The 72,089-nt window shown below is 40.0% G+C and overlaps 1 long non-coding RNA gene across 1 annotated transcript; it reads left to right on the forward strand.

Moving 5' to 3' along the window:
• Positions 1 to 10,803: 10,803 nt before the first annotated feature.
• Positions 10,804 to 56,802, forward strand: LOC129685404 (uncharacterized). Its single transcript, XR_008721479.1, has 2 exons — positions 10,804 to 11,137; positions 56,131 to 56,802. It is a non-coding gene; the product is annotated as an uncharacterized LOC129685404 (long non-coding RNA).
• The last annotated feature ends 15,287 nt before the right edge of the window (positions 56,803 to 72,089 follow it).

The raw sequence follows: 72,089 nt of genomic DNA on the forward strand, positions 1-72,089 counted from the left end.
TTTATTTCTTCCTCACTCTCTCATCTCCTCTCACTCCTCCAGCATATAAAAGATGACCCGTAATGAGCACTGGTTAGATATGAGTACATGATGGGACTGAAAAATAAAGTGGGGAAAAAAAAAAGGTTGTTGCCAAGGGAGCTGAGGAGCCCACCTGGGCCACTAACCCTACCGTTAGAGACATCTGCAAAGGAGGCACAGCCCTCAGGATCAAGTTCAGATCCAAACACTGCTCTTCCATCATCTTGGGCAAAGCACCTTGGGGATTATGATGCTGGTAGCCTGTTATGAGCCTCAGGACAGCTTGGAGGAATGGATGAGATCACACTCAGCGGACCTTCGGTCAAGGCTCTAGGGCTGTGTTAAAAAGAAAAGCAGGCACTGTGTTCTCTGAGGTTTGTTCTTGCCTCTCACTAACTGGGAGCTGCCCTTGATCTTTGGACCTCTTCCCAGGCCCAGGAAAGGTAAAAAAATTCTGATATTGCCTTGGGTGTGACCCCAGCCAGCCTTGTTAATAAACATTCCTTCCTGTTTCTCCACAGTGACAAGGGAAGAGGGAAGCAAGGTCCGAGGACAACAGTAGAGGTCGTGCCGGGCACAGACCTCAGCAGGGGAAGCAAGGCTTGGCTAAAGCTGAGTCAGTCTCTGGTTTTTTCCTACTTGTGCGGTTCATTCACTGAGACAAATCATCCTGAGGTGCGGTGAACTCTAACCTGCCTCTTCCTGTAACTTGCAAATGGGTCGGCATTCTCCATTTTGTTCCCCTTGGTTCACTTCTTCATTCATGGCATCAAGGATGTAGTCTTTATTTTGAAGGTGAAGGTCCCCCTCCCCACTTTTAATTCCCGCATCCAGGGAACACTGTGCTGGTACACCTAACTTTGTGTCTACTTAAATAACATTTTAATGGGCTGTTCAAACTCTGTGAAAATACTTCCCTATGCTTAAGACTAAAGTGGATTAAATTATAAATTAGCAGAATGCCATAGTATATACCACCAGCTAAGCTTGAGTTCCGTATGTGCTTAGTATGCATGAGGTTCAAACTCCAACATACAAAAGTCATATATATAATCTATTTTATATACAGATATACATATACACACACATATATGCATATACACATACATATTAAGATCAGGTTCTGTGACTAAAAGAGCTTATACCATTATAATACACCCAAAACCCTTTTTTAATTCTTTTGACTGAAATTCCTTTATATGTATAAAATTTTCATCCTAATAAAATGTAGCCTCTTGTTTATTATTAAAATACTTTTTCCTCATATCCTTCAAACACCCCAGCCTCTAATCTGTCTTTCGCTTATTTAAATAAGATTGACTTTAGTAGAGTCTCTGTGTTCATATTCTGCTTTAAGTTTACTCATATCTATAGCCATAATACAGATTTTAGCCCAGTTATTCAGGAAGAATCAGTCTTGCTCTCCAGGATGATTCTGACACTTTAGCTTAAAAGTCTCCAGTATTGCTCAAATGTAGCCCATGGCAGCTCAGTCTCCAAGTGGGTTCCCTAGTAAGGGGATCAGGGACTGTCTCTGACATGAACTCAATGGCAGGCTCTTTGATCGCCTCCCTCTGGGGGGGGGGGGGTTCCAGCTGTGCCAGGCCACATAGGAAGATAATGCAGCCAGTCCTGATGAGAACTGATAGGCTAGGGTCAGATGGAAGGGGAGGAGGCCCTCCCTATCAGTGAACTGAGGGAGAAGGATGGGAGCAGAAGAGGGAAGGAGGGTGGGGTTGGAAGGGGATGAGAAAGGGGGTTACAGCTGGGATACAAAGTGAATAAATTGTAATAATCAAAAATATTTTCAAAAATAAAAAAAAAACCTCTCCAGTATTGGTAATGGATGGGACAGGAACCACACAATGAGACCAACAAAGCAAAAAATCTGAGCACAGGGGGTCCTCAGAGACTGATGCACCAATAGAGGACCATGCACAGTAAGGACCTAGATCCCTGCTCAGATATAGCTGATTGGCAGCTGAATCTCTATGTGGGTTCCCAAGTAAGGGGAGCAGGAGCCACTTCTGTCATGAACTTAGTTGCCTGCTCTTTGATCACTTGCCCCTGGTGATGTGGTCTTGCTAGGCCACAGAGAAAGAGGATCCAGGCAGTCGTGATGAGACTTGATAAGCTATAGCCAGATGACAGAGGAGGAGAACTCCCCCTTTTGATGGACTAGGGGAAAGGGATGGGGGGGAGAAAAGGAGGGTGACATCCTCATATAACTGTCAAAATAGTAAGAAGTTGACAATCTCCTTTGTTGTCCAGTCCAGTTTTAGAAACAGACCAAAAAGGTAAGAGAATGTCACATACACTCTGATGCCTTGGGTGATCCTTTTCACATTTTTTTGTAATAAGGCATAACTAAAAAGTGAATAATAGCACTCAGGAGGGAATCTGAACAAGAATCTAAAGTGCCTGCATCTTTGAAGTCTTGTGTTTTCTTTTTAAAACTCAGATAAAATTTGTGTTCCAGTGCATGAAGCATCTTGGGTTGATTTCATTTTGCAAGGACTTTTCTTTCAGATTGTTAAAGAAATAAATGAACAGTGCAGGAAGATGTGCCCTGTTTACCTTGGAAAACCATGAAGAATTCCAAGAGCATGTGGCATGGTGATAACCATCTAGAAATGACTCTGAAGGGGCCTTGGAGAGCACCCCTCCCAGCTCTGGATGCCCTCACGTGCCTTCCCTCTCACTGCAGAAAAGAAAGCCCTGCAATATGGCAACATAAGTAAATTCAGAAGGAGACATGGGCGTGAGGTTTTGAAGAAAAATAGCTAAAAGTCCTCTCTTCACACTGCTCACACTTTTAAAATTACTATTGTTTTTTTTTTTTCCTGTCAGTATGCTTAATGAAAAAAAAAATCTCCTTCATTTCATTCCCAAGATAATAGACCAGAGAGTTACCATATGATCCAGTCTTCCAGGACCTCTAGCTTATGCTATATTGTAGTATAAATGTTTCAGAGTTTTCTTCTCATCTGGACAATCTGTAGCAATTCAAAGGAATGTATTCTCCTCATCCCTCCCCTTAAATGGACTAACAGGAACCAACCCAAACAAGTCACAAGCAATTAATATAAATCTTCTGGCTTGGCTCCAAGCTGCAAAGGAAAAGAATCCTTGTGACTCAGAGCAGTCAGTGTCCAATTCATCTATTAGGGAATCACAAACTTCGATGTATCCTAATGAGGTCATTTGGTCTGCTTTATTTCTATAGTCTGGAACTGGTAATCACTATTTGTTAGACACTGAGAATTAGAGGCTTGGGATCCAGGGGTGTGTGTGTGTGTGTGTGTGTGTGTGTGTGTGTGTGTGTGTGCATGTGCACATATTCTTTCCTGATTGTCTCTTATTTTCTCCCTATAAGTTACAATTATATCATTGTAATATATATACATATATATATATATATATATATATATTACAATGATGTTTGCAGGGAGAAGATAGGAGAGGCAATCAGAATGATAAGGATAAATTTGTTTAACAAGATGCCATCAGAGAAATTATTAAAAGTATTTTAAATAAAGTGTGAGACTTGAGAAGGACCCCTGAAAAGATGCAGCAAAATGTATAGTTATCTCTTTCAATAGCCTGGAACTGGAGACCATTGTTTCAAGAATGTCTGTGACATCAAATATTGTCACCACTCCAGGGAGCACAATGGACTGATGCTCCCTGCTTCTGTCCCCTGAAATCTAGCAATGTTGGTTATAAGGCTGTTTTCTGTCGATGCATCAAGCTAATGTAAACACCACAAGGAAACTAAGGCCTGCTGACTTCTGGCTATAGGACCCTCTGGCAGGTCATTTTGCCTTAAGATTGCAGTACTCCTTGCCAAAACTTACTAAAATTTAAATAGTACAATTTTCCCTTTTTGCTTTCTTCCTATCTCCTTCACAGGGCCCAGTCCTACAGGAATATATTTAATATAATTTAAGAAGATTAGACTATTTAATACACTTTCAATAACTGGTGCAAGACTAGGAATGAACACCATGGGTGATATAAGTGAATTTTGACGCATGGATGAGGAAAATTTATAATAATAACTAGGTCATGTCAGAAATGGTACTGATTGTAGGGATGGAGATGACAAACATCAATTCCTCAAGTTATTTGTTTCCATATCTAATGCTACATTTGCTCTAGAAGTTGTTTAGAAAATGAAAGTATTCCCTTGAGGTGGGGCAGCAGTAATTCTTCAATTCATATGTATGTTCTGAACTTTGTAGTATTCTTTCTTTCCAGTGTTTATTTACCCAGAAGTATAACAATAGTAAGGTGCCCATCATCCCATTCCAAGCCACAGTAAACAACATTTTCTGCAGGTCATAAGTTAGTCAGAAACTACGTAGGCTACCATGTATGAATGACATCGGTGCCATCTGCCTTTGATACTGTGGGCCTCGCTTCATGTTTGCTTCAGGTTCCGATGGTGAAGGTCGAATTAGGCAATCTTTTTCTTGGTAGAAGAATGTCAGCAAATTATATCCTGTTCTAACAGATCATCCAGGAAAGGCTGTGAGGTGTGGACCAAACAGCATTCAAGTGGAAGTAGAGAAGGCAATGTGTTTGTCTTAGCTTGTGTGCTGGCCCCACTGTCATGTATGGAAGGGACTCTTTTATTTGGACTCAACAAAACAAGCAAAAAGGAAAGCTGATTTTTATATCCAGTATTAATTGTTATCAACCAATAGAAATGCATTCATTGTAAAAGAAGTAATTTAGATTTTACTATTCCTTCAGCATCTTCGAGTGTGTGAAATTTTGTAGTCCCAAATAAATATAGTAATATTTGTGTAAATGAATTGAATATATGATATATTATTACATTTAATTTAAACATAGGCCTAGTGAAGTATTTATTGTTTTATGTGTATGAGTGTGACTGTTACACAGTTACAGAAAACAAATACAACGACTTTCTGATTCTAACACTATTATCACCATACCATCATTTCTCAGCCTTAGTCAATAGAAATAAACAGCAGAAAAATGATAATGATAAATGCTTACCTTCTAATTATTCTTATCCAATTTTTATCCAAATTTTCATTTTCTCACAGTGATTATTCCAAGGGCCTTGCCTGTTTCCTTTGGTTTTGAGCCTGTGGCCTTGATCAAGCACAAGTTTTAAGAGACCATTCTCTCTTTCTAATGTTTACTGTCAAGTCTAAAGGATCTCAGGTGAACTATAAAGTATTATACAATTAATTTTATTAAAACAGTTAAATATTTCCAAAATATGTAAATAATGAGCTGACAGTATTGTGGGGATTATTTAAGCAATACAGTGAACAGCTGTGGTTTATCTGCCTACTCTCCCCCCGCCCTTTGTAAACTGCACACTTTTTCTTTTGAGAATTCTTTCTTCCCTGGAAATTCTAGTGCTTCCAAGAAAATAGTCATGGTCTTGTGAAACCTCATCCTTAGAGAATATTAGATTGGTCCCGAGATAGTCTGAGGAGATCCAGGCCTTCACTGGAAAATGTTACCTTTTCTCCAGATAAAGCATCAATCAACTCTTCAGTGGTGGTGAAGGGTACTGCAGGATGTAGAATTCAGGAAGTGTTGGGAGCAATGTTTCTTACCATCCTTACAGAGCCAATCTACACAGAAAGAGATGGGAGGAAAAGCAGAAACAAAGGTTGGAAAGAAAACACTCTGCTCTGCCATGCAGCTGCTCCCCACCCTGCCCATGGCTTCATTTCTAGTCTATCCATGGACCAACATGTTTCTCCTTCGTCCTAAACCAGTTTAAGATGGATTCAGTCTCTTTAAAGCAACAGAGATATGACTCACACAATAGAACTTTTTTCATTTTCTTTTGAAAATCGCATCATGTGGTGGGAAAAAAATTCTAGTCAAGAAACTCATCTAAGGTTTTTCTGAACACTGGTAATCCATCAAGCTTTATTCATGAACAGGCCAAAACCTGGGCTATAATATCAAATGTGCCAAAAGACTGCTTTTTTCTCACAACCATACAAAACATTCTTTCCCATTTTCGACATAGACACATGAGGTCATTAAAGCTATTTTGAATCTTGCAGCCTATTAAATTCCAATTGCACATATTATATCTAACGTTAAATATTTGAATTAGTATTGAAATTAAATAGGTCTACAAATGTAGTATATTGCTAACCATATTTAGGAAGCTTAAAACAAAATAGCAAGACAGAGAAAGATCTATTCCACCATAAAAATCCATTGTTTTTCCATTTCTATTCACATAGCCTCAAGGGAAAAACTACTACAAGTATAATCAAGTATAAATGAAAAGCAAAACTGAAATAGTAATTTTTACATTTTGACAGCTGATAGCTTGTAATAAAAAAGATAATAACATTAGCTATGAGCTTGTTCATCCATGATTAATATTTCACAAGTGGAACTATATATCTGTATATAGTTATATATATATGTGTATATTTGATATTTATCAAATAAATAAATAAATAAATGGCATTGGTCAACTTGACCTTTGTTGTTGCATCTCTGTTCCTAGGGTAAGTGACTTTGAAGTTCTCTCAAACACATCTTTAAAATGAGGGCTCACTGAGTATTGTAGTTAAGGATGTATAATCTGGAAACAGATGTCTGAGTTTGGACTTTGACTCCACTACCAGCTCACTCTGAGCTTAAGCAAATTTTTCATAACACTGGTCCTCGGTTTTCCAATGCATCCTAAGATAGTCTGGCAGCTAGACATATATGTACATACTGATACAAATGACACTAGACCAAGAGCCATGGTTTCGATATGAAGTATGTCCCCCAAATCTCATGTGTTAAAGCCATGGTCCACAGATTGTGGATCCAGTCATCAAAATAAGGATTCTTGCATAATCAGTGATTACCCACTGGTGAATTCATAGCTCTATAGCAACATTTCAATGGGCAGAGACTTTCAGAGATGGTGCCGACATGGAGGAAGGAGGTCACTGAGGATCTTGTCTAAAGTGTTTTCATTCACTCTCTCCATCAACATCCTCCTCTCCCTTCTTCTTCCCCTCCCTCCCTCCTTTCTGTTCTCCTCTTTCTTTGCAGAATTTAACTTCTCAGTTGGACTACTTCTTTCCTGCCATGATACCCTGCTTCACAACTGCCCTGGAGGCAGAGGCACCAGATTGAGTATCTCCCAAGCATCTAAGATTATAAGCCAAAGACTAAATCTTCCCTTCTTTAAACCTTCTTTCTCAGGTATTTCTCATAGCAATGAGAAACCTGACTAACACAATGCCTTGCTTAGGAACGTACATGGCCAAATGCCTCGCCCTCAAATGCCCCATAACAGCAAAATATGTACTACAATAGGAACAAACAAATTAGGACAATACATTGGTCTAAATTCAATGCTTATGAATGACCAAGACCACATGCCCCATAACAGCAAAACACATAGTACAATGAGAACAAACCAATTACAATATGTTGCTATAAAATCACCCAACTGGATATTATTCAGTGACATCAATGAATAAGCTACAGTTGTATGCATGAAAACTGGTTGAGTCTCAAAATAAACTTTCAATAAATTAAGTGTGAGAAGAATTTACACTATTGGGTTTTACTTACATCAGCTTCAAAGAGAAGCACAGCTCAAGAGTTTATCCTGCAACACACACAGAGATGGAAAAACTAAGGCTAACAAGGTGATTATCTGAATGAAACTCAGGAAAGAAGTTGGTTCCAGAGCTAGGAACGGAACAAGGCTATGTGGAAGACACACAAAACGGTTTATAAAATGTTTACTTTAAATTAGTACTATGAGAAGGGTGTTTATTTTCTGGTCTGCTTATAAAATATACATATTTTTGTCCCTATATTAATTAATATTTATAGCAACTAAAGACCATATTTGAGAAGATAAGTTTGACAACAGTGTCTAACTTTTTGATTAAAGATGGGAAGCATAATGATGATGTCATGTCATGCAGATGTTAGAAGAAAGCACAAAGCACATATCTGTTTATGCCATTGTGTTCTGAGACTTCTGGGATTGTACATAAAATCTACAGTCTTGTTACAGAATCCATCTTGCTGTGTTTCAAGATTTAGTCATTCAAGGGAAAGTACAAAAAAAAAAAGATACATGGATCTTCAGTCACAACTAAGATAACCCTCTAAGGAAAAGAATGATCAACTCATAGCTATACCTCAGTATAAAAATAACAGACCAGATCAAATGCCTACTTCAGCATATCCTGAAAGAACAGGGGTATAGAATTTATAAAGTGTCATAACACTGCTTCCCTCCATGATTTACTTAGAGAGGAAGAAGCAGTGTTTAGGAAACTCAGGTTGCTTATCATAGGAAAGAAGGGAGTTGGCAGAGTCAGCAGTGAATTGAAGTTTAAGTTATAGAAGCTATAGAAACTGTTCAGCAATTGGCATTGACCAGGTAGAGGAAAAAAAAAGACAGTGGATGGGAGTGGAAGTGAAGTGGTAGATAAGCATTGGCACTCCCACACCAGATTAGCCTTTCAGGACAGCCACAGTTACAGTCCTCAGGAGCTCCACAAGAAAAAAGGCCAAACAGACCGTTTCTGGAGTAATATTTTAAAGAAACACCTTTTGGGCCAAGCTTCTGGGAAGAACAGAAGCCCAGCTAACATTGAATAGAAAATAACAGTCCCACCCTCATCTCCATCTAGTATATTAGATGGGCATATAGTTGGAAAAATGATGGAAATCATTTAAATAAACTCTATTTGCCCTGTCAAGCCAAGAGGGACAATTATTTCTTCAAAAGAAAAATGGACCAACCAGAAATGTCTCTGTGCAGACTAATCCCCAGAACCCTTATGTCACAGGGACAATTAAATAGAAGCCTGGAAAGAACCTTTATTTCAGGTTCTTATCAGCTTCAGCCAGCTGATAGAGAAAGTGGGTCTTACGGGTGAACTCTTGAACCAGGAAAGAATCCATGCAAAGTTTCTGTCAGGTGCTGTGACCTGAAAATGTGTTTCCATTCCTTGGCTTATCTTTATGACTGAAAAATGACTGCCTCTTATTTGCTCTATATGCTTGGAAACTAGTTATATTGTTGAGACTGTCACAAACAAGAGGTTACCTTCCTAGGGAAAAAAAATTAACCTCCCAGGTACAAGGTTCAATTAAAGGAAGAGAAATTTGGATTGTCACACTCTCTTCCTTTTGCCTAACTTCCAGAGGGTCTGTAACCCTATTTAACAAGTAGAATGGCTTCTGAGGGCTAGCTTGGTAGAACACGCCTTCAAATCCCAGCATTTAGGAGGCAGAAGCAGATCTCTGAGAGTTTAGTTCAAATCTGATCTACATAGTGAGTTCCAGATCAGCCAGGACTACATAGTGAGATGCTGAAGAAAAAGGAGGAGGAGCAGGAAAAGGAAGAAAAGAAAAAGAAGGGGATAAGGACGAGGAAGGGAAAGAAAGAAGAAGAAGAGGAAAGAGGAGGAGGGAAGGTAATTCTAGACTAAAACTTCGACTTTCTCTAGCATTTGTGTCCTCGTCTATTGCTGCTCCATAGTATTGGCGGTGCCATTACAAGAAGCCATAACCTCATAAAGCAGCCACTTGTCACCATTGCCAGTCACTTAGTGAGTGAGCTTCATTAGAAATGTCCAATTTAAAAGAAGGGGGAAAAAAGAAATTTCCAATTAAATATAATCCCTTTGTGAATTTCTAAATCATAAATCTGTTTTATTTTCTTCTTTGTACATAAAAAAGTTAAGTTGTGATTGAGGCATATTACGTTGTTTCTCTAAAAAAATGATTTGATGTGCAAAGCCAAGTTCAAGTTTCTAAAGGTTTAAGTCCTGCAGGCCTGTGACCAAGCTGTATGGTATGACTTGCTGTAGCTTGATTAGGTAATAATTTCAGAGATTATCAGTGCAAAGGGCGACTCATTACCTACAAATGACCAAGCAATATACATAGACAAATAATAGAACAATTATCAGAAAACTTCCTGCTCAGATAATTTATTAACAAAAATACTGAAGTAAGTGCCCACTGTGCCTAGAGGAGATATTTAATAAACAGAACATTCAGATTCATATCGTAGAGGGGAAGGCAATGGTTTATTCAAAAGGTGGTATATCAGAACAAAAGTAAAATTGGTTTTCATATTAATTATACGCAGGTGATTATGACACACACCTTCAATCCCAACACTCGGGAGGCAAAGACAGGCTGAATCTGAATTTGAGGCTAGCCTGGTCTACAGAGCAAGTTCTAGGAAAGCTATGACTACACAGAGAAGCCCTGCCTCAAGAAAATTTAAAAAAGAAGGAAGGAAGGAAGGAAGGAAGGAAGGAAGGAAGGAAGGAAGGAAGGAAGGAAGGAAGGAAGGAAGGAAGGAAGGAGAAAGAAAGGAAGGAGAAAGAAAGAAAGAAAGAAAGAAAGAAAGAAAGAAAGAAAGAAAGAAAGAAAGAGTGAAAAAAGAGAAAAAGAAAGAAAATTAAACAAGTTAAGGAGAAAAGCAAAAGTACCTAACAGGGATTATGTCTCAGACAAAGTTACATCTGCCTTTTGGACATCTGAAATTACCTTAGTTGAAGTAATTTGAAAAGATATGACATCATAGTCAGAAAACCTCCAGGTTTTCTGATCTCCAGGTTTTTGGTTGATTTGTTTCCTTGTTTTATTTAACTTTCTCTTTAATTTAAGCCATCAGGCTGTTTTGTTTCTTAGACATTGACCTATCAATAAATGAATTCCTTTATCTAAGATATAAAATGCCTTACCGAAGAGCATACATGCCTATTCTGTCTAAATGCACATGGCCAAAAGACGTTCACTGTGAAACTATGATCAACAAAGATGTCATGTGGAAATTGCCCCTGGATACCATATCCTGGTACCAATCTCTAGCATGATTTGGAGACCAGAATATTCAGTCAGTCATCTGCTACAGAGAAACTGCAGGTGCAGCTGGAGGACTGGGTGGAGGATGTCAAAGCAGGAGAAAGCAGCTTTATGTCAACCTCCTAAGGTCCTTGATGTGGAAGGAACAATCACTTACACACACACAAATGATCATTGTGATTCCCGACTACAAGGACCTGCGGTGTGGGAAAGGAAGTTCTGCATGGAATTTGAAAGCTGGATTTACAAGGTAAGAGATCTAAGAGCTTCAAGTGGAGAGGGTTTCCAGCATTTCAGAGAAATATGTTTTGTTTGTTTTCAGTCTAGACTGAGAGTACAAATGCCTTGGAAATATACTTGAAGCCAAAGACACCCCAGGGCTGTTTTCTTTTTCCTCACAGAGCCCTGGGTTAGGCTGTATAGGTGGTACCTATAAGAGTTCACCTGTAGCAATAATGATGCCTCTCATGTTCTCCATGTCCAATCAGCAATCTAGGTAATTGCCACTATTTTCCTTGAATGTCCTCCACAGTTCCCATACTGTGTTCTCACTATTAGATGTTTACCATTTAGTCCTGAGCAAGTGCTACTTAGCTGCCAGCTATCTCTGAGATATATTCAGTATTGCTTTCTGGAGACAGAGTTTGAGCACAGGCCTACTCTGTCCAAAATTTTTGATGGCCTCCGATAGATGTTCAGTTTAAATGCGGGCTATTCTTTTATTGGTTCTGATTTTTAAAAATCATTATCTTGTAATTAGTGAAAGTTTAAAAAAAATCATTATCTTGATTCAAAACCTGCCTTTGAAAAATAAAATTATGTCATTTTCAGGGAAATAGATATAATGAGAAATCACCTTACAGAAATCATCCAGATTCAGAAACACCAATATCACATTTTGTCTCATACGTGTCTCATAGATTTTGCATACATTTTTTTAAAGTAGCCAGTCTTTGCTACCTGCCAACTTGGGAAATTTTCTTAACCTCTTTCATCCTGAATTTCCTTATCTAATAGAAAGAATAACAAAAATCCCTCATGAACTTACTGTTAAGATTAAATGACAGATTCCAAAAAATTGAGAACCATGCCTGTGTCACAGTAACTTTGGGATGTTATTGTTTGACCAAGCTGTTATCACTAGCTATGAAGGTGTACCACAATCTACCCTTCATGCTCCCCAGCTGTCTGTCTTGTTTCTGGCTCGTCAATAACCTCAATTCTTGTATATGAATTGAGATGGCAGTCCCATACACCAAAAGATTCATATACTTATCTTTAACAACTTCAAAATATCCGTCCTGGTATCCTCATTTTCTAGATAATGAGACTCAGACTCAACAAAGTTAAGAAACCTGGTATAAGGAGCTGAACTTATAAGTAGCGGTGAAAAGGCTGAAATCAGTACCCAAAACTCCAACTATATTCTTCCAACAATATGACACCTTTATGCCAACCGATTCCTAAATGTTTCCATTAAAGCACTTTAGTAACACATGCTTTTCCTGAACCTTGGAACCTCTACGTTCAGACGAAGAATCTGTGCCCCTCCTGAACCTCAACAGGACTTTACAAGCACCTAGGCTAACTGATTCTAGCACAAGCAAAGTTATACAACTACCAGATCTAGGTTACAAATGGTAACACAAGGGTTATAAATAGCTCAGTCTTTTGAAGCTGCCCTCTAGGCAGCAAATATAAGAAATACTCTCCTTGTGGATTTGGGGAGTGGCATGCATGCAAAAAGGGGAGGGAGGGTGGGATCGGCAGGGGAGGAGGGAGGGGCTTATGGGGGGATACAAAATGAATAAAGTGTAATTAATAAAAAATTAAAAAATTAAAAAATTTAAAAAAATAAAAAAAAAGAAATACTACCTGAAGGTGTTATGCTTGAGAAATCAGTAAAGAGATCACATCAAGAGAGAGAGGCATAAAGAGGTCCAGCTGCTCAGACAGCCTTTAAGCAACCCCAACAGGCACTTTGTGGAACAGAGAGGAGCTATCTCAGTCAAGTCCCGTCCACATTGCAAAACTCCATGAGATATGCAAATTATCCTTGTTATTTAAGTCAAGAAATATTGAGTGTTTTGTTTCTCAATTATGAAATCCAGAAAGGTTGTAGAAATCTTTAATGTCAATTAATCATTTTAATTCCCCCTAATAATAGGCCTTCCACAGTCGTCAATTGTACAGCCATCTCTACCTAGAGGTCATCACCAACTAGCATATACAAGCCTTCACCTAAAGAGCTATGTGTTAAAAATAAACAAATAAATAAAAATAAAAATAAAAAAGAGCTGTGAGCTGACCTAAATCATTGTGAATGCCACAGAGTCAATCACCTTTCCTTAAGTCTATACCTGGGTTCTTAAGAACTCAAATGCGAGCTCATTTATTCTTTGTTTCCCACTAAGCTCTGCTACTTCATCTGTCTAGACCTCTGTCTCATCTGAACGGAGTTACAGTGAAATCTCCAGTTTAGCCTCAATGCAGAAATGTACATACAAATCCAATGAAAGCTCTTAGTTTTTGAATTAATTGTTTTCACAATGAGGAGACAAAAATATTAAGAGGAGTAACATGAAGGAGAAGGATTTGTTTCAGCTCATGGTTTCTGAGAATTCAGTCCATCCTTGTGGGAAGGCATGGTAGAGCCACTCAGCTCATACCATGGCAGGCAGAAACAGCAGCTGCAGACCACCAGGAAGAAGATGCATCTCACTGATCCACTTTCTCAGGCTAAGCTCCACTCCCAAAGCCCACAGACACTCCCCCAAATAATGCCACCAACTGAAGACTAAGTGCTCAAAACATGAGTCTATGGGTACACATTGGCTCAAATGGTAACACATTTAACAAGAGCTTTGGTTGTGTTGTGGTATGTGTTGAAATACTGATTATATTGCACAATAAATATTTATTTCTGTTTCCTCAAGTGAACTATTTAGCCTCTTTGAAGAAAAACATCAGTATATCCCTAACACCTAATGCTTAGAATATGAAAAATATGTCATTTTGAATGAATAAACAAATAGGTAAGGGATGCTGAATAAACAACTCATGCTTGTAGGAGACACCAGATAGAAGAGATCTTAGGCTCATGAGAAATTTAGTGGTGGCTGTATGCTATTGTCTACATCCTATCCTATCCAATTCTTGTCTCTGTCTTAGTGATGCTACCATACCATAGACGTATTTTCAAGACTACTTCATTCACAAAGCCACACAGCTTTGTTAGGCATCTTCACTTGAAAAGAAATGACATTTCTGTAAGTGCTTCTCTGCCATTCGATATTCCTCTGCAGAGAATTCTCTTACAGAAATGTTCAACCTCATTAGCCATTAGGGAAATGCAAATCAAAACAACCCTGAGATTTCACCTTACACCCATCAGAATGGCCAAGATGAAAATCTCAAGGGACAACACATGCTGGAGAGGTTGTGGAGAAAGGGGAACCCTTCTCCACTGCTGGTGGGAATGTAAACTGGTACAACCACTCTGGAAATCAATCTGGCGCTTTCTCAGACAACTAGGAATAGCGCTTCCTCAAGATCCAGCCATACCACTCCTAGGCATATACCCAAAAGAGGCGCAAGTACACAAAAAGGACATTTGCTCAACCATGTTTGTAGCAGCTTTATTTGTAATAGCCAGAAGCTGGAAACAACCCAGATGCCCCTCAACTGAAGAATGGATGCAGAAACTGTGGTACATCTATGCAATGGAGTATTACTCAGCAATGAAAAATAAGGAAATCATGAAATTTGCAGGTAAATGGTGGGACCTGGAAAGGATCATCCTGAGTGAGTTGTCCCAGAAGCAAAAAGACACTCACGGTATATACTCACTCATATAAACATACAATATAGAATAAACCCACTAAAATCTGTACATCTAAACAAACTAAGCAAAAGAGACGACCCTAACTAAAATGTTCAATCCCCATCCTGAAAGGCAAAGAGGATGGACATCAGAAGAAAAAGAAAATAGGAAACAACCTCGGAACCCGCTACAGAGGGCCTCTGAAAGCCAGAAGAAAACAGGAAACAACCTTGAAACCTGCTACAGAGGGCCTCTGAAAGCTTCTGCAGTATAGACTGTCAAAGCAGATGCTGAGCCTGATGGCCAACTGATGGGCAGAGTGAATGGAATTTTATGTAAGAAGTGGGAAATAGTAAGAGCTGGAGGGGACGGGAACTCCACAAGCAGAGCAACAGAACAAGATAATTTGAACACAGGGAACTTCCCAGAGACTCATACTCCAACCAAGGACTATTCGTGGAGATGACCTGGAACCCCTGCACAGGTGTAGCCCATGGCAGTTCAGTGTCCAAGTGGGTTACATAGTAATTGGGGGAGCAGCCTTACCAGGCCACAGTAGAGGACAATGCAGCCACTTTTGATGAAAACTGATAGACTAAGATCAGAAAGAAGAGGAGAACCTCCCCTATCAGTGGATTTGGGGAGTGGCATGCATGCAGAAAGGGGAGGGAGGGTGGGATCGGCAGGGGAGGAGGGAGGGGCTTATGGGGGGATACAAAATGAATAAAGTGTAATAAAAAAAATAAAAAACTAATACAAAAAAAAAAAAAGAAATGACAGTCCAAATCAGATGGCAGAACTATAAGGAAAGCAACTGCTAAAAATCTCATAAAGATCCTTTTTCTTCTTCTAGCCATTTTACAACATGTCATCTAGATGCCTGACCTTGCCAAGCAAAATCTAGTTAATCTTTACAGTGCCATTCCCTTTTATGGACTCTCTGATATGGCAGTGCCATATGGTGGCAGCGCTGGTGAGAGGACTCTGCTCTTACCTGACGAACAGGTTTGTGTTTCACTAAGCAAATAATTTGGCTCTTGCATCATCCATTCTACTTCCCCAGTGTTTTCTGCTCGATGGAAAACACACCCAAAGAAATTACTGAACAGCAGTACCACCTCTATTAATGAGATGAGAAAACAATTTCTATAGTTAAGTTTTACTTGAAGACTGTTCACATATGCACACCATTAAGGAAGCCCACTGCTATTGTAGGACAGCAGTACTATCCAAGGGCATTTGATCTCAAAGCACACACACACACACAAAAATTCCCAGGGCACCAATCAGTTCTTTAAAGATGTCCTCTTGCTTCAGCCGATTAAAATCCAACAGGTTGGCCTTAGAAACAAGGAATTTATCTCATTGTTGCTGTGATTACAGGTTGTGTGTTTATTATAGCTTTAATCATGCCTACATTCTTTCTCAGAAGGAGTTGTTTGAAGCCTGCAGAATGCTGAGGTTTGGACACATTTCTGAGGTATGCCACCACAGCTTCTGATTGGGCAGCCACCCTCGGACCATGTGGGCCTTTTACTGTTGACTCACCAGAGGGTAGCAACTTGGAAGGTTGATGTCAGCATGCAAGAATGTCAGGCTGCTCTCTTTGGCAACCACCCTCCTTCCCTCTTCATCAACTCACTCAGCCTAGAGCTAAGCAAGGCTTCTTAGGTTTACACCCTCGCCAACATTCTGCCTGGGCTTTTCACTGCCTTGGATATCATGCTCCAGTAAAACAGAAACAGGCAAAGGGACAAACAAACAAAAAACCCAGATATTAGTTGATAGTGGTAAACCCTGGTTGTGATGGGGATATATATGAGAGTGGGTATAGCTGTCTGTGTAGCTCTCTGCAACACACACACCCACACACACACACACAGGCACACTCTTTTTCCAAAAGAAAGCACTAGAATTCAGGATGCAATCTGTCAGAAGGCATAAGCAAGATTTCTGAATCATGGAGGCATTATATGCTACTGATTATTTGATTTGCCTCAAATGCCTCATAGCTCTGACTACTCCAACTAAAGCCTTCAATTGGATTTAGGACTGTCTCTGAAGTGTTTTATAATCCCATGATCTGAAAAAAACTACTAGGGTTTTTTGTTTGTTTGTTTTGCTTTTTTTGTTTTAGGGGAGTGGCTTCCTGGTACTCGTGTGGCATGACAGAGCTGCCAGACAGCTTACAGACTGGCTCTGTGAGTGTCTTTTGAACACTGCCTAGTTTCATATCGCCTCTGATCTCAGCATCACCCCCTCACTTAACAGAAAAGAGTCATATGTCTAAGCTCATTAAAATGCCCACGTTCACAGAGTCTTTTCAATGTTTGTGGTTTTACACAACTGAAAGCAGTAAACCTGTTAAGAGATCCATAGATCCATGGCTAAGGTCAAGCAATCACTCACATGATACTGTCAAGCAAGGTAGAACTGATGATTCAAAGGAACTGGGTATTCCCTAATTCAACTTGCTAATGTGTGGAGTCCAAACATTAAGGCTATTTGATTCCCTTAACAAACTGGAAATGAGATAAAATTGCCTTCTTTGATCTTCTCTTCATGTCATTTCTTTACCTTGATGAATAGCTACAACTTCAATCCCTCCATTTTGTCTCAGTGTCCTCCAGGATTGTCCAATTTGGCCAATGCAGTGGGTAAATTCCCCCCACCCCCAAAACATATTCTCATAGCCTAATCCTCTAAGTTTGCTAATATAATCTTTATGGGAAAACAACAATTAACTCGATGTTCAGAGTAGGCAAGAAATCTAATAATAAGTGTTCTTGTAGAAGTACATAGAGAAGAGACTAAGGGAGAAGATAGAAAGCTCTACAATGAGGTAACTTCCAGACAAAAACTTTCTAAAGACACTGGAAATTTCAGAAATTCTCCCATAGAGCCTCTGTGGAGGACAAGGTCCTGCTGATGTCCTGACTGAATTTACCACTGCTAGAACGGTACTTTGATTTCTATTCCCTTAAAGTTATGGAGTTTGTAGCTGCTAGATGATAGAATTCATCAGTTACAAACTCTATGTCATATGAGGAATAATGCAAGTAGTACTAGTCTGGATGGGAAAATTCAAGTTTTAATATCATGCTTGCAATCCTAGGATTCAGGAGACTTAGGGAAGATAGTCATTATTTCCGAGTCCAGTCTTAACTATCTAGTGAGTTCTGGCCAGCTAGCACTACATAGAAAGTTATTATCTCTCTTTGATTATGAATAAATATTCAGTATGACAACTGAGAGTTTGAAAGTCAAGAAAATACTAGTATTTCAGCAAAAGTGAGAAGCTGTGTCCTATCAGAAAGCAGTTCCAAACAGGGAACAGGACAGGAGCCTACCACAGAGGGCCTCTGAAAGACTCTACCCAGGAAGGTATTAAAGCAGATGCTGAGACTCATAGCCAAACTTTGGGCCATGTGCAGGGAATCTTATGAAAGGTGAGATAGAAAGACATAGAGGAGATAGAAAAACAGGAGCTCCAAGGGAGAGTAACAGAACCACAAAATCTGGGCCCAGGGGTCTTTTCTGAGACTGATATTCCAACCAAGGACCATGCATGGCAATAACCTAGAACCCCTGCACAGATGTAGCCCATGGCAGCTCAGTGTCCAAGTGGCTTCTCTAGTAATAGGAAGAGACTGTCTCAGACACGAACTCAGTGGCTGGCTCTTTGATCACCTCCCCCTGAGGGGAGAACAGTCTTACCAGGCCACAGAGGAAAACAATGCAGCCAGTCCTGATGAGATCTGATAGGCTAGGGTAAGAGGGAAGGGGAGGAAGACCTACCTTATCAGTGGACTAGGGGAGGGGCATGGGAGGAGAAGAGGGAGGACAGGCAAGATTGGGAGGGAATGAGGGAGAGAGCTACAGCTCTCTCATACAAAATGAATAAATTGTAATAAATTTAAAACTTTATTTAAAAATTAATTAAAAGAAAGAAAGAAGTTCCCATCCAGCATTCCTGTTGACAACATGGTTCAGCATGGACAAATCTTGCCTGTTTTACTGAATTGTTACTTTAAATTTCCTGCATTTTAAGTGTTGGTTCAAAATCCAAACAGGCAAATGGCATTCTGTGGGCATGACCAAACATAACTAAGTGCTGAGATGTAACCACAGTGGCAAGCTGTGGTTCATGAACGAACTGACCCTTTAAAAAATCCTGAAGATGCTCATGACAGCCAAGAACCAAGGCCTGCTTTCCCCACTGGGAGCCTCTCCCCCCTCCCCCATTTACTTAGGGTCATCCCCACTTACCCTGTGGGCAGAGGGCTCTACTCATGCCTACAATTCATCTTTCTTTTACTCTGATGGCTTAAATTGTACTCTGTCCATTTAGAAATACGGTTGTGTGTGAGCAACAGACAGGCAGGCAGGCAGGCAAGCAGAAATTTCTTTAGAAAAAAAAAATCTGGGGAGAATTGAAAATCCAAAGTTATTTTTTTCTGACCTTTTATCACAAGCATTAACACACATTTATTAAAAAGGGAAGGTACTTCAGGTAAAATATAAGCTATAAACTGAAACAAAACCTTAAAATGACACTGCCTCCTCCACCTCTCAATTTCAGTGTAAGTGTCCTATGGAGATTTTTAAAGCAACATGTAACTCAATGAGATGGACTTTTTCTGTCTGATTCTGAACGTGACTGGCAAGAATTTACAGAATGATGAAAATTCTACAAAAGCCAAGATTCATATGCAGCTGTGAGGGAAGACCACATTGAGGAGGGAACATAGCAATTTTCATAATAGAGGTTTTTATCATGAAAAAAGTCTGCAAAAAGAGATACTCCTAAGGCTCCCTCTGAAAGTGAGAGGGATTTAAAAATAATTTCAGCAATATAGAGAGAAATTATCCTCAAATGAAAATCAAGAATATCAGAAACCAATGGAATTCTACTCAGCACTTAAAAACAAAGAAATCATGAAATTTGCAGGCAAATGATAGGATCTAGAAAAGATCATCCTGAGTGAGGTATTCCAGAATCAGAAAGACACACATAGTATATACTCACTTATAAGTATATATTAGACATATAATATAGGGTAATCATACTAAAATCTGTACACTTAAGCAAGCTTATCAAGAAGGAAGACCCTGGGTAAGAGGATCATCCTCACTCAGACAAGCAAATGGGATGGACATCAGAAAAGGGAGAAAACAGGGAACAGGACAGGAGCCTACCACAGAGGGCCTCTAAAAGACTTTACCCAATAGGGTATCAAAAGCAGATACTGAGACTCATAGCCAAGCTTTGGGCAGAGTACAGGGAATCTTATGAAAAAAGGGGGAGTTAGTAAGACCTGGAGAGGACAGGAGCTCCACAAGGACCAAATGTATCTGGGCACAGGGGTCTTTTCTGAAACTGATAATCCAAACAAGGGCCATTGGAGATAACCTAGAACCTCTGCACAGATGTAGCCTGTGGCAACTCAGTGTCCAAAAGGGTTCCCCAATAATAAGACCAGGGACTGTCTCTGACATGAACTCATGGGCTAGCTCTTTGGTCACCTCTACCTGAGGGGGAAGCAGCCTTACCAGGCCACAGAGAAAGTCAAAGAAGCCAGTCCTGATGAGACCTGATAGACTAGGGTCAGATGGAAGGGGAGGAGAACCTCCCCTATCATTGGACTGGGGAAGGGGCATAGAAAAAGAAGAGAGATGGAGGATGGGATTAGGAGAGGATGGGGGAGGGGGCTACAGTTGAGATACAGTGAATAAACTGTAATTAATAAAAATAAAATTAAAAAAAATACCAGAAACCCTAATTCAATAACAAAGTGACAGGCAACCCAGTTTTGTTTTTTGTTTGTTTGTTTGTTTGTTTTGTTTTGTTTATTGGGCAAAATATTTAAATAGACATTTCCCCAGAGAAGACGATGAATGGCTTAAAAAACATTGAAAATGTGCTGGGCACCAATAGTCATCAGGAAAATGCCAATGAAACCACTAGGCATCAGTTTGTAAAAGGCAAAAAAACAAAACAAAACAAAAAAAAAACAAAAAAAAAAAACACAGACACTTGTCAGCAAGAATGAGAAGTGGAGACACTCACACATTTTTTTATGCAAGTACAAAATGACATAGCCACCTTGAAAATCAGTTCCACAAATAATCAGACAGTGGTTATCCATATAGCAGTCTTCTCTAATGAGATCCACCTAAGAGGGGAAAATACATTCACACAAAAGACATAAGCATGAATGTTTAACAGAATTACTCATCACAGGCAAGTATGGAAAGCTAAAATGTCCTTCAACCACTGAGTAGAAAAACAAAATTTGGCATATGGCATACCCACACACTACTTATTATCTTCAGAGAGACTAAAGCTAATACCATCTATAGACCTGAGAAACATGCTAAAGGAATGATGATTCCTTCTATATAAAATGTTCTATATAAAACTGCTTCCATATAAAATACAATATGTAACGCCATTTACAGAAGATATGTCAGTGGTTTCCTGGGGCTGGGGGTGAAAACAGGCAGGAGGAACATTTGGTTGACGAAATTGTTCCCAAATTATTTCGATGCTAGTTACACTACTTGGTATTTACTAAAACTCACTGCACTGTGCCCTTAAACCAGCGGTTCTCAACCTCTCTAACATCTGTGGCCCTTTAAAATACTTTCTGAGATAGAAGTTTGCCAAAGGGGTCGAGAACCACAGGTTAAGAAACACTGTCTTTAAAATGTGTGAGATTATAGTAAGTTATGCCTGAATAATGGAACATTTTAAAACTATAGGAATCATTAACAGTAAAGCATGCTCTGAAGCACACTTTCACCCTTAGGCTATAACCAGCCTACCAGCAAGCTCCCTGCATCCGTAGGAAACACCTTGGGCTTTTTTTCCTTTTTATGTATTTGAAGTAAATAATACATAGTTTAAAATGTGACAATTCTGGTACTCCCTCAGCCACACACACACACACACACACACACACACACTTTTTTTTTTTTTTACAGGTTGTACTATACAATAAAAGTGCAAGAATATGTGGGAATGCACTTTTCTTAAAAAAAATTAGCAATCATTACTACTTGATGTTCTGGGATGGGTTGGTGGGGAGGGCTCCCCTTTTCTGAGGAGTAGGGAGAGAGTATAGAGGGAAGACAAAAGGAGGATGGGACCAGGAGGACAGGAGGAAGAGGGCTACAATCAGGATGTAAAGTGAATAAATAAATAAATAAATAGATAGATAGATAAATAAATAAATAAATACTATTCTTTTTTTTTTTTTTTCTATCCTCATTCAAAAGCACTGAGTCAGACCAGGGTAGTTCTTTCCTGGCCACTGAATTTCATCTAATTTGAGATGACATCAGTTACTTGAAACATTAGCATTTGTGGGAGGTCATTAATTGGCTTTATGAAGGCCCTCAACTAAAAAAGAATTTTAAAAAGTATGTATTGTGTGTGTGTGTACACGTGTGTGTGTGTGTTTCTAAAACTGTAAAAATGCAAGCTGCTATGGTAATACGCCACACTTGAATTACAGCATTCAAGAAGCAGAGGCAGGTAGATCTCTGTGAGTTCCAGAACAGCCTGATCTCCATAGCCAAGTCCAGGACACCCAGAGCTACATAACAGAAAGCCTATCTTAAAAACAAAGTGGGTTCCCTAGTTAGGGGAACAGGGACTGTCTTCAACATTAATTCAAAGGCTGACTCTTTGACCTCCACCCTCCCCGAGGGAGGAGCAGCCTTGCTTAGGTCACAAAGAGGGACATTGTAGCCAGTCCTGAAGAGACCTGATAAGCTAGGATCAGATGGAAGGGGAGGAGGACCTCCCCCATCTGTGGATTTAGAGAAGAGCAGGAAGGAGATGAGGGAGGAGGGTGGGATTGGGAGAGAATAAAAGAGGGGCCTGCAGCTGGGATACAAAGTAAATAAACTGTAATTAACATAAAAATAAAAATTTAATTAAAAAAAATGTAAGGTAACAGTCTTTCAACCAATCTCCAACATCAAACACGGCTCCCTCTTATTCATAGCAATCTCTCCTACCAATTTCCCAGAGTTCTAGATTTCTATTCCCTTTTATTCGTCTACTTTTACCCCTTCACAGTCTTCCATGGCTTCAGGGTAAGGTCTAACTAACTTTCACAAGCCCCTTTCCTGTGCTTGCCTCATTTTTCTGCACTACTCTATGCTCTAAGCGTGCCAAACTACTGGCTAGTCCTCAGAAATGGTGGCCTCTCTTAGAACTTTGTGCTTTTGTACATGTTGTTCCTGCTGCTAGGAAGCACTTAACCCCCTTTTCTGCTGGCTAAATACCATTTGTCCTCAAAGACCCATCTCTGGGAAAGCTGCCATGAACTTCCCCAGTTCAAAGAAATGTCCTTTCTGAATGTCAGGCTGTGTATACTTCACTCTATCAAAAGTGTTCCTTGCTGATTTTTGGGCTCTTTGCCTCCTTGCCTGTCTTAGTTTTCTCACATGAGAAAGCATTGCCACACTGCCTGGGACATGGTACGAATTCAGCCCTGTGAATCAAATCAAGTGTCTTGGTATGAAACGTGCACTCATCACAATACAGCAGAAAGGACACTGGCTCAGAAGTGAGAAGATGCCAGTCATATGGGCTCTGATTAGCTCGGTCACATTCCAATATTTGGTTTCCTCTTGTAAGACCGTGATCACTATTGCCCATTTGGAAGGGCTGCTGAAGGGACTAAACTGGAGAGAGCATCTAAAGTAATTGACAGGTGGGTGCTGCAAGCAGAGTAGCTCTATCAGTTCTGGAACATCTGCTGAAGAAGAAATTGTATATCTACAAAAGCAAGCATGCTACTGGCCATGTTGCAATATCAACTGGACTTTGTTTTCTCACTTTTGCCTTATTTTTTAAAAGACATGTTATATTATGTTTCAAAAATCAGGTGACAAAAAAATACACAAACCTGATTCTTAGACCAACTGCCCTCCCCAGCCCCCTTCCAATGTTTCAGTTTTAAACACTAGCACTTATAAAGACATTATCTTATTTAACATAAAATGTACACTGCTATGTCTATATTGTTAGAAATGTTGTTGTATCGTAATATTTAAACAGACTCTGGAACTCTCTAAGTTAACCCAGGATCTTAATCAATGACACAAGTGCATGGGAAAGGGGATGTTATTCTCTGCTTTACATATCAACTTTGAACTGTAAACGAGAGGTAACGGCTTGACTCACAGCCTCAGCTCTTTCTAAAGGGAACCACAAAGAGTCTGCATGACTAAAATGGTGAAAGACAGTCTCAATGTTACTACAGGCCACAGCCAAATAAACGGCAAGCACTTGGGGAAACTCTGTTGCCTTGACTGAGGCCAGGGCGCTGCACAGAGCTCCAACACATGGACAGGGAGTCCTCAGAACCACTGTTTCCTACCTGGTTTGCATCATGAGAACAGCATGTTCTCGGAAAGCCTTCAGCTATAAAAGAACTATGCCTAGAATTGTAATCAAGTTCCATTTGAGGGCTGCATTTCATTAATGTGCTCATTCATTCAGTGTCTACATAGAAATCTATGTAGATTGGTATTATATTGAGGTTGTTTGGGTTTAGTAAATAGTTATTTTTCTTTTAGCTTGTCTGTAACAGTAAATGATAAAGTTATTAAAACTTATTAAAAGTTTGGCAATACATGGACATTGCAGTTACAGACCTGCATTTTGTGGGCAAATGTGACCGTGGCCTGCATTACTTTTATCTGCTCTCCTTGGCTTTGATTTTTTTTTCCCCTCAGACAGTCCTGAGTCAGTAACCTGAAGCCCTTGAACTTTTGTGTATACAGCCTCAGTTAATTGTCTTACTCCACTCAAAAATCTCTGCCATTGCTTTTATTAAAAAATCTTCATGTGAATGGAATACTACTCGGCAATTAAAAACAAAGAAATCATGAAATTTGCAGGCAAATGGTGGGATCTAGAAAAGATCATCCTGAGTGAGGTATCCCAGAAGCAGAAAGACACATATGGTATATTCTCACTGATAAGTGGATATTAGACACATACTATAGGATAATCATACTAAAATCTGTACACCTAAGGAAGCTAAACAAGAAGGAGGACCCTGTATAATATGCTCAATCTTCATTCAAAAAGGCAAATGAGACAGACATTGGAAGAGGGAGAAAACTGGGAATAGGACAGGAGTCTATCACAGAGGGCTTCTGAAAGACTCCACTCAGCAGGGTATCAAAACACATGCTGAGATTCATAGCCAAATTTTGAGCAGAGTGCAGGGAATCTTATGAAAGGAGAGGGAGATAGAAAGACCTAGAGGGAACAAGAGCTCTACAAGGGGAGCAACAAAACCAAAAATTATGGGCACAGGGGTCTTTTCTGAGACTGATACTCCACACAAGAACCATGTATGGAGATAACCTAGAACCCCTGTTCAGAAGTAGCCCATGGCAGCTCAGTGTCCAAGAGGGTTCCCCAATAATAGGACCAGGAACCATCTCTGACATGAACTCATGGGCTGGCTACCTGAGGGGGAGCAGCCTTATCAGTCCACAGAGAAAGACAAAGAAACCAGTCCTGATGAGATCTGATAGACTAGGGTCAGATGGAAGGGGAGGAGGACCTCCCTTATCATTGGACTGGGGAAGGGGTATAGGAGAAGAAGAGGGAGGGAGGGTAGGATTAGGAGGGGATGGGGAGGGGGCTACAGCTGGGATACAAAGTGAATAAACTGTAATTAATAAAAATTTTAAAAAAATTTAAATCTCCATGTGAGACAGAAACCAGACTCCAAAGGAAAATCCAACGGGCTGGTCAAGCAGAGGCAGCAGATTCACCATCCCACACCCAAAAAATTACTGTCACCCCAACTCAGTTTGCCATGCATATTTATGCTAAAAAGAGGACGGGTGAGCAATTCTGGACTTTGAGCCTCTTGAAAGTAAAGATTGTCCCATTTTGCTTTCTTAAACATCCAGCCCAGGCCTAGATAACAAGACACTCAAATAACTTCCTTGTGAAGTCTGTTTCTTGAAAGTATTTATATTTTACCACCTCTGGAGTTCATTCATTCTATGATTTCCTCTAAGCAGTTTTTCTTTCTGTATTCTAGTCATTTCAAGCTACTCTAAACATGCACAGCAGAAGCTGGTGGATAATGCTGCGTTCACAGAATCAATTGCTTCTGTGGTTTCTCTTCTGTCCCCTTAATTTTTGTGCATATGACTGAACAGTCCCTTGTCTCTTAAGGTAGCTCCTAAATCTCTTTTTTTTAATCATCCTTCAGATCTTTATCCAAACTATATCATAGGAATTTTGCAGAGGTCAAAACCACACATACATACATTTTCTATTATTGTGCAAATTATTGTATAACTTATTTTCTAGTGACTATCATGATTTATGTTTTAATTAGATGTTTAAGTCAGGATCTCGGCAATGACCACTCGGCCTTCTTTTGTTAAACAAGAGCTCAATGGCAGTGCAATGATCTCTTTTTCTCCAGTTTTCTTCCCTTTGAGGATGATCACGAGCACTCTCCACTGTCTACAAGGGTTCTTCCAACCCTGGCAGCCAGCATCCTGTCTTACACAGCAGGGCACAGCTCACTGATTTCAACAACAGTGTTACTAAAACTAGAAACTGTTATCGTTCAGCCCTCCCTAAAATTAATCCTTGAATGTTTCACATTTAATTTCTACCCTACAGGTTTAACAATATTTGCAGATGCTTCAGTTTTAAGCGAGTTACACTATTTGAAGTCACAAAATGCCTTTGACATCTACGCTACATTGCCCTTATGTTACAAATTACAGGACCAAAGTGCAGCTTATTAATTTTCCATAAGTCATAAAACTAGCTCTGGGTTTAATGGAGAAGAGAAACCATCTCCTTCTAAGTTAGCTACTAGAGCTAGGAGCCTAGCTTAATACGAGCCCTTCTACCATCATCCATGTGACTGCGGGTGGAGTCCAACCAAGCTCATGAAGCCCAGCTTTAAACAGCTGTAATATGAAGGAAGAAGCATGGCTTTTTGCATGAAGCAAATACAGGAATGAATGTGAAGGAACGGGCTGACTGACAAGGCTTAACAAATGTCCTCTCTCCACCCAGCTAGTCCCCTATTTTCAGGTCATCACAGCCATAAAAGAGCCATCACTGAAAGCCGTGGGTTTGCTTCCACCCAGTCCTTTAGCAGGCTGTATGAAATGCAACTCCTATTTCCTAACAATCATAAAACCTGCTGTTAGGATTAAACGAGATCGTGTTTGAATGTCAGTTCACACAGTATCTGGCATATGGTAAATGTTCAATAAATGACAGCAACTCTGATAATGTCGATGAAAAGGAAGAAGAGGCAGCCATGGAGAGATTGCAGTGTTTCGGTTCAAATCTCCTACCAAGAAAAGGAAAAACAAGCAGCTTCCCAGGACCAGAAAGATAGCAAAGTTAGTCACTATTTCCTCAAGTGAGAGAGATGATCGAGTCTCCAGACAATGGTTTCAGTCTTCTAATCTGTGAGACAATTTGGGACCTATTGAGATTTCAGATAACAGGGAAAGGGACATAGCTTATAGACTCAGAAACCTAGACCCCAAACTGGTTCTTAGATAAGTTTACATTGCTAGCCCCAGGACCACACTAAGACACACTGTGTTAAAAAACCTGAGATTTCTAAAAACCTAGAATGAAGTATTAGTGAAATTTAAGGGTTTCTTTTTGCTTTAAGATGATTATTTGTAGGGGAACACGGACTATTTCTAATAGGATCTCAAGGGCAGGCTGTTTGACCCCCACCCCAGGGGAGGAGCAGTCTGTTAGGCCACAGAGGAGGACTTTGCAGCCAGCCCTGAAGATACCTGATAAAACAGGGTCAGATGAAAGGGGAGGAGGTCCTCCCCTATCAGGGGACTTGGAAAGGGGCAGGGAGGAGACCAGGGAGGGAGTGTGGGGTTGGGGAGGGAATGAGGGAGCGGGATACAGCTGGGACACAGAGTTAACAAAATGTAACTAAAAAGAAAAATAAAATAAAAATAAAAAAATTAAAAAAAAAAGAATGAAAAATAAAATAAAATAAAATAAAATTTTAAATAAATAAATAAATAAAAAAGATGATTATTTGTGAGGAAATATTCACCATTGCCCACCAATTCAAAATATCGTATAAGCGGCACACTGTCTAATCGCTGAGAATGAAATCAACACAAAAGATATTCCTTCAAATTACATACGTACATATATACATAGAGATGTGTAAACATAAACACTTAAGAAGATTGACCTCACTGATTCTGACTTCTCTTAAGAAGAACTTGCAGTTCATTCTTAGTACCTCATGTGGCTTTTTTAAAGCCCGTGCAACACGATGTGTGCGTGGTCACATAAAATATTTTTGATCATTAAATGATAAAAACAAAAAAAATGAATTTGTGTTTTCTATGACCCAGAAGGATTTAATCTTGTTTTGTCAAAACCACATTCCCAAATATCCATCAAGAATGCCTCAAGGCATTTCACAAAGTTCAACTAGCTAATCTATCCAATATTAGTAGAGATAATTTATACACAGATGACCCACTCATTAAGTCAACCAGCTGTGAGAGTTCACATTTTGATGGGCCACAAACAAAGGCAATATTATTATTTAACTGACATTAAACTAAAATGTGTGCCCAAATCACTGTAAGATGCCCAACACTGAATAAATTAAGTCAAATTTTGTTTGCTTTTGAAAAGGCAATTTTCAAAAATAAAAAAATGAAATTTTCATATCTCATTTGAGGGTACTACGAATTCATGGTATCACTAAGATCCAGAGACTAAATGAAGCTCATAACATGGAAAAGTACATGAATTCATTCTTGATAGAATTTAAAAATGTTTATGAGACATTTGGTAATTTTGAGATGTCTTTGGCCAAGTCATGAGTAAACAGAAAACTGAAGAAAAATGGTAGGTGATTCTTAATATAAAACTGAAGAGAATGAGCATATGAAGTGCTTGTAGTTTTTCTAGTACTTTTCTAAAATCTGCTATGTAAAAATTTGTATTCCATTAACACAATCCATCTTTGATGTTATTTTTCAACTACTATTTTCTTTTTGCAGTATTTATTTGTTTATTTATTACAATTTATTCACTTTGAATCGCAGCTGTAGTCTCCTCCCTCAGCCCCCCCCAATCCTCCCTCCCTCCTTCTCCTCCATGCCCCTCCCCCAGACCACTGATAGGGAAGGTCCTCCTCCCTTTCCATCTGACCCTAGCCTATCAGGTTAAGGGGATTCAAATCGGAAAGGAAGAAGTCAAAGTATCACTATTTGCAGATGATATGATAGTATGCATGAGTGACTCCAAAAATTCTACCAGGGAACTCCTACAGCTGATAAACACCTTCAGCAAAGTGACTGGATACAAAATTAACTCAAAAAAAAAAAATCAGTAGCCCTCCTATATACAAAAGACAAAAGTGCTGAGAAAGAAATTAGGAAAACAACACCCTTCACAGTAGCCACAAATGACATAAAGTACCTTGGTGTAACTCTAACCAAGCAAGTCAAAGACTTGTATGAAAAAAAACTTCAAATCGCTGAAGAAAGAAATAGAAGAAGATATCAGAAGATGGAAAGATCTCCCATGCTCATGGCTTGGCAGGATTAACATAGTAAAAATGGCCATCTTACCAAAAGTAATCTATAGATTCAATGCAATTCCTATCAAATTACCAACACAATTCTTTAAATACCTTGAAAAAAAATTCTCAACTTCATACCAAATAACAAGAAACCCAGAATTGCCAAAACAATCCTCTGCAATAAATGATCTTCTGGAGGTATCTCCATCCCTGATCTAAAGCTGTACTATAGAGCAACAGTAATAAAAACTGCATGGTACTGATATAGAAACAGAATGGTGGATCAATGGAACCAAATAGAAGACCCAGAAATAAACCTACACACTTATGGACACCTGATTTTTGACAAAGATGTCAAAACCATACAATGGAAAAAAGATAGCATCTTCAACAAAGATCTGGTCTAACTGGATATCTATGTGTAGAAAAATGCAAATAGAACCATACTTATCACCCTGCACAAAACTTAAGTCCAAGTGGATCAAAGACTTCAACATAAAAGCAGAAACACTAAATTTATTAGAAGAGATAGTGGGGATCAGCCTTGAACTCAGTGGCACAGGAGACAACTTCCTGAACAGAACACCAACAGCACAGGCTCTAAGATCAACAATCAATAAATGGGACCTCATGAAACTGAAAAGCTTTTGTAAAGCAAAGGACACTGCCATCAACTATTTTTTTCTTGTTTGAGAATTTCATACATGACATACATACATGTTTGTCAACTACTTTTTTTTTACATTTCAATTTTTTATATTTTTTATTATTATTAATTACACTTTATTCATTTTGTATCCCCCCATGAGCCCCTCCCTCCTCCCCTCCCAGTCCTACCCTTCCTACCCTTTCTGCATGCATGCCCCTCCCCAAGTCCACTGATAGGGGAGGTCTTCCTCTCCTTCTTTCTGATCTTAGACTATCAGTCTCATCAGAAGTGTCAACTACTTTTATTTTTTATTAATTAATTCAATTTACATCCCAGTCATAGGTCCTTCCCTCCTCTCCTACCAGTCCCACCCACCCTTCCATATCTTCCTTCCCCCTATTTCCTCAGAATAGGGGACCCCCCTTCCAATCCAGACACCCCAGCTCATCTAGTCACATGAGGATTGGGTTCATCTTCCCTTCTGTGTGCTGGTAGGATGGTCCCGTTAGGGGGAAGTGACCAAAAAGCGGTAACATAGTCCATGTCAGAAATATCCCCCATTTCCCTGACTATTGGGTCCATATAAAGCCTAAGACACCGACACCCATCGGCTACTTATAAGTAGAGGACCCAGGTCCAGACCATGCACTGTCCTTGGTTGGTGCTTCAGACCTCATAGGCCCTTCTGGCCCCTGGTTGGTTAGTTTTGATGGTCCTTGTTCCCACTCTTCCACCATTACTTCTGTCTATTCTATGTCTCCTTCTGACTGAGATGTGCACGTCCTCTCTAGGATCCTCCTTGTTACTTATCTTCATGTGGTCTGCACATTGTAGTATGTCTATCCTGTACTATATGACTAAAATCCACCTATAAGTGGATTTTACATACTGTGCGCATCTTTCTGGGTCTGTGTTACCTCGCTCAGGATAATCTTTTCTAGTTCCATCCATTTGGCTGCAAATTTCATGATTTCCTTGTTTTTAATGGCTTAGTAATATTCCATTGTGGAGTGTACCACAGTTTCTTTACCCATTCTTTGGTTGAGGGACATCTAGATTGTTTCCGGTTTCTGGCTGTTATGAATAAAGCTGCTATGAACATGGTTAAACAAGTCTTTGTTGTCTGCATCTTTCAGGTGTATGCTCAGAAGTGGTAGAACTGGGTCTTGAGGTATGGCTATTCCCAGTTTTCTGAGAAAGCGCCAGAGTGGTTGTACAAGTTTGCACTCCCACCAGCAATGGTGGAGGGTTCCCCTTTCTGCAAGTCCTCACCAGTGTGTGTTTGTCACTTGAGTTTTTGATCTTAGCCATTTTGACAGGTATAAGATGGAATCTCAGGGTTGTTTTGATTTGCATTTCCCTGATGACTAAGGACATTGAGCATTTCTTTGTTTCTCCACCATTTGAGATTCCTCTGTTGAGAATTCTTTGTTTAGTTCTCTACCCCATTTTTTAACTGGATTATTTGGTTTGCTGGTGATTAATTTCTTGAGTGCTTTATAAATTCTAGATATTAATCTTTTGTATGATGTAGGATTGGTGAAGCTCTTTTCCCAGTAGGTACACTGCCTTTTCATTCTATTGATAGTATCCTTTGCTTTACAGAAGCTTCTCAGTTTCAAGAGGTCCCATTTATTAATTGTAGATCTTAGAGCCTCAGCTGTTGGAGTTCTGTTCAGGAAGTTGTCTTCTGTGCTGATAAGTTCAAGATTCTTACCCACTTTTCTCTCTAGCAGATTTAGTGTATCTGGTTTTATGTTGAAGTCTTTGATCCACTTGGAATTTAGTTTTGGGCAGGACGATAAATATGGATCTATTTGCATTTTTCTACATGTAGACATCCAGTTAGAATAGCACCATTTGTTGAAAATGCTATCTTTTTTCCATTATATGGTTTTGGCTCCTTTGTCAAAAATCAGGTGTCCATAAGTGTGTGGGTTTGTTTCTGGGTCTTCAGTTCAATTCTGTTGATTAACCAGCCTATTCTTATACCAGTACCATGCAGTTTTTATTACTATTACTCAAGTATAGCTTGAAATCAGATATGAAAATACCTCCAGAAGTTCTATTATTGTATAGGATTATTTTAGCTATTCTGGGGTTTTCAGTTTTCCATATGAAGTTTAGAATTTTTCTTTTAAGGTCTGTAAAGAATTGTTTTTGTATTTTTATGGGGATTACACTGAATCTGTACATTGCTTTTCGTAGGATAGCCATTTTCACTATGTTAATCCTACCCATGAGCATGGCAGATCTTTCCATTTTCTGGTACCTTCTTCAATTTCTTCCTTTAGAGGCTTAAAGTTCTTATCATACATGTCATGGTTAGCATTCCCCCTAGATATTTCTTATATTATTTGTGGCTATTGTGAAGGCTGTGGTTTCCCTAATTTCTTTCTCAGCCCATTTGTCATTTTATATACAGGAGGGCTAAATGGAGAGAAACTCAAAGCAATCCTACTAAAATCAGGGACAAGACAAGGCTGCCCACTCTCTCCATATCTCTTCAATACAGTACTTGAAATCCTAGCTAGAGCAATAAGACAACTAAAGGAGGTCAATGGGCTACAAATCGGAAAGAAAGAAGTTAAAGTATCACTATTCGCAGACAATATGATTAGTGTACATAGCGACCCCAAAAACTCCACCAAAGAACTCCTGCAGCTGATAAACTCCTTCAGCAAAGCAGCTGGATGCAAGATTAATTCAAAATATCATTAGCCCTCCTATCAGCTACTTTTAACTCAAATGATCCTTTCAAGTTTGAATCCAACCATCTATAAATGCTTGAAATGAACTGCTGTCTCAATGTAACAGTAAGGTTAAGTTAAAAACTTAAGAAATTTGTAATTTTTAGCTTCATAAGCCAACTGGAATTTGTTCTGTTTGACTAGAAATTTTGTGATGTGGTTTTTAAGAACAAATGGGCTACCACAAATTACAATCATGTGGGTTTTTTTTTTTTTTCCATTTGTAAGAAATGCATGCCTATTTGAGTTTCTCTTTGGTTTGACAAACAGGTATGTTGTGCGCTACTGTTGCTGATCCATCCAGACACTCAAGTTAAGACAAAAGCAATTCAAAGTTCTCAGTCATTTTTGTTTATTTTAGCAAAACAATCCATGTGAACTCCACCCAAGCCTGGGAGGCTGCGTGCCCTGGGACAGTTTTACTAGGTACACTCAGTGGTGTTTAAAGTTCTCAAGGATGGCTTTAAGGGTTGGTCGATTTTCTTTTTACAGAGTTTGACCTCACTCTTGGAGCCTCTTGGAAGGCAGTATCAGGGAATCTTATGTTTATTCAAAGAGCCGTGAAAAGGAAAGTCGTGCTCCAGTTTAGCACATTTAAATTTAAACTAATGTGCTAGTAGTCATTGACAGATCTATTCAGAAACTATGCTTCACCCTTAACCACAGTTTTCAGTGAAGTGAATCACACTGTGTTAGTGTAGGAGGGCTCGTGTGAAACATACAGAATGCTGTCTAATGTCTTAAAAACTTCTCAGCTGTGAAAACTCTGTGTGTGCACATGTATGATCGTATCTCTGTGTACCGGTGTATGTTTGACCATATGTATATGTGTGCGATCGTGCTTTTGCCGGAGCAGAACAATTATAGCTTGTCAGAGACTCTCCGTGTGGCATATGAGTACATAGAATTCCACACTACTGAAATGAAGAATATCAGAAACGGTTATTTATCCTTGCATGTATGTACACGTATGTGTATAATGTGTGTATAAATATATTTCTACGTATGTGTAAAGTAAAACATTGCAATACTGCTTCCATGATCTTCCATAATCTGAGCAATTAAGGGCGACTTCCTAGGCTGCCTCTTCTTCTGGGGGCTCCTTTGAGCTTCAGTGTAGCCTACCACAGCAGGAGAGCACTTTGGGCGGCCAGGTGGTTTGGGACAGCGTGGGCATGATGTTAGGTACATTCAAATAGCAAAGGACTCCACCTTGACATTTTCTTTCAGTTCTTCCGATTATGGAAAGCAAAAGACCTAAATGATGGTGAAATGATTTCACCCCTTCTGTTAACACTCCTGCCAATAGTAAGAATAGTCTCGGGCCGTCTTTGCTGATCACTTTATCTGACAAGAGTGTAACACAAGCTTTGTCCATGCATTTTTTTTCTATGATAATCTCCCTTTAAAGACAAATGACACTGGTTTTCATAATAAAATTCATAATAAAAATAGGAAGTCCATTTTAAATAAGTAGATCTAATTTATAAAAGAAAGGGAATAACTAACTATAGGAATGGTCCTGAAAGTATGGGAACTGTTGGTAGGTAACAAAGGCCCAGAGAGGAAGGGTTTGCTTTGTTTAAGCCTGTGGCCCCTGGGAGGTCTAGCATGGTCCACAGGTGGCCACACACCTAAGAGTGAACAAGCAGCATTATTGGGACTGGATGTTTTTATTTAAAAAAAAAAAAAAAAAACAAGGACAAATGGAAAACTACAAATAGGGGAATAGATCTGGGAGGAGATTAATATGATCAAACACAATGTCTGCAATTCTCAAAAACGTAAATGAATTTTTTATGTTTATTAATTACAATTTATTCACTTTGTATCCCCCCTTGTAGCTTCCTCCCTCCTCCCCTCCCAATCCCACCCTCCTTTCCCCTTCTCCACCCATGCCCCTCCCCAGTCCACTGATAGGGGAGGTCTTCCTCCCCTTCCTTCTGATCCTAGTCAAAGCGACAGCCTACAGAATGACTTTTTTCAATTAATTTATTTTTTATTGATTACAGTTTGTTCACTTTGTATCCCAGGTATAGCCCCTTCCCTCATCCCCTCCCAATCCCACCCTCTGTCCCTCATCTCCTCCCGTTCCCCTTCCCAAGTTCACTGATAGGAGAGTTCCTCCTCCCCTTCCAACTGACCCTAGCATATTAGTCTCATCAGGACTGGCTGCATTGTCTTCTTCTGTGGCCTGGTAAGGGTACTTCCCCCTCAGTGGGAAGCAATCAAAGAACCAGCCACTGAGTTCATGTCAGAGACAGTGGGTTCTCAGGGAACCCACCTGGAGACTGAGCTATCATGGGTTACATCTCTGCAGGGGTTCTAGGTTATCTACATGCATGGTCCTTGGTTGGAGTAACAGTCTCAGAAAAGACCCCTTTACCCAGATTTTGTGTTTCTATTGCTCTCCTTGTGGAGTTCCTGTCCCCTCCAGGTCTTTCTATCTCCCCCTTCTTTCATAAGATTCCCTGTACTCTGCCTAAAGTTTGGCTATGAGACTCAGCATGTTTTGATACCTTGTTGGGTAGAGCCTTTCAGAGGCCCTCTGTGGTAGGCTCCTGTCCTGTTCCCTGTTTTCTCCTTCTTCTGATGTCCATCCCATTTGCCTTTCTGAGTGAGGATTGATCATCTTACCCAGGGTCCTTCTTCTTGCTTAGCTTCTTTAGGTGTACAGATTTTAGTATGTTTATCCTATGTTAAATGTCTAATATCCAATTTTAAGTGAGTATATACCATGTCATCAAAGAAAAGCAAATCAAAACGACCCTGAGATTTCACCTTACACCCATCAGAATGGCTAAGATCAAAAACTCAAGTGACAATAAAAATTTAAATTTATGTGTGTGATGTCTGCTCATGTTTCTGTTTTCTTATTATAGGACAGTATTCATTTCAAGCTTTTGATAAAATTAATGTTAATTAAAAAAAGAAAGAAAATACAAGCACATGATAAAAAATCACAAAATAGTAGGTAAATGACAAATTTGATGTATGCAAAAATAAGCAATTTTCTCAATAAGGAGTATTAAAGTCTTTGGGGAAAATTCAATTTGTTGAGGACAAATATTCATACCTAGTAACAGGCATCTCTAGAAAGCATTTCTAAAAACAAAGGAAAAGCCTGGCAAGCACAACTATGTACTATCCAATGCTGATTGGTTAGTGTGTTTTCAGATGCTTGTGACAGAAAGCAGCCAAGAACATCTCAGCCAGTAAGGAGCATCTCTGTGCCTCCAGCATCGGTTCAGCTCTCCGTGGTCTCACCAGGGACACGAGTTCTCACCGTATTCTTTTCTGGCATCCACAGTCTGTCAGTGGCACACCAAGCTTGTCCCTGCAGGATCACATGATATCTACCATGACATCAACTTCTAATTCAATGACAACCAAAGATGACCAGACTCAAGAAATTAGAAAGAATTGTTTGCTTTGCTCTGAGAACAAAAGAAACTAAACCATTTACCTATTTAAACAAAATACGTTTAAAAGAAACTAAACCATTAAACGTATTTAATCCTCTTGTTTCTTAAACAAGGTTACATTCCACTTTCATACTAAATCAACTGTTGAAAAAGGTTTTCTTCTTAAAGTTTCCAGACAGAGAAAATCTCAAAATAAGTAAAAGCTCTCAGGGCTTATGATCCCTGATTGATAATTATTCTGCATTTTTAACTCTCAGATGCTGTGAGCCAGAGAGACACAACAGAGAAAAAAGAAAGGAGTTATTATCATTTTAAGCATCTGCTATTTTTTAAATGTCCCATAGTAGTCACTTGTATGGAAAGTTAATAAACAACATAGAATCTAGAACACATCTTGATATTTAGATTTTAACTTGCAAAAGAGATACATGGAGGACTGTATCTTACATGGAGCACAGGACGTGTAAATGCTCTGATGGGTATATTTAGTTCCAAAAAAAAACTACTTGAAACGGGCTGTAAGTATCCAACTCATGTCTCTCCAGGCATTTGCGCTTTAAATGTTTTCAAAGATTAAATTTTTAACTGTGTGTTCCATTTGACAGTGAATAAAAAAATGCTAAGAAGAATCTGTTCTGAAGTGTGGAGAGACAGGAGCAATCATCCGACAGTTAGTGACTAGGCAACTAACAGTATCACAGCCTTTGTATCTATTCTGACTCCTTTTTTTTTTTCCTAACAACAATGCTTTGATAGTTACCAATGCCAATTTTTTTATTTTTTTAACTTTTTTTATTTTTTATTAATTACACTTTATTCATCTTGTATCCCCCCATAAGCCCCTCCCTCCTCCCCTCCCGATCCCACCCTCCCTACCCTTTCTGCATGCATGCCCCTCCCCAAGTCCACTGATAGGGGAGGTTCTCCTCTCCTTCCTTCTGATCTTAGTCTATCAGTTCTCATAGAAAGTGGCTGCATTGTCCTCTTCTGTGGCCTGGTAAGGCTGCTCCCCCCTCAGGGGGAGGTGATCAAAGAGCAGGCCAATCAGATTATGTCAGAGGCAGTCCCTCTTCCCATTACGAGGTAACATACTTGGACACTGAACTGCCATGGGCTACGTCTGTGAAGGGGTTCTAGGTTATCTCCATGAATAGTCCTTGGTTGGAGTATGAGTCTCTGGGAAATTCCCTGTGTTCAAATTTTCTTGTTCTGTTGCTAATTTTTAAGTATCAATTTTAATGTCAACTTTAAAGATGTAGAATATGATCAAAGTATAAAGGTATGCATGAGATGCATTATTTTGTACACCAGCTTAAATGATGTTTAATAAAAGGGTATGCATGAACCAAGGTCCAAGGAAGAATAACCTACTAGAGTTGTTAATAGTCAAGTGGCAAATTGTCTTCAGGTCCTGCTGACCCCAAGGCACAGGGTCTTTCCACTGAACAACCCTGCTTCTTGCTTGTCTGGGCCACAGCTTCTGAAGGACAAAATCGGGAATCCAAAAATGAAGCTAAGAGATGTAGACAAACAGAAAAGGAAAGTCAAATTCAAATCCAGACCCCAAAAGGAGGTATTAAGCACCTGCTATGTGCCAGAAATTAAACAGACAAGAGACAATGAACCAAGGTAGAAACTGATAAGAGGAGGAGGAGGAGGTGAGGGCCTGCCAGCAATCCTGAGACACCCTGAAATCTAAAGAGAAGGGCTGTTTGTGAGTTCTTTGGCATGGGGCTAGAACAGGAGTAGGTGTGGTGGGGATAAACAGGCACACCTGAGGAACAAGGACCACACAGATCAGGGGTGGGCTGGAGAGCCACACCTTTACAGTAAGAGTGCCTTTTCCCAGTCAGGTGGGGTTCCCTTACTCTCACTTATATATGCTGGAGGGAAGACAGGTACCCAGCTCTTACTTAACTGATAGATATCTTTCTGCTTGGATATAGGCCAAATACTTTAAGCACTGGTAGAAGTTACTTTTCTCATGAATGTCAGTAAGCATGCTTATTGGGGATTATTTCAGCGATGATAGCTTTACCTTTGGAAAACCCATCACTGTATCAGCACCCTTGTTACCTCAAACCCCGATTCTGAGGTGGTGCAGCCTGCACTGTCGTCTGGGTCAGCGTTATCTTAGATATCTGTCACTAATGGAGATTAAGTATGATTGCTGTGGTTATTGGCCCAGGTGGTGCCACTCTGCATGATTCAACTGCGTGATTCGTCATATGGAAAAGAATGCAATTTCTTTTAGCACATCAACCTAACCAGCCAGGCTTCATAGTGACGTACATGTTCCTTACTAGTCAATCTCGCATTTACCAGTGCTACCAAGAAAACATAGCAGGTGTCTATAATTATCCAAAACTAAAGAAAGTCAGCATTTGTGGTGAAATATCCTTTCTAGCTGGGCTTACCAACAACTCATTTTATAATCAATGCCAAAACGGGTATGCCTCTGCAGCATCTTGAAAGAGAGCGGGGAGGTGGCTCAGCTGATAGGCTGCTTGAGTTTGGATCCCCACCACCCATGCAAGAGGTGGTCTGGGAGCACACAGCTGTAATCTCAGGACTGGGGAAGCAGGGACAGATGGATCCCTAAACCTCCCTGGCCAGGCCACCTAACTTAGTCAGTGAGCTCTGGTTCAGCCAGGGACCCTACCTCACAAAATAAGATGAAGAGTGGGTAGTTAGTCGAGAGAGATACCCAGCTTAGATCTCTGTCCTGCACACACATACACATGCATGCACACCTGCACACACCTATCTTCACACATACAAATGTGTACTTACACATCACACCACAGAGTCAGTATATTGGGAGGAAAAGCAAGCAGAGACAAAATACAATGTCACATCCCTCTCTAAACCTTGTTTGAGAGTATTAAAAAAAAAAAGCGTAGATGGCCCATAAGGTGCTGGACAAAGGTGGACAAAGGTGGGAAGGCATTTTGATCAGTCCAGTCAGACTGATTCCTGGGAAGTCACATGAGCCCACTTACTAAGAATGATTAAGAGAGTAGCCTTCTTCTCAAAAAGACCCCGAATTCATTTCCAAAATGAATTTTTCAGTATTTGGACAGAATTTGGAATTACTCTGCAGAAAATGTATTAGTCATAGGTCATATTGGTTCCATTACAATAGTATATAAAAGTTCATTGTCTCACCCAAGAGATGCTTACCATGAATGTTCAGAAGCTTGAGCTTAGAGTCAGAAAGACACTTGGATCCAATTTTTTGGTTTAATGGCTGGTAATGTAGTTTAGCAGTAGATTTTTTTTTTTTTTTTTTTTTTTTTTTTTTTTTGCCTAACACGTGCAACTTGATCAAAACAAACAAACAAAAACAGCTTAATGCTTTGATCCTGCACTTTCTTGGGCAACTTGCCTAATCTCCCTAAATCTCTTCATCTGAGCAGTGGTTCTCAGCCTGTGGGCTGCAACCCCTTTGGGGTCAAACAACCCTTTCACAGGGGTCACATTTCAAATATTCTGTATATCAGATATTTACATTATGATTCATAACAGTAGAAAAATTATAGTTATGAACTAGCAATAAAAATAATTTTATGTCTGGGGGTCACCACAACATTTGGAACTATATTAAAGGGTCATGGCATTAAGACAGTTGAGAACCACTGATCTAAAATATAGAGTCAATAAATTTTGCCTTAGCATCTTGCTTAAATCTATGGCTCTGCCTTGCCCAGCAAATACTGTTTCACTTCAGACATCCACTAGCTCTGGATCTTACGACTTTCCTGTTCCCATCCTTTTTGCTATGATGACTGAGCCTGGGGTGGAAAGTGTGTGATGCAGACATCTCATTTAGAGCTGACACTGAATAGCCTCTTACTTTCTGCATGTTGGCCAGTTGGTGGTCTTTGTATTAATTGCCATCAACTACAAAAAGAAGCTCTTCTTGGGAAATAGCAAGATCTGGAGAGGACAGGAGCTCCACAAGGAGAGCAACAGAACCAAAAAAATCTGCGCACAGGGGTCTTTCCTGAGACTGATACTCCACCCAAGTACCATGCATGGAGATAGCCTAGAACCCCTGCACAGAAGTAAAGTTATGCCAGGTTCACGGGACCCTCAGAGACCACCAGGAGATGACTCGATGCAATTGCAAGAGAGCTTTATTACGAGAGCGATCGAACTCGGGACCCAAGTCTCACTGGCACAGCAGTAGAGAAGTGGGACCCGAGCTCTGAGTGAACAGGATTTTTAAAGGGAAAGTCTGTGAGCAGGGGGTTTCCATGGCAGCAAGCAGGGGGGCACAAGCCTTGGCGTTACAGAATTGGGTGAAGTTTAGCAGGGCAGGGTGACCTTTTCTGAGGCACATATCACAATGGCTAAGGCATATAATCACAATGGCTATTTTTCTAAACCATATCTGAAACATTGGGGAGAATTTTCCCACCCGATTCTCAACCAATTCCCATTGATTATTGCCAGGGAGTTTGTCTCTATTTTCTATGAAGCATTTATTCTGTTATATTTCCTGGAGGCTGTTGCTAGGAGAGTTAACTTTGTTTTCTGCCAGGTGTACATTCTGTGATTATTCCTGGTACCTGAATTCAGTTCCCAGTCAAGATCTTTATTTCAAAATGGAGTTATATTCAGGCTATCTTAAGCTCTTCAGTAGCCCATGACAGTTCAGTGTCCAGAGTCCAAGTGGGTTCCATACTAATGGGAACAAGGACTGTCTCTGACAGGAACTGATTGATCTGCTCTTTGATCACCTCCCCCTGAGGGGCGAGCAGCCTTACTAGGACACAGAGGAAGACAATGCAACCACTCCTGATGAGACCTAATAGACTAGGATCAGAAGGAAGGAAAAGAAGACCTCCCCTGTCAGTGGACTTGGGGAGGGGCATGCGTGGAGAAGAGGGGGAAAGGGAGAGGTTGGGAGGGGAGGAAGGATGGAGCTACAGGGGCGATACAAAGTGAATAAAGTGTAATTAATAAAAAATTTTAAAAAAAGATCTTTTGCTGAGAACATATTACTAATCTGAGTATAATGAGAAGATCTTAGTGGCAATTTCATATTGTGTCCACTTAGCAGAATTAAAGTATTGTATTCTCCCTCGGCTTATAAACTGGCCAGTCACATTTGGTCCGGTGAACAGTACCAGGCATGAGTCCTGCCTTGTAGAGTGAGCACTAACTATAACCAGGGAGTTATTGGTTGCTCTCGTCTGTGCTACTACTGTACCACTACCGTACTGCCAGGCCAGTCATTATTGTAGCTCGTAGAGTTCACAGCTGGGTACAATTGTTGAAGACGTTTCTCCCCCAGTAACACAAATCAGACCTTCTAGCACTATGAAAGTTACCCCGTAAGTAGGAAGCTTCCAAGTTGGCGCCAGCTTGATTTATGACTCTATGGCTCAAGTATCCGGTGTTTTCAGCAATAGATCTTCCTTTCAGGTTCTGGAGAGTAACCAAGAACAGTGTCTTCTGCATTTCTGGGATCTAAAGGACTATAAAGAAATAGAAACAAGGGTTTTGTTTGTTTGTTTGTTTGTTTGTTTGTTTCTGTTTTGTTTAAGATGGGGTCTCCCTCTGTAGTCCCGGTTGTCCTAGAGCTTGCTGTGTAGACCATGATGGCCTTGAGCTCACAGATATTCTCCGGCCTTTACCTCCTGGGTACTGGGATTAAAGGTGTGTGTTACCACACCCAGCTACAATTTAAATTTTGAAAGCAATAGACTGCTTACGGGATTATATAGACAGTTACTTAAGAGCCATTATTTGATAATTGAGAGAAATTTAAAGATTTGGATTCTTCACATGCTCTGTAAAGTATAAAGCACAATCTGTTGTGTGTGTGTGATTTCTGGGCTTACCATTGGTATTAGATTACCAATTGGAAGGCTGTTTGTCCTGGCCTCATCATTCTCATATGACTGCTGTTCTTTGTATAAGGTTGAAGCCCTATAAAATCTCTCCCTTCCATGTTATCATGTCTCATAACTTTATAGAAACTAGTAGGTTGTATTCATATGTTTAGGATTATGCATATATTTAACAATTAGGAAAAAGAGACCATCAATTTGAAAAAGAGAATAATCAGTACTAGGGGCAGTGAAAGGAGGGGGAAATGATATAGCTGGTTTTAACTTCAGAAAATACAAAATTAAAATGATTAAATAAACTGCAGAGCAACTATCCCCCAAAACATCAATTTCCTCCATATTGGCAATCTCAACACTCCATCTCACCAACCCAAAACTCAACACAGCACTTTACCCTCCAAATCCATTGCTACTGCCTAGCTTATTGAAGGATGCCTAACATTTATTCAATCACGACAATCAGAAAGCTAGCTGCCATCCTAAACGTCTCCATGCAGACGTGGTACATCCCAAACATGTAAATCAAGTGCAACAAAGTTATATAGTTCTTGATCTGACAGAACATCAGTATCATTTAGGATGTCCTATAAAACACCAAGCCCTATCCCAGATTCAGAAAGGCTGTAGTACACCATGAAAAACTGAGTTAAAAATAAACTAGAGACCTGTCTCAAGGGAGCAAGGTGAAGAGCGATAGAGCACACTGTGTCTAATGTCCTCCTGTCTTCCATATGCACACAGACATTCATACCAGCACACGTGTGGGCACACACACACAAAACTAAACCAAACCTCATTGGGAACTTGATACTAACTGAGATTTAGGAGATGTTCCAGCATGCTTCCTTATTTACTGTACTTCACTTCATGCCTGCCCTGAATTCACCATGCGTCCTGCAGCACCCTTACCAACAGGACCCCTGTCTCATGTGAATGCTGAAATGGTTCTATACATACACATCCTGCATCCAGGATACGCATTCATCTCTTTTTCTAGGAGCTTGAGGATGCACTAGCCTGAAGCCAAACCTTAACGAACACCAGACAATCAGATGACTCTGCTTGCTTCCTCTATTGTGGTGAGCAGGACCCAATAGCTATAGATCACTGAATCAACCTCCTTTCTCCAGCCTGGATCACAATGGTGAGACAGTCTGTGAAGACTGTACCTCTCAGTGTGCTTTCATTTCTGTGCCTCACAGCCAAGTTCTGCCAAAATTACATGCCTTAGCCAAATGGGAGTAGTTATTTTAATCTGTTTCATCCTCTTCCTCTTTCCACTTACTCAAAGGTCAATTAAATAGTCAGGTGCCCTCTGTCTCAGTGAAGCCAGTAAACAGCATTTCTGTATTTATACAGAGCCCAATTTACCAGTTGTTTAAGATGTAATATATACCTTCTTTTTTTTTAATTTTATTTTTCTTTTTAGTTACATTTTGTTAACTCTGTGTCCCAGCTGTATCCCGCTCCCTCATTCCCTCCCCAACCCCACACTCCCTCCCTGGTCTCCTCCCTGCCCCTTTCCAAGTCCACTGATAGGAGAGGACCTCCTCCCCTTTCATTTGACCCTGTTTTATCAGGTATCTTCACGGCTGGCTGCAAAGTCCTCCTCTGTGGCCTAACAGACTGCTCCTCCCCTGGGGGGGGGGGTCAAACAGCCTGCCCTTGAGATCCTGTTAGAAATAGTCCATGTTCCCTTTACTTTGGAGAACTACTTGGTTACTGAGCTACCACAGGCCACATCCGAGCAGAAGTTCTAGGTTATATCCATAGATGGTCCTTGATTGAGTGTCAGTCTCAGAAAAGACCCTGTGCCCGGATATATTTGGTCCTTGTAGAGCTCCTATCCTTTTCATATCATACTAACTTCCCTTCTTTCATATGATTCCATGCACTCTGCCGAGGGTTTGGTTATGAGTCTTAGTGTCTGCTTTGAAACACTGCTAGGTAGAGTCTTTCAGATGCCTTTTGTGGTAGACTCCTGTCATAAGTTCAATGCACATCCCATTTGTCTTTCTAAATGAGGATTAATCACCTTCGCCTGTGTCCACTTTCTTGATTATCTTCTTTAGGTGTGTAGATTTCATTATGTTTATCATATCTTGTAGGTCTATATAAGCGAGTATATACCAAGTTTGTCTTTCTCCTTCTTGGATACTTCACTCAGAATGATCTTTTTTAGATCCCACCACTTGCCTGCAAATTTCATGATTTCCTCATTTTTGATTGCTGAGTAGTATTCCATTGTGTAAAAATACCACAATTTCTGTATCCATTCCTCCGTTGATGGACATCTGGGTTGTTTCCAAGTTCTGGCTATTACAAATAAAGCTGCTACGAACATGGTTGAACAAATGTCCTTGTTGTGTACTTGAGCAAATTTTGGGTATATACCTAGGAGTGGTATAGCTGGGTCTTGAGGTAGCACTACTCCTAGTTGTCTGAGAAAGAGCCAGATTGACTTCCAAAGTGGTTGAACCAGTTTACATTCCCACCAGCAATGGAGGAGGGTTCCCTTTTCTCCACAACCTCTCCAGCATGTGCTATCACTTGAGTTTTTCATCTTGGCCATTCTGATGGGTGTAAGGTGAAATCTCAGGGTCGTTTTGATTTGCATTTCCCTAATGGCTAATGAGGTTGAGCATTTCTTTAAGTGTTTCTCTGCCATTCGATGTTCCTCTTTCGAGAATTCTCTGTTTAGCTCTGTTCCCCATTTTTTAATTGGATTACTTGGTTTGTTGCTTTTCTGCTTCAACCAGAGAACTTCTTCAGCTGATAAACACCTTCAGCAAAGTGGCAGGATACAAAGTCAACTCAAAGAAATCAGAAGCCCTCTTGTATACCAAAGACAAAAAGGCTGAGAAAGAAATTAGGGAAACAACACCCTTCACAATAGCCACTAAATAACATAAAGTACCTTGGTGTGACTCTAACCAAGCAAGTGAAAGACCTGTTTGAGAAAAACTTCAAGTCTTTGAAGAAAGAAATTGAAGATCTCAGAAGATGGAAAGATCTCCCGTGCTCATGGATTGGTAGGATTAACATTGTGAAAATGGCCATCCTGCCAAAAGCAATCTACAGATTCAATGCAATTCCCATCAAAATACCAACTCAATTCTTTACAGACCTTGAAAAAAAGATTCTCAGCTTCATATGGAGAAACAAAAAACCCAGAATCTCCAAAACGATCCTGTACAACAACAGATCATCTGGAGGTATCTCCATTCCCGATCTCAAGCTGTACTACAGGGCAACAGTAATAAAAACTGCATGGTATTGGCATAGAAACAGAAAGGAGGATCAATGGAACCGCATAGAAGACCCAGAAATAAACCCACACACCTATGAATACTCAATATTTGACAAAGAAGCCAAATCCATTCAATGGAAAAAAGACAGCATCTTCAACAAATGGTGCTGGACCAACTGGATGTCTACATGCAGAAAAATGAAAATAGATCCATATTTATCATCCTGCACAAAACTAAAGTCCAAGTGGATCAAGGACCTCAACATAAAACCAGATACTCTAAATCAGTTGGAAAAAAAAGTGGGGAACAGCCTAGAACTCATTGGCACAGGAGACAACTTCCTGAACAGAACACCAACAGCACAGGCTCTAAGAGCAACAATCAATAAATTGGACCTCATGAAACTGAAAAGCTTCTGTAAAGCAAAAGACACTGTCATCAAAACAAATAGACAGCCTACAGATTGGGAAAGAATCTTCACCAATCCTTTATCTGACAGAGGGCTAATATCCAGTATATATAAAGAACTAAAGAAGCAGAAAAGTAATATATACCTTCTTAAGGTAAAGTTCTGGGTCTTTTCTAAGCCAATACCTAAAGACAGGATCAGACAGAAATAAATATTAAAATGTTTATCATCCATTCCTCTGTCTATACGCTGTGGTGCAGAGTTAGAGATTTAGCTTCATCTGTGGTTCTGCCACTTTCCACATAAGTGATCCTGGTCATGTTATATGATGTCTGTGAGCCACACTATGATGGTTCATAGGAGAAGAAGGTAACATCCCCCAGTGAGGCTGAGGACCCTGACAGACTTGTGTGCCTGGCACAAATGAGGTATTCAGTCAACAGTTGCCTTTGATATTTTTTTTTAAAGTGTCATGACAGACCATTGCTTTCCAGGCATGTTATAATAAGCAGATCATTATAGCATGGAGAGAAAGGCACAAGCAAACAAATAGGACCAGAACTGAAGAAATGAAACCTACAGTAAGGCTGGCCTGTAAGGAATATCACGTCTAAAGTGTCCAGGAGGAAGAAGAGAGTTGGAGAACTTCCTAAAGAGACGTCATTTTTGGTGGTCTGATAAGTCTGGCAGGTTATATCATCAAGATGTCAGGAAGTAAACTATTTGATTCTATAAAAAAAAAAGACATTGTGTTTGAAACGGGACCCCAACCAATGGCTGAGAGTGTTTAGAGGACAGAGAGAGGCAGTGTTAAAGACATGGAAGGCTGATCGTCAGGACAGATGCAGCCACGGCAGTGAGGATGATGATGATGATGGCTGTGACTTCCAGTGAGCATCCATTATGAACTGGGCACTCTGTTCTTTTACATTCTCTCCTATAGAAGTCACAACACTGCAAAAAGTGGCTTAGGTTCCATGTGAGAAAACTGAACTTTGGAGTAGTTGGGGATAGGACAACAGATATGCCCGAGACTATGCAGCCAGTAATCATGCCTCCACACAGGAACATGATTGTGGAGCAGTGGGTGGGATGGGAGTTGCAGTTCAATGAACATGGGCCTTTCTCATGACTCTCCAATCAATTTGCATAGGGCACTCATAGTGAAACTAATACACGCTTCTTCTCTTACCTCCACTGGGAGCACTGAGGAGCAAACTCTGAGCTTCACACGTGCCAGGTAAACTTGCCTAGGCATAAGCTAGATCCCGGCTCTACTTACTATATTTCTTTACACCCTAAGATTCTTTTTCCTCAGTCCTAATGAAGACTGGTTTTATAGGTACATGTAGGCCTAAGGCTAAGGAGAGCTTAGTTGCCTTGAATGTCAACTAAAGGCTGGCTGTACCATTTCAGACATTTATCTTAACTCTATCCTTTCAACTCATACAGAAGTTATCTCACAAATCCACTATATTATACTTGTCACCTGGAGAACTTTCCAGAGAATCAGGTATGGATAATTAACTCAAAAAACTCAAGACATATTTCATCATTCTCTCATTCTTTAAAAAAATAAAAACAAACAAACAAAAAAACCTCAACAAGATATGGAATAATGTGTAATAACATAGGAGTAAGTGCAGGCGCAGTTCACAAAAGTACACATTACATGTGTACTTTTACATGTACATATGGCATGTAAATGTACATGGCAGTTCTGAGCCAGGTGGGTGTCACTTAGGAAGGAGAGGCGGAAGTATCCAAGATAAAGGAGAAAATAAAGGAGAAAAGAAAGAAATAAAAGAAGGAAAAAAAAGAAAAAAGGAAAGGAAGAGGGAAAGGAAGTTATATACATGAAAAAAATATAAATCTAGAAAAAAAAACATATGGTATTAGTTGAAATGTAGAAGTCTGCAGGCATGGTGGCACATGCCTTTGATCCCAGCGCTTGGGAGGCAAAGGCAGGTGGATCTCTGTGAATTCAAGGCCAGCCTGCTCTACCACATGAGTTCTAGACTAGCCATGGGATATACAGTGAGACCCTATCTAAAGAGAGAAACAGAAAGAGAGAATAAAAACAGTGAGACAGAGACATAATACATACATACACATACACATACACATACACATACACATACACATACACATACACATACACATACACATACACATACATGGAGAAAAGCTAAAAAGGAAAAAGAATACACCAGAGTATAAATGGGTTGATTCTGAGTGGTGGAAATTTTACTATACTTATTGACATTTTATATATTTGTTGTTTTGTTATGATTTTTGTAAAATTAATTTTAATTGTTTGTGTGTGTGTGTTTGTAGATAGATGCTTTGGGGTGCCCTGGAGCTGGAGTTATAGCAATTGTACACCTCCTAACATGGGTTCTGGGAATAAAACTTAGGTTCTCTGCAAGAGCAGTACATACTCTTAACCACCGAGCTATCTCTCAAGCCCCTACTTTTTATATTTGTTTGTTTTTATTATTCATTTTATTTATTTATTTATGATAATTTATTCACTTTATATCCCAATTGTAGCCCCTCCCTCTTCTCTCCCACTCTCCCTCCTTCTTCCTCCCTATCCCCCACCCCTAGCCACTGAAAGAGGGAGCCCTCCTCTGCCATCTGACCCTAGCCTATCAAGTCTCATCAGGACTGCCTGCATACTCTTCCTCTGTAGCCTGGCAAGGATGCCCTGCCAGGAGGAAATGATCAAAGAGTGGGCAGCCAAGTCCATGTCAGAGACAACCCCTGCTCCTCTTACTAGGACACCTACATGGAGACTGGTTGCCTATGGGCTACATCTTAGCAAAGAGCCAGGGTCCTCTCCATGCATGGTCCTTGTTTGGTGCATAAATCTCTGTGGGACCCCCTGTGCCTAAATTTGTTGGATTTGTTGGTTTCCTTGTGGTGCTCCTGTCCACTCCAGATCCTTCTATTCCCCCAATCTTCCATATAACTCCCAGCGCTCTGCCCAAAGTTTGGCTCTGAGTCTCAGCATCTGTTTTGATCTCCTGCTGGGTGGAGTCCTTCAGAGAACATGTATGGTAGGTTCCCATCTGTTCCCTCTCTTCAACTGCTTCTGCTATCTATTCTATTTGCTCTTCTGAATGAGAATTAAGCATCTTCCCTAGGGTCCTCGTTATCATTTAGCTTCTTTAGGTCTGTGGATTTTAGTAAGGTTATCCTGTATTATATGGTCCAACTATGTTCATGTCAGCTTTATTCATAACGAGCAGAATCTGGAAACAACCTAGATGTCCCTCAACCAAAGAATGGATTTTAAAAATTGTGGTACATTTATGCAATGGAATACTACTCAGCTATTAAAAACAAGGAAATTATGAAATTTGCAGGCAAATGGATGTAACTAGAAAAGATCATCCTGAGTGAGGTAACCCAGACCCAGAAAGACACGCATGGCCAACCATTGGGCAGAGTGCAGGAAATTTTATGAAAGAAGTGGGAAACAGTAAGATCTGGGGAAGACAGGAACTCCACAAGGAGAGCAACAGAACCAAAAAATCTGAGCATAGGGGTCTTTCCTGACACTGATACTCCAACCAAGTACCATGCATGGAGATAACCTAGAACCCCTGCACAGATGTAGCCCATGGCAGTTCAGTGTCCAAGTGGGTTCCATGGTAATAGGAACAGGGACTGCCTCTGAAATGAACTGATTGGCCTGCTCTTTGATCACCTCCCCCTGAGGAGGGAGCAGCCTTACCAGGCCACAGAAGAAGACAATGCAGCTACTTCTGATGAGACCTAATCGACTAGGATCAGAAGAAAGGAAAAGAAGACCTCCCCTATCAGTGGACTTGGGGAGGGGCATGCGTGCAGAGGGGGGAGAAAGGGAGGTATTGGGATGGGAGGAGGGAGGGAACAACAGGAGGGATACAAAGTGAATAAAGTGTAATTAATAAAGAAAAAAAGATTTGAAAAAAACAACAAAAAAAAATAAAAGCACACATTCTATTTAAAAGAAAAAATGACTAGGTAAATATAAAACAACACTAATTTTCTGTCTTATACTCATACATTGAAATTAAAATGTGGGGTTTTGTTTTAAAAAATCATATTTGCAGATAATGAAACCTTTCTTAAAAGAATAAAAGTGCTGGCTCTCTGGAAAATCTTAGCACATTTTGGAACTGTTTCTGGATTGGGCTCAGCCAACCCTCCTATTTTCTGTCATGTAACTGTAACGCTATGGTCCAGCAGTCTGCTGGCCTGTAGTCATCAGAGCTATTTAATAATTTCCTTAACACTCTGAAGATTTTGTCATTGTCTTGACTACCTTGTAGACCAGGCTTAACAGGTCTTTGGGTCTATCAGCTGTCAGACTTCTTTCCGGCTGTCCATTTCCACAAGGTGATGTGGTAAAACAGAGGACCACACAGGCGAGGGCTGGTTTTAATTGTCAAACATTCCCACTGTGTTTGGTTTCCCCCCTCTCCCTGATGGACTCCAGGAGAACTCTTCTGTAGAGAGCTGCTCCTTCACGCCTTCCAATCCAAACAGGAGCCAACGCCCACAGCATATCCCTCAAAGAAACAGGTCACAAGCCACTATTGGCCTATAACATCTCAGAACCCAAGAAGAAAATAGGTGCCAACTTGATCACAAAAAACATAGGAAATATCAAAGGACCCTTGTTACTGTCTCACAGTGGCCAGCATATTAATTTTCTGTTCCAAAATACCTTGGCAGCCATTTTACTGCAGGGAGCCAGAAAGGGAAAAGTTTATTTTCGAGACATTACCACCAGGAGAGGGGAGGGAGAAACCCCAGTCTTACACACACAAACAGGGCTCTACCTCTGACTGCATACACCCAGGCAAATGGAGACATTCCTGGCATCTTGTTCCCCAAAGTTCCCCAAAGGGATCTATTCAAAGCTGTAATGAGGGCACCTGGCTCTTCCACCTGCTGTTTGCTTTATTTTAGTAGGTAGGCAGATTCAGTCAGATTCATTTCTGTAAAACCATGCTGCCCTAGATGACTGTACTGAAACCCCATCAAAGGTGCTTTGTGAGGGGTGTCTGGATTACTAGAAAGACATTGTGACAGTTTTCAAAGAACTCTGATGAATGCAATGTGAGGCTAATAAACACAAGATAAAGAGGATAGACAATATGCAGATAGACAGATAATAGATATAGATAGATAAATAGATGATAGATAGAAGATGGATGGAAGGGTAGATGGATGGATGGATGGATGGATATACTGTGACAATGAAGAAGGGTCAGGGTGTCTAAGAGGAACATTGACCTAGGCATAGGAAAGAACAAAAAAGTAAAAGAATCTGGAGCCAATTTCAGTTCTATAAAAACAAAAGCATTTTGACCTCACTTTGGGTCAATGTCGGAGGACGTAAATTGTATGGAAAAGACTCAAGCCTTCCAAAAGCTTCTTCATAAACCCTTTCCTTGCCTAAAACAGGAGCAATCCCTCCATCTTTTAGCTTTCCTCTCTTTTCAGAAATTTAATTTCTGAAAATAAATTATCTCTATTATATGTGTATTCATTGATTTCTTTTGATTTTGGCAAAATGAATGAATAAATCAGTCCTAAAAAAAAAAAAAAGTCTGCTAGAAGGCCAACTGGAAAGATTTTCTGATGAGGGTCCAGGGCTTTGGTGTTTGCGTTGCTGCCTCCCCACGAACACTTCAAGACCGTGGTCTTCCCCAGATCTCTCTGAGGATCTAAACAATCTTATGAAAAATCTACACCCATCACTAACACTTTTCATCTTACCAGACCATGGGGAAACCTCAAGATTATACACATCTCGTTCCCTGAAGGAAATAGGAGCCCGAAAATAGAGCTGGACAGTGGTCGCACATGACTTTAACTCCAGCCCTTGGGAGGCAGAGAGGCAGGCGGATCTCTGTGTTCAAGACCAGCCTGGTCTACAAAGCAAGTTTCAGGACAGTCAGAGGTGTTACAAAGAAACCCTGCATAAGAAAGCCTCAGCTAAGATTTGAAACTCTCAGGACAGGCTTACAAAGAAAGAAACATACATTCACCTCACAGGAAGAAGTGTGCAAGGGGAGCTGATTACAAAAGGCGCTGAACTGGTTACTTAAAGTATAACATGCAAGGCCTGGAGGCATGACTCAGCAGTCAAAAGCACTGGCTGCTCTTCCAAGGACCTGGGTTTGATTTCCAGGCCCTAGAGCTGGAAACCAACCTTCACAGGTGTCTGTAGCTCCAGTTCCAGGAGATCCAGTGCTGTTTCCTGACACCAAACATGAGTGTTGTGATTTACACACATGCACATACCCATATCCGTAAAAAAAAAAAAAAAAAAAAAAATACAACACTAAAATAAATAAATGTAAATACATACACAATCTACAAGAACTTATTAGAAACGGAGAGCCTGGGACTTTCTCCTGAACTGACTGAATTTTAACAAGACCTGCTGTTTGCTGGATTTTTTTTTTGAGACACACCCCCAGATACTTCAAGTCCCTTTATCTCTCCTGCCCCAAATGAATGGAACACAGCTTTAACTGCCATTATCAGGTAAAAGCAGGCCTAACTGCTTCAACTGGTATCAAGTTGGGAAGAGCTTTTTGTTGTTTAAAAAAAAGTGAGGTGTTTCAGAAAACATTATGAAAGTACTCATACATATACAGGAAGAGGCGAAATGTGGATTTCGGTTACAGTTAAGTTTGATATGAGTCAAATGACTAACAGTTACCAAACACTGGGGAAATAAAGACAAAAAAAAAAAAAAACTTTTAAAGAAAATAACGTGATTTAATGATGACATAAAGAGAAACAGCAAGTGCTGTTTTTTATGCACAAAAGTCTAAAATATAGCAATTTAAAAAAAAGCAGGTACAAATAAGAACATGGTACATAAAAAGGAACTGCAATATTAAATTGTAGACAAGCATTTACGTGTCATTGAATAAGATGCTTGAGACCACTTAAGGTCTAGAAATCCATTCCTCAAAACATCTTCTGCAAGACCCAACAGGGCAGAGAAACAAGTCTCATTCTCCTTAGAAACAAAACATCAGATAGCTAATTGGTGGTAGGAAGTGTAATAGGTTAAAGGGCTCTGTACCTGTGCCCAGAACCTCACAATCAGCTTCCTGTGAAATCCCTGCTTCATAAACATCACAGAAGAAATGGGCCAAGAATAAGCAAAAAATGATTTTGACGGTTTTTCCTCTATTTTTGTAGCCAAATACAGTTTCAACAAGGGCCTCTTTCTGGAATCTTGGCTAATAGAAGTGAGAAATTGAAATTTTATTTGCATTTAACCTAATTATTTATAGTAAACTGAGAGATTCAGTTGAGCTACTGAAAAACTTTAGGTATACTGAAAACAATTTGAATACATGAACTCATTTTTCCGGGTGTAAAAGTTGTATAACTAAAAATTATTTCTAGTAGCAATGTAATGTTCTGACACATGCTATAAGTGGATATACTAAAGTCCAGATATTAAGTATTTATGTGAAAAGGATACAAAATTTCTCAATATTTTTATATTTACTATATGTTAAAATTGGTATTTTAAACATATTGATTTAAGTAAAATATATTAAAAGTATTGTTAATATTGAATCAGTCCAACAAAAGATACTATATTATATTATTTCATTTATATATGGAATCCAAAAATTTTATTTTCACTTCTGTCTACAAAAGTAAAAATATTTCTATAGCTAGAAAAAAATGATGGTAGGCAGAATGAGAGAAGGGAATGAGACAACGTGGGTCCAAAGAGACAAATCAGCGCACCTAAAAGCAGCAGCTGTGACATACAGTGTTTGGTCTACCGCCATCAGTAGTATCCCACGCTAAGGATTTCTGTTAAATGAGCTAATTCTCACCACGGGGAGAGAAGATGGGTAACTATGTGACATGTTAGGTTTTTTTTTTCACTCTGTTGACCACCTTACTCTTACATGAACCGCATGATATCACGGTTATATGTTGAATATGCATGATAACGGTTTTATGGACATGAATGTTTCTGTGTGTAAGGAAGCCAGGGGGCAACCTTAGGTGTCATCTTCAGGACTGTCATTGACCTTCTCTGAGACAGGGTCTCTCAGTGGCCTGGAGCTCATTGTGGAGGCTAGACTGCCTGGCCAGTGAGCCACACAACCCCTCCATCCACAGTGCTGGGACTACAAGTGTTCACCACCACACCTTGGCTATTTTATGTGAGTACTGGGACCAAACTCGAGCCCCACTCCTTGCTAGACAAGTGTGTACCAACTAAGCCGTCCCTTCATGACCACAATAACATTTTTAGTTAAATGAGCTTATCCATTTCTTTTTAACTTTGTAAAATGTCTGTAATTCTTAATTATATAGGTGGTTTGTGTTATATTTCCTTTAGACAGCCCTGCTCATGTGCTATTCTGAAAGAATCTGTAATTTATTTCATTGTTTATGTGCAACAAAGAAACGGAAAGTCCTTCAATCTGGGGTTACTAGTACTTACCTTTTCTATCAGGCATGCCTCGCTTAAAAAGGAAAGACACAAACTCTGAAAAACAGCAAGACTGCCATTTCTCCCTTGCCTGTTCCCTGGTATGGTAAAAAGGTGAGCAGAGCCAAGCTCATAAAAACATGTAAATTCTACAATACTTCCCATCGATACACAAGCGTTTCAGGAATGCATTCTACAAAGAGAAACTCACATCATTTTCGGCTTCTTTCCTTCAGATGGGGAAAGGGTCCTCAGCTGTTCCTCCTCCTTTGCTGCTAAGTGTCCATGAAAACTGCTGGTCATTGAGGGACCCGTCAGCCTGTTGCACCCTGCCTGCCTTTCAGAAGCTACATGCACTGGCAGGTCCATTTCAGTAACAACTGAAGTACTGAGTACTGAAGTACTGAGTACAGCTAGCTCTTCTCATCTTCTGCCTACCAAATAGAGAACAAAGGCTCACAGCCTGGGTTTCTGGTGTTAAGAAACAATCTTGGGGGTGTCAGTCCTGGTCAGCTCCCATTCATCCTCCCAGATGCTGCTAAGAATTCCCTGTTACAGGAAACCTTCCGAAAGACCAACCACTAAGGCTCAAAATCAATTTTCCCTACCATTGTTCTGTCCAGTCAGTTTCAAGGAAAGCAGAATCATCCAGAAACTCATCCCCTACCCTGTGTTTTCCCAGCTTCCACCTTACCACAACAGAATCTGTAACAAAAGCCCTAGCAAGGATAAAGATTTTTAACAGGTGATGCACATCAGTCATCCTAGGTCTGAGAAGCTGTGAGAGAGAGATCTCAGATTGGAGGCTAGCCTGGGTTACATAGGAAGACCCTGCAAAGAGAGAGGTAGAGGAGGTAGAGGAGAAAAAGGAGGAAGAGGAGAGGGAGAAAGGAGGGAGTGGGGAGGAGAGGGAAAGGAAAAGGAGAGGAAAGAGAGGTGAACAAAGGAAGCGAACATGAAGCCAGAAGTTTAGGTCTAGCGTGCTATGGTCCAGGGTGACTATATGGTCCTGAGCTGCTACCCATCCCGCCTCAGGGCTTAAGTTAGAAATAGTTTTGAGATTTTAGTTTAAGTCAATTTTCTCACATAAGACAAATACAGCGTGTTTTTTTCCTCTAAATTTGTTTTCTTATTTGGAACTGCCATTTACCAGTGCAAAATAAGTGCTCACTGATCGCGCACACAAAATGCAATAAAGCACCTTCCTTTGTAAGGATGATCTTAAAATTTTAAGACTCCAAGTACTACAATCCCTGGCTCTGTGCATTGACTATAGGCCTGCACTACCCTGCATTTTCACTTGCATGATCTTATTTCAACCAGTTCTCAAACAGAACAGCCATATGAACACAGGTTTCCAAAATAATTTAAAAATAGACATAGACTTCTGTTTTAATATAGTCATTGGTGTTGATGCATTTAAGGTGATAAACGGAAAGTTTCTGGCAGTTAAATGGGTTAACAGGTTTTTCACGTCAAATAAAACTAAATAATCTTACAAACAGGTTATTCTGGAGGCAGCTTTCCAAGAACTGCCACTTACTTCCAGTTAACAGAAAATTGTATTCTTAGAAATCTCTATGCTCTTTCCTCACTGCACAGTACTGGGGGGGAAACTATGGCTCTTTGAGGTGGTGCATATCAAATACACGTGGCTTAGTGTGAAAATGTGAGGGGATTTTTGCTAATGCTTCATGGTTTCCCAGAAGATGTACAGAAATGCTCTTAGAAATATTTTGCATAGGTATGAAGTAAGTTTGCAATGCCCAGATAATTTTTGTACAAAGTATTTATTTATTTTATAGTATAATTGAATCATTTGCCTTCCCTTTCCTTCCCAAACTGTCTCATTTATCCTCCTTACTCTTTTTAAAGTTCTTTTAAAAGTTTTTCTTTTATTACTTGTTGTTGAATATATATATTACTAAATACACAAATACAATCTTCTCAGTCTGTATAATGTTACTTCTGTGTATGTTTTCAGGACTAGGATCCTCCCTGAAGACACCGTGAAGACACCAGAAGGCACCTTGCAAGCTTCTAAAGAATGGAAGCAACCAAGAGTTCTTACCTAGCTATGATGCCTATGAACTACATCAATGACCAGCCCGGCCCAATAACCCTAAGGGTACAATAGTGGAACACATACACTGGCAGTAACCAACAGCTCTCTCATAAGACTTCAGACATGTCAAGAGGAAACGCATGTCCAGTACTAGAGACCTAGCCAACTAACCAGGGCTAGTGAAGTCATGGATCTTGGAGGAGGGCCTACAACCACCACTTTATTAAACCAGCCAAGTCAAGACTGGCAGTGACATGATGGGCAAATTATTCCGTGCAACGTCAGGTGGACACTAATGCATGGTGGCCACAGCCATGTTAGAAGCACAGCCGGCTAGACTCCAGTGACTGTAGCCTAGGCACCCGTGTTTAAGGAGATCTTAATTGTGGATAGTTGATGTCATCAGTTGCACTGGCTCCTGTGGTTTAGATGTGGTTGTAATGTGTCCCCAAAGCTGTATTAAAACTTAATTCCCATCATGGCAATATTTAGACAGTAGAAACTTAATTTAACAATAATGTTTAGAGGTTAGGCCTTTGGAACATGATAGGACTAAATAAAGGTATTAGGGTAAAGCCTTCTTGACTGAAACCTACCTGATGTCTTCATAAAAGCAAGATAGAACAGAAATACACAATCTCTCTCTCTCTCTCTCTGTCTGACACATACACACACACACACACACACACACACACACACACACACACTTCCCATCTCTTGACAACAATGTCTTTTAGCCCTCTTTAGAACACTTCCAGCAAGGCCATTGTTCGAGGAAGGCTCCCGATCTTGGTCCTTCAGAACTATCAGTCAAAGGAAATCTCTGTTCATATAATGCTAGCTACCCATAGGTATTTTCTTAGATTAAAGTAGAAAGAAAAAAAAATGTGAGCTTGATGGTATTTTATTTGATCAATTATTTATGATTTGAGAAAACAAATTCATAAATTATGGATCCTCATTTACTAAAAGATCCCATCCAGTATTGCAATGCTGTTATCACTATTGCAGAAAGCTCAGCACAGGGCTCTACAGAGCAATTCCCTGACTTCACAGCTATGGAAAGTCACTTTTAGATTGTTTTTGTGAACCACACTCTCTCAAACCAAAGCTCTGTACATCTATTACTCAGCGGTCTCTAGAGGGAATATATAATATATATATATATATATGCATTTATATATATATATACATATATGCATTTATACACATATATGTACATATGGATGCAAAACAGGTTAATTAACTTGGCTTATATACTGGGTGGCTGGATACTCACAAAATGGCTATTGGCACATGGAGGAGCTATAGAAATGAGTAGCTTTTCCAAGATGTAAGCTGCAGGAAGGTGAGATCAGAGATGAAGAGCCTGACCGAGACAGGAGGCCTGGAAACCTTGTAAATTCATCATCGTGGGTCTACATTGAAAGGCTTAGGAAACTAGTATTGGATGTCCACAGGGAATGCAAACAGCATCAAATGCCTTTTCAGAAAGAACCAAGCCTCCCCATTCTTGCTGGCCTCATCTTCCTTTTGCTTTTTTTCTTTCCTGGCTTCCCTCCTGCCTTAGCTACTACCCCTCATGCCAACTGTCTCTGGAAATGCCTTCACTGTCATGCCTAGAAGTGTTTTCACAACCTCTAGGACTTTCTCAGTCCAATCAGATTGGCAGAAGAATAACCATCATGGTTCACATTGTCTCTGCTGTCCAGGATACCTTTTTCCACTGCCTAGCTGATACCCCAGCTGTACCTAGTCAATATTATTTTTTCTTTCAGATAACAACTCCACACAGATGCAACTCACAATATCCTACATTAGTTGTATCATGGCTTTTTCCTTATTACAGTTATCTATCTGTTCAGTGTTTCCCTTCCCTGATTGATTAGCAATTCCATGAGGTTCAGGGTCCTTTCTGCCCTGTTCACTATTGGAACAAGAAGTGCAAGTATAGAACAGTCTGATTTCCCTTATTTTATGCAAGTGTAGGGAAAGGACAGATCTCAGGAGCGAGATGCAAAAATAAAATTAGCAATTAATATACATTAAGTAAATTATGTCTCAGGCACTAGGCTAAGAAGATTGGCACTGAAAATCGTAGCAGGACACAGCTGCTGTTCAAACAATTACAGTTATCTTATTTCAGTCAAAACACAAATGGCTGGTAAAGCAGGAGCAAATCTGGGTTCTGAAAATAGAAAATGTAAAATTCCCCTAGCTGGGCTTCCTTGTGTGGCCTCAGTGAAAGAGGAGGCACTTAGTCCTGCCATGACTTGAACTGCCAGGGCAGGTTGGTAGCTATGCAAGGCCTCTCCTTCTCTGAATAAGGGGATGGGAAAGTAGGGGGAAGGAGGTGGGAAGGTGGGACTGGAACGAGAGGAGAGGAGGGAGTGTGGACTGGGATCAGGATGTAAAGTGACTGAATGAATGAATGAAAAAATAAATGTGTAAATAAATAAATAAATAAATGGGAAAAAAGAAAAGAGAAAAGAGAGAAAGACAAAAATTGGAGACAAAAGAGCAGCCTTTCTCCTTGACTTTTTTTCCTTCGTTATTCACCATGTCCCTAACTCAACAATCTGCTTTCTGAAGTGCTTTACATCTGAAGACAGAATATAAAGCCCTTACCTAGAATTTTTGGAAATATTGCGATAACTGGGACTCTTTCTATTCCTTCAAAAAGAATGCAATAAGCATGTCCTGCTGGAAGCCCTGTGCCGGCTACTCTGAAATACATACATGATCAAAGATAATCTGTGCTACCTTCAAAATCATGAACACTTAGTTGCTTGTGTACTCTTATCCCCCCACCCCCCAATTTAAATCGGCGCTCAAAGTAATGACAGTGGCACACTTTGGTGCTGAGCTGGTAAGAGAAACTGAGAGAGTCGTTTCCATGACTCACTTTTGCTCACGCTTTCTTGAAGCTTCATTGTTTGACATCCCACCCTCATTCTCACCACATCTTGGCCACAGCACTGCGTCCTGAGATGACAATGATTAAGCCCAGATCCCTGAATAAGAAACAAAACATTCTAGGTTTTCTTAGTTATGATTTAAAAAAAAAATACTAGCCTCTGAAGGCTAGTTTGTACTCATGCAATTAACACTCACTGACCAACAAAGATAAAAGAAGGATGATTTTTAAAATGTGTTCACTTTTGTCACTTTTAAAAATACTTTCTATTTTTTGAAATTAAAATATAATTACATCACTAACCCCTTCCCTTTTCTCCCCTCAAACCCTTCCATGTACCTCTCCTTGCTCTCTTTCAAATTCATGGCCTTTTATTCTGTTTTTTATTCAGAGTTCTTATCACTCAAAATGTTGCAGTTCTTAACTCATTAATACAAAAGCTAGCTTTATAGAGATTCCTCCCCCTTGAGAGCAAGGAATGACAACCGATGCCTGGCAAGTAAGAAGAACCACCAATTCCACCTGACTTAGCATCTCTATTTGGGGAAGGATTGTTTTTAAGGAATAGAACAAAAGCTTGTCTTCTCCAATTTATTTCTTTGGTGTCCTAAATGTTTATTATACAGGTCCTCCTTGCTTGGTTAGAGCTCTCCTAGGGTATTTTTCAAGGTTATGGGGTATAAGTACTATTTAAAGTACAAGGTTTCAAGGTAGAAAGATACTATTTTCCTAACTTTTTTCTCACATTGTTTATTATTCATATGTAGGAAGGCTATTGAGTTTTATGTGTTAATTTTATACCCAGCTATTTTGCTGAAAGTGTTTATCAGCTGTAAAAGTTTCGTAGTGGAGGTTTTATGGTCATTTATGTATACAACATAAATATAATAGTCAGCTATATACAATGATATCATAAAATAAATTATATTTTCAAATAAAAACATTTTGACTTCTTCCTTTCCTAATTGTATCCCCTTGATCTCCTTCAGTTGTCCTATGGCTTTAGCTAAGACTTCAAGTACTATTATTTTGAATAGATATGAAGAGAGTAGAAATCCTCGTCTTTCTCATTTTAGTGGAAATGCTTTGAGTTTCTGTCCATTTAGGTTAATGTTGGCTGTGGACTTGCTTAAACTGCCTTTATGATGTTGAGGTATATCCCTTGCTTCCCTAGTCTCTCTAGAAATTCATCATGAAGGGAAGTTGGATTTTTTTTCTAAGGCATTTTCTGTATCAAATATGTGTGTGTATTCCTAAATATATAAATACAACCTGCTCAGTCTGTGTGTATAGGTCTTTAAAGCTGACTATCTAACATGTCAAAATGGAAGAGGGAAAGCTCATGAGGCCTCAATTCTAGACAAAAAAAAAAAAAAAAAAAAAAAAAAAAAAAAAAAAAAAAAAAAAAAAACACTACAGGCAACTAAGGAAGGTAGAAAATGGGATAAGTCTTCCTTAGCTAGGAAAAGCACATCTAATAGCAAATGGCCAGTTCTATGTTTTTCAGACAGGGTTTTACTATATAGCCACAAACTCTCTAAAACCCACAGCCCCAAAATCACATTCCTGCTTCACACTCTCAAGTCTTAGGATGTCCATTGTATGCCACTGTGCCAGACTCAACAGAGGTTTTTCTAACAGAAGCTGGTCCTAGAGAGGGAGTGTAACTACACTTCTCCACTTCCACATTTCTCTGCTTCCACATTTCTCTGCTTCTAGAAGGACACCTCATGGAGTTGAGAGTGATATGATAGAGGATAAGCAGGGAGTTTGGAAGGTCTCGGGAAGCCACAGAAGTAAGAGAAATTGCTAAGAGAAATAAATGTAAGTAGAACACGAATTGCAAAGCAGCTAGTGTTTCTATGGTGTGTGTCAGCTCTCCCTCTCCACATGGTCGTAACTCTAGGCATGTCAAGGAAGCTAAAGGGCATCCAAATGGAAGAAATAAGCTACACTAAATTCTTATGACTCACTGGAGAGAGGCAGAAGTAGGGATAATTAGTCTTCCAGGGTAATGTTTGGAGTCTCTGATAGGTCAGCGATAGGTCAAAAACTTTCTGTGCCCATGGAATACCCCTGTGGCAGAGTTTCTACCTAGAGCCAAAAAGTGTTTCTTATGTTCAGAATAAAGACACAGGGAGTAAAAACACTGAGTAGAAGGTATATGTGCCATGGAGTGCTATAAACCAAGTAAGAGAACACAGCACATAGACTTCAATCTGCCCCATTAAATGGGAATGTTTGTGTCTTAAGAGCATCAGTGTGTTGTACTAAACAGCTCAGCTGGTCTATGCCCAATGACTCCAATGGATATGTTTTCTGCAGGACAGACTTAAAAGGAAAACACAAGCAACTGACAATAACAGAAAAAGCAATGGAGCTAGTGAAATTTCTTGGAAAGGGAGAAGAAGGAGCCATCATTTAAGCCATCACAGAAGCTTCTTTTCCCCTTCCAAGAAAATTTAACATCTAAGAATTCAAGCACGCTCTGTTAAGTTCTGAAGAAAGTAGAAGGTGCTGCTAAGACTCCTTGGGTAGGGCACGTTTGTCTCTCTTCAGGAAAATCTGAAAGACTTTAGATGATGAGAATCACAATTCCCAGCATCCAGTAAATATAGTCCTGTTGCCTCACCAGGAAAACCTGGAAAACTAGACTGCACAGGCAAATTGCTCAGGACTGTCATTCGGCTCAGTTTTTCTATAAAGCAATCCACAGCTAAAGGTGTCCTGGGGGCCAAAAAGTGGAACCTGGTGGGTGGCCTGGATGGGAGTGTGCACTTTGTAGCAGAAAGACAAAGAGATGAAGTTTTGGCCATGAGAGGCTTCTGAAGGAGGTGCTCAAACTCCAGGGAAAAATGCCAGTCCACATCAAGACTTAATAATCAACAATGAGCATCTACACAGGTGCCAGCCTTGGCTCTGTTAAAGGGAAGCTCTAATTACTTTAGGGAATGTGTTATGATACCCTAAAAAACACAAAGAGAAATACTTCAAAGGTGTGAGTAACAATAAAACCTGAATATGTAGTGACTTAAGCTTGTTAAAGTATTTTCACACAAATGATTATGTTGAATCTTCATAGCTCTGAGGGTAGAAGAAAATTAGATATCCTATCATTACTGCTTTGCCTGCCTTCCAGGCTTGTTATGAGGCTAGCAATGAGGGAATAAATAAAAATATCTTTCCACAACAGGGAGAACTGACTTGGCCCCTCTACTCTAGACAAAGGTCCATATTCACAAGAAGCCCACACACATGATGGGAAGGTTGCCACCTCAGACCCTCAGACATCTTTGTCACCAAATGACTCATTCCATCTTTGTAATATTTGTGGTCACTTAACCCAATTAAAGCTAGCATTTCTGGAATGCTCATTCACCAGAAGAAAGCTGGTTTACTTCCCCTGCCCTTAGTTCTAATCTTCTGTTTGATTGCTCTCTTGAAACAGCCACACCTTAATCTAGCAGCTTGATCCTTTGGTATTAGAGTCCTCACACTGTCAGAGGGAGACCACAGAGTTTTTCATTACTGAGAATGGCTTCACACTGTCCCAACTAATTCCACAGCTCCTGTACCTAAGGCTCAGGGATGATTTCAGAAGAGGAAGCAGAACGCAGAAATATTGTAAGTACCAGAGGAATAGAAAGTTTGCTGTGAGACCGTGTCTGACCGAAAAACCAAAAGCTACATCCATGATGTCTCACCAACATGGCTGCCTAACAACAGTTAAAGAAAAAGAGGCCATGAATTTGAAAGAAAGAAAGCAAAGCAGGGTATGTGGGAAGGTTGTGGGAGAGAAAGGTAGAGATGGGAAATTATGTAGCTATATTATAATCTCAAAACATATTCTTGAAAAAAATATAAAGAATGGCTTGATACCCAAAATTACAAGTACAAATTTTCCATCCCCTAACCCTTTTCTCCAGTTCTTTCCCGACTTACCATGCTCACACCCACTCTTCAAACTCATGGACTCCTCCAAGTTCCTGTTTTCACTTCCTGGGTCTATCAGCCTTTCTTAAAAGAAACTACAAGTCACTGGACATCTGAACTAGTCACTCCCCAGTGCCTTCAATTGCACTTATGTTTCTCAATATTGCATTTACGTAGCAAACTCTCACCACAAATCAGTTCTATTCTGGAACCTAGAAGGGTGAGCACTGAGTCAAATGTTAGCCACCCAGATTACTGTCAGAACAAACATACAGTGTGTGACCTCAGGATCTCAAGAACTTTCCTCAATCTTTGTGTTTAACTAATTCTATTCTCTACTCCCCTAGGTAAGTGTTGTAAACTGGTTTCAATAACCTAACATTCATTTCTGTATCTACTGAAGAATTTTATAAAGGTTTTTCCCCTTCTTTTATATAGACAATATACTTTCTTCTTCATTTCAAGAGCTGATGGTTCAAGAAGAGAAAAAATAGTCTTATGATATCATAAAGGTGATTTTTCAAGAGTTCCTAATTCTCCTGAGACCAGTAAATAAAAATGTTCCTAAGGCTCATGCAACATTCTGTTGGTTACAGAGGCTCACTTACTTAAATGACTCAATTTATGCAAGGACTTCGGAAGTTCTGTTACAATCCAGATCTCTCCTCTAAGTGCCATGAAAACTTCAAGTCAAACATTTACACACTGTCTGAATAGAACCTCAAAAATCACATGCCTGGCTGGAGAGATGAGTAATGCACTTGATATACAAGCATGAGGACCTGAGTTCAAATCCCCAGGACTCATGAAAATTCTAACATGGTAAAGTACATATGTAATCTTAGTGTTCCTACAGTGAGATAGAAGGCAAAACCAGAAGAATCCTTGGAAGCTCACAGGCCAGGATGCCTGTGAACTACAGAGGCTCTGCTCAAACAAGGTGGAAGGCAAGAACAGTGCTCAGGGTTGTTCTCTGACTATAAACATGCCATGACTCACTTGTGCCTACATGCAAATGAGAACACACATTCGTATATATGCACACACACACACACAGCTAAAAAAAAAAAAAAAAAAAAAAAAAACAAGCCACAATTAATCTTTGTGCTTCCCTTTCCATCTTTGCCTCTCTGTATCTTTTACACAGAGACATATGAGAGAATGTGCATGCACAAACACACACACAAACTTCTCTTATCTCCCCTGCACTAAAACACCACCCAAGTTCCACTCCTTGAGAGAGAAACCTGGCAGTCATCCTTGTTACTCCTCTGCCTCACCGGATCCATCAATAGTTTGTACCCACATCATCTCTTAATCTCTCAAGTCCAGTCCCTTGTCCTTGTTCACATGTAGAAAGTAAAGCTGGGAGAGGTCAGGAGATTATATGCTATCATACAAGTAAGCGGCCAAGCCAATTCAGACTCCCGTCTGCCTTTCCAAAATGCATTCTTGAAATTAAAGCATTTGATCTTGAGATTTTTTTATGCCAAACACACCAGTAAGAAACACAAATGAGACTACAGCAACTGATGGATGGCCAAGAAGGTTCACTACAGCCAGGTAAGGAAGTGTCACCTTCATCTAGTGCCAAGTCACAAGCGATAGAGCCGCACAGCCCAGCTGGGTTTTGTTGTTTTTTTAAAAAGTATCTTAAACATTCGATTTTACCAATAGAGACTCGGGAGCCAGATGCTGGGGTGAAAGCTTGCTAGCTCAGAGAGGCAGAGAAAGCACCCAGCTGACCTTCTTCCTCAGCTGACATCCCCCCCACCAAAAAAAAAAAAAAAAAAAAAAAAGCTCTCCTTCTCCATGTCATCTCAGATAATCCCCAAACTGAATGTCTCTTCCTGTTTCACTCGGAATGTGGCAAGTGTCTGAAGATTCCAAAGAGGGCTGGTGAAATTGCCTAGCTCCACTGGTAAGGGTACTTACTAGCAATACTGACTACCTGAGTTTGACCCCTACAATCGCCTGGTGGTGAGAGAAAATGGACCTCTACAAACTGTCCTCTGGCCTCCACGTGCATAAGCCCACATGCACGCACCATGCACACACACACACACACACTCAATCAAATAAGATTAAAAGCTTTATTCGCAATAGCCAGAATCTGGAAACAACCCAGATGTCCCTCAATGGAGGAATGGATACAGAAATTGTGGTACATTTACACAATGGAATACTACTCAGCAATTAAAAACAAGGAAACCATGAAGTTTGCAGGCAAATGGTGGGAACTAGAAAAGATCATCCTGAGTGAGGTTATCTCAGAAGCAAAAAGACACACATGGTATATGCTCACTTGTAAGTGGATATTAGACATATAATATAGGATAAACATACTAAAATCTGTACACCTAAAGAAGCTAAGCAAGAAGGAGGACCCTGGGTAAAATGATCAATCCTCATTCAGAAAGGCAAATGAGATGGACATTGGAAGAGGAAGAAAACAAGGAACAGGACAGGAGCCTACCACAGAGGGCCTCTGAAAGACTCTACCCAGCTTTGTATCAAAGCAGATGCTGAGACTCATAGCAGAGTGTAGAGAATCTTATGAAAGAAGGGGGAGATAGAAAGACCTGGAGGTGATAAGAGCTCCACAAGGGGAGCAACATATCTGGACACAGGGGTCTTTTCTAAAACTGATACTCCAACTAAGGACCATGCATGGAGATAACCAAGAACCCCTGCACAGATGTAGCCCATGGCAGTTCAGTGTCCAAGTGGGTTCCCTAGTAATGGGAACAGGGACTGTCTCAGACATGAACTCAGTGACTGGCTCTTTGATCACCTCCCCCTGATGGGGGAGCAGCCTTACCAGGCCACAGAGGAAGACAATGCAGCCATTCCTGATGAGACCTTATAGGCTAGGGTCAGAAGGAAAGGCAGAAGGACCTCCCCTATCAGTGGACTTGGGGAGGGGCATGGGAGGAAGAGGGAGTGAGGGCAGGATTAGGAGGGGATGAGGGAGGGAGCTACAGCTGGACTACAAAGTGAATAAATTATAATAAAAAATTAATGAAGTATATTATTTTCCTTAAAAAAAAAAAGACTAAAAAATTTGAGGACCTTTATGACCCCAAAGTAAAATTCATTCCCTAATAAAGAGCTGATCTGCATTTAATTCAAAACTCTTTTTGTAGCATATATTAATTAGTTTTTAGTTATCACTGAAAGAAAAAAAAAAACACCTAAGAGAAGCAAATCAAGAGAGAAGTAGTTTGTAGTGGAATACAGTCATCCTGGAGAGAGGGCCTGTGGCAATGGGGACTTGCAATGGCCACTTCTCACAACTTAGAAGATCAGGGAACTGAAATATTTATCACTGAAGTGCTGCCTACTTCCTCCCAAGATAGCACTGTTGGCTGAGATCAAGTGTTTTCGAATTCATGAGTTGGGGGGAAGGGTGTCTCAAATTCAAACCATAAGAGGGAGCTTTTGTAAATGATGAGTATAATAAGGATGGTGTAATAAAAATAGCTAACATTTTGAACACCACAGGGTCTGCACAGGACTGAATTTTATAGACTTGAATAAATTCAGTCTTCACAACTATTGCTCATATCTACAGAGAAAACTGTAGACATTAGAGGGAAAATGACCATAGCCATACATCTTGTACATATTTAAATGAATAGACATATCTAATCTAAAAATAAAGTAAGAAAAATGGTCATTATCTAATTTGTTTATTCCAAATAAAATACCCTTTTAACATAAGACTGTTCTTCACCCAGTGATAGAATGATGTAAACAGATGAATCTTTGTAACTGACAGTCTTGATAAAGTATTCATAAACATAATTCCAGTTGTGTTTAAAAAAAAATCGATTAGTGGCCAAAAAGAGTATAAACTTTTTAGAGGTATTTGTTTTCCAATTGTATGTATTTTATTTTGTGAGTATGAGGAATGCTTTGCCTGCACGTATGTGTATACACAGTGTGTGTGCCTGTGTGCATGTATACACGCCATGTGTGTGACTGGGGCCTGGGTCAGAAGAAGGTATCGGATCCCTGGATTTAGAGTTATGGAGGTTGTGAGCTGCCACATGGATACTGGGAAGCAAACCTGGATCATCTTCAAGAAAAGAACGTGCTCTTAGCCCCTGACACAGCTCTCAACCCTAAGATCCTTATTTTTTGTACTCATGGTGCTCACCCCTCACTTGTAAACATAGAGTTGTTTTTCAAACTTAAAGGGTAAAATGAAAAAAAAAAAAAAAAAAAAAACTGAACGCAATTCTTCATGGTATTCCCCATGGCCGGTAAAGGACAGAATCCTTTTTTGATACATGGGTTGTTTTTCCCAGAGTTCCAGAAAGGGGAGGCCTGGGAAGCAATGCCAGACTCAGAGCCTGAATCAATCAATCTCTCTCTCTCCCTTTCTCACCTTCTCTCTCCCTCTCTCTCTCTCTGACTGTCATTAGTACTAGTTGCCAAGTGTTCCTGTTTTACCAGCACCTTGTTTGACCCATGTGTATAGTTCTGACTAACCAGTTATATGATCACATGTTTTAAGGGCTGGAGAGGTGGCTCTGCAGTTAAGAGCACTTACTGATCTTCCAGAGAAGATCTATTCTTAGCACCCACACTGTGGCTCACAACCAACTCTAACTCCAGTCCAAGTGGTGATTCAACGCCCTCTTCTGGCCTCCACAGGCACTGCACACATGTGATATGCAGATACACATGCAGGCAGAACACCCACACACATGAAATAAAAATAAATGAGATAAATAGAAAAGTGTGGTTTTGCTCAGTCCTTGATAAACTGGGGTGGGTGGGAAAGGGAGGTCCCCTTTTCTCAGGAAAAGGGGAGTGGGGAAAGAGGGTGAAACCGGCAGGGTAGGAAGCATGGGGCTACAAGGGTGTAAAGTGAATAAAAAATAAATTAAAATAATTTTTAAAAAGAAAACGTGTTTCACTTCCATATCAGATATAAATTATAATACAGGTCTCTCCAAAGCTTTTGGTTTTTAACTGCTATAATGATCAAAGGGAGGCTGTTCCATTAACATGTGTTCTGGAGGAAGTTCAGCAAACAGCTACATGCAGATCTGGGTAATCTTATGCCATGAGTGAGAACTGTTTTGTTTTGTTTTGTTTTTTATGCACTAAGACAGGCTGTTTTTTTATCACAGCATAACAAGACTTATCCTGACTAATTTAACCACTTTGTTTATAGCTTAACTTATTCAGTAGCCTTGCTGAAAAATCCAGGGGGGAACATGGATTCAAATGTTACAAAGTCCTTCTAAACAAAATAATTCTATTTGTATTCTTGTTACATTCCTAAGTTCACATGTCTTTGCTTTGTAGCCCAGAATGACCTAGAACTCATGTTCCTCGAACCGTAGTTTGAATTATGAGATTCCAGACATGTGCCACCAGAACTGGCTTCTGTTTTCTTTTATTACACTCTGTGTTAGTGATGGTGTTTATTAGAAATACTAAGAAAATGTGTGTGTGTGTGTGTGTGTGTGTGTATGTGTGTGTGTGTGTGTGTGTGTGTTCTCTTTATCCTTTCTATCCCAATCACACTGTTTACCAGGCCCCAATTCTCATGGTGTACTCAAGTGTATGGCGTGCAATAGGTGTTCAGTAAAGATTTGACATGGATGAAACTAAAACATATAACCCTCAAAGATTCGAAAATATATTCAAAGAAAAACTTCTATCATTTCAGAATTCTGATGACTAGCATGGGATCAGCCACACCCACTCCCAAGGAATTAATTATCTATTTTCCTAGCCCTCTGTAGAAACACAGAAAGAGTGATAATTCTCAGGAACAAGTGTTTTCTCAAGTCATCCTGAAGTTTACGGCTATGGGGGTGGGGAGCAAGGAGAAGAAAAGAAAAAGCAGGGAGATGTGAGCAATTTTGCTGCTACACGCCTTAGCTGACTATGCACTAATGACTATTTAAAGACTCGTTAAACTAATCTTTTCCCAAAAATCTCTGGTATGAATAAAGCAAGTTGAAAAAGTCACATTGGTAAAGCAATTGCAATAATCCACGAACTTCACACTGTAAGTCTATAATACAAAGATTGCACCAGTCTGAAGTCAACAGTCAACAGAAGTAGAGAAAACTGCTGAGAGTGGATTGTGAACATCCTCATGACAAAAAATATTGATGTGCATGTAAGGTGATGATTGTCAACTCCCCTGACTCAACATTTTCTTTTTTTTTTTCTTTTTTAAATTTATTTATTTTTTTATTAATTACAGTTTATTCACTTTGTATCCCAGCTGTAGCTCTCTCCCTCTGCCCCTCCCAATCCCACTCTCCCTCCCTCATCTCCTTCCATCTCCCTCCCCAAGTCCACTGATAGGGGAAGTCCTCCTCCCCTTCCATCTGAGCCTAGCCTATCAGGTCTCATCTGGAATGGCTGCATTGTCTTCCTCTGTGGCCTGGTAAGGCTGCTCCCCCATCAGGGGGAGGTGATCAGAGAGCCAGCCACTGAGTTCATGTCAGAGACAGTCCCTGTTCCCCTTACTAGGGAACCCACTTGGACACTGAGCTGCCATGGGTTACATCTGTGCAGGGATTCTAAGTTATCTCCATGCATGGTCCTTGGTTGGAGTATCACCTGACTCAACCATTTTGTCTCAAAATATCATACTAGGAACAACAACTATTTTCAGTTTTTGTCAACTATGCATCAATAAAAATAAGTATAATAATTTTTAAAGTACGGTGAGAGATATCTGATAAATTATAAAACTAAGTTTAATAACAAAAATAATTCAGGGAACAGAAAGAATGTGGCCTTTCAGCAAGATCCAGGATTTCATCCTCAGCTATATCATGTGATATTTTCATCATCCTATAGCAATATTTTGGCCTCTCTGCACTTTGTCTTTCTCATTAGTAAAACAATGGGAAGAATACCTCTTTTATGACGATTCAATGAGTTATCATAGAAGAAATTCCCAGCATTAAGTAGGGTTACAGTCAGAGGCAGCTATTAGTACTGTTACAAGTTCTAAGAGCCTGTCTGTGGCCTGTTTAGCACTGCCTCTTCATCACTTATGAAGTCTGACTTAATCTATGCTAAGCCTTTCCTGGATGCTGTAAGTGCTCCTAATACACAGAGAAGCACTACTTACCTGTGTGGTGAACAGCATGTACTGCAGCAGCTGTGTGACTTTGAAGAAGTTAATTTATTTCCTAAAGACCAGTTAATTAAAGACCAGAACATTAAAAAGCCCTCTGACAAAAAGTTTTAAGGATTTATGAGGAACTAATGCATGTCAGTTGGTTCCCACCTAAGCACAGAGGCCAATGCAATGGTTATTAATTCCATTGTATTGCTCTGGACTAAATAAACAAATAAGGGATTTTCAGGCTGACTGATTTCCAGAGACAAGTCACGTGTTATGCCAGGTTCTAGGTGCTCTGATGAAAAGACAGCAAGCTCACACCCACAGCATGCACCGTGGGCATTCTGATGTCTAGAAGACCTGCTTGGGCCTTCAACCTGCCTGAAAGATATGGCAGTATCCAGCCATGGGAGCTCCTCAATACTTTTGTAATTGAAAATCTAGACCAAGTCTCTTCTCAATAAGTGTGAAATATGTTGTTGTTGTTGTTGTTTTCTGGGTGGGGGGACCCTTACACTGTAATCCAGGATGCTCAAGATTCATTATGTAGCTCAGTCTTTTCTTAAACTCCCAGAGTCCTGCCTCAGCCTACCAGATGCTCCACTACTTTTTGTTCATCCGATATTGCCATGAAAATACAACTGTTGCTAATTCCATTTCTTCATTCCTTTCACTGAATGGGTACTTTGTTCTGGGGATCATGGCAGATAAAACAGAAAGTGAATCAGGGAGTCAGTCATGGTCTATGCCTTCAGGATGTCACAGTGCAGCCTTAGTAATTCCAAGAGCACTAGAAAAGGTAACTGAAATTATGCTTTGTTGCCAAGAAACTATTAACATTTTTTAAGTTTCAATGAGAAGGGCAGTAAAATCTATTAAAATCACAAGTACACATTTATTAAAAAGTCATAATTAAGAGTAAGGTAATTCTCTTTATCTGGCTACCTTGCTTTGAGAACCATAGTCATCACTTAACCCCAGACTAAAGTAGATCTTATTTCAAGCTACAGGAAATAAAATGTCAATGAATATCCAGAATATCTTAACTAATTCACAACAAGGTTCCCAATAGTAGCTGATGTATTCTCCTTTAGTATGTCAGGCTGGTGATGATAAACACAGGTGGTGTATATGAGCGAAAAATAAAAGGCCCCAAAGGTTTCAATGTGAGCATAATTATAAACCTCCATAGATGGGGGAAGTTCATTGTGGTCACTGACTGGGAGCATTATATTAAAATCCCCTAAAACTTCTTTGAAGTGGGGGCGGGGGTGGAGATTTTGTTGTTACTGTTGAGGAAGTTGTTTGTTTGTTCTGGAGACCTATCATGAGTTAGAGACTCCTTAAATAATATATACCTAGGCTTGCCATAAGAAGACAGTGTCCAGGACTCAAGAGACTTCCAGGGCACCGGTAGAAAGCAGACAACTGCAAATTCAGAGCATTATTTATAAGAGGCTTTGTACACAATTGTCTTTAGAGAAAGTTCTGACAAATTAACAAATTGTTAAGCAAGTTCTTTCTCAATAAGTACACAGTGGAGTTACCTGGGGTTTGCAAATGTCAGCAAGTCAATCCCAAGTTTAACACATTTGTGTTCATTTTTTTTATAAGCATAACTCTTGGGAAATGGAAACATTATGAGTTCAAATTTGGAATAGGATCCAACTATCACTTAACTTGAGTAAAAAGAGAGGGCATTAGAAAAATTGGAAAACAGTTCCTTCATACTTCAAAAACAGGAAAGGAAAACCTGGGGCCGATACTGGATAATATTAAGTGGAGAACAGAAGCACACAAAATCTCTCACACACTGAGCTCAGCATGACCCTCAAAGGAGGAAGATGAAGCAACTGCAGAGCCCACAAACCAGAGGAAGGACTGCACAGGAAGGGGTGGGGGTGGAGCACGGTGCTA

Source organism: Psammomys obesus, unplaced genomic scaffold (genome assembly GCF_907164565.1).
Source record: "Psammomys obesus unplaced genomic scaffold, mPsaObe1.curated_primary_1811, whole genome shotgun sequence".
In the NCBI taxonomy this organism is placed as follows: domain Eukaryota; kingdom Metazoa; phylum Chordata; class Mammalia; order Rodentia; family Muridae; genus Psammomys; species Psammomys obesus.